At 43.2% G+C, this 65,086-nt stretch overlaps 1 protein-coding gene across 1 annotated transcript; it reads right to left on the bottom strand.

The window, feature by feature from the left end:
• Nucleotides 1-8,109: 8,109 nt before the first annotated feature.
• On the bottom strand, nt 8,110-46,783 carry CAPN8 (calpain 8). Its single transcript, XM_068185550.1, is given in 21 exon segments — nt 8,110-8,306; nt 9,229-9,287; nt 9,871-9,990; nt 10,872-10,950; nt 12,544-12,612; nt 13,904-13,968; nt 14,489-14,546; nt 15,464-15,529; nt 16,166-16,202; nt 16,818-17,029; nt 18,735-18,746; nt 20,749-20,935; nt 21,647-21,796; nt 31,026-31,100; nt 32,435-32,520; nt 33,267-33,350; nt 34,220-34,388; nt 34,681-34,814; nt 35,950-36,068; nt 44,127-44,196; nt 46,409-46,783. Coding segments are annotated over 21 exon segments (2,112 nt in total). The 5' UTR covers nt 46,646-46,783; the 3' UTR covers nt 8,110-8,282.
• Nucleotides 46,784-65,086: the final 18,303 nt, after the last annotated feature.

Below are 65,086 nucleotides of genomic sequence, written 5' to 3'. Positions count from 1 at the left end.
TGCCAGATACTGTAGACTAACTACATCCAGTTACAACAAATTTTGCATTTTAGTTAGAATTTGTAAAATCTATTTCCTTTTATCAGGTCTAAGTGTAATACTTCAATATTATATTGAACATCTTCTTCTCCTGGAGTACAGCAAATGTTTTCTTGAGAGAGCTTCTGGCAAACCCATTGGCTAAGAAGTCAGGTTCTAGAAAATTTGAAAACAAAGGAGGAAAAAAGATACAAAATCTACCAAACATTACTATGAAATTCTTGGCTGGTTTCAGCAAAATATGGGGATAGTGCCAAAAGGATCCAGACTCCAGCTGCTTGCCAGGAGTGGTGGAAACCCATGCACCAATGCTGTGTTAAAGCACACTGGTGCCATTGATAGATGTGGAATGCACCTCAGGTATTTAACTTCAGTCTGAGTGAAAGGAAAAGTGCACCACTACCTGGCAGACGTATTTGGCATCACTGGGATGTGTGTGCTCCCTGGCAACCAGACTCCTCACACTGGGATTTTGGGTTACCTGGCTTTTAATTGCTTGTTGTAATGACCCTTGCATGGTTTTATTGCGTGCCTACCTGCAGCCCTGTGTATTCCAGTTACAATGGTGGGATAAATGCAGGTGTCTGGAGGGGGAGGTTCCTTCTGTCTGTCAGGTCATTTGGGGGTGATTGTGTTCCTTGTTTCAGGAGCATGCCATCTACTAATATTGACTTAGTATTCCCCAAATTAAATGGTACTGAGGAACACATAGGCTAGCTCCTGGGTATTGTAGGACCAACAAAACTATGGATGAGCACTGTCAAAGGCTTCCTCTGGCTCTTGTTCACAGGAGATCTTAACATCCTTCCATCACACAGTAAGTGTGTCCACAACAGCCCCATGGCTGCAGGGATCCTACTCAGCCAGGAGCCCCGTGTGAGTGAGGGCATCCATCTGGGCCTGGGAGATGTCACTGCAGCAGCTGAGGGCTCTGCCAAGCACTCCCCATGCAGTCTGTGCGGGCTAGCACAAAATTAGGCTGGGGACTGTGCTGATACAATGACAGCCAGAATAGTCTGAGCAATAGATAAAGAAGCAGGAGTGGTTCCCCAGTGTAATCAGCAAGAGCACTGTTATGAAATTAAGAAAATTAATTAGATGTAGACGTAGGAAGTGCAGGTTGAAGGCATATTGCAGCACAGGCTTGTCTAGCTCTGTGGTACTTTTGAGATCTGCTGGTGGTATAATTGGTTTTACAGTGTCTCTGAATGAGCTGTATTCTCAGATTTCTCTACTGACCACTCCTATGTCATGGAGCATAATTTACTACAAACAGCAGAAAACTCCAGCCTACCAGAACCAATATCAAAACATGCTGAGCACTTTCTGTTCAATGCAGTGAACCTTGATAGTCTAGCCAGAATTACTTCTCTTCTAGATGAGTTCTGATTTAGCTGTCTCCATCCCTCCATGAAATGATCTTGTACTTTGGGATGGAAACATCAAGTATCCTCAAGCCAGAAATCACTGTGTTACCAGCTCCTTTTAAATTAAATGAATGAGACCTGGCCAACAGTATTTTACTTACCTTTTTCTCCCAGGAATCCCAAAACAGAAGACTTCATTCAGAGGAAAAGAAAGTTGAAATAAAAAATCATTCTCCTGGTGTATGAGGAAATTTCATCTGTTGTGTGTGTAGGAATCCAGAGAAGCAATAACATGGTTTGACAAACACCATGATTATTCAAGATATTCTCATTTATATGTTATTAAAAAAATGTACTTTATGCCTACAGACAGTGGGGCATCACCATTAGATAGCTCCATTATATCACAGAATGGTGATAGGACATCAGGTACTGAGGGGAGATATCCTATAAACTAGAAAAATATTTGCATCCTATGAAGGTGGGGGGGTCAAGGATTTTTATGAGGACAGGTAAAATTAAATCTGCCAGGGTAACCTATAATAATAACCCACATAATTTTAAAAATCATTATTTTTTTCTTCTTACTCACGTCACTGGTATCACCATAGAGTGCAAGGTGTAAACTCTGAAATTAATTGTATTTTCTCTCTCCAGAAAGCTTGTTCATTGCTTATACTCTAGTCAGCTTGGACACTAAAATTTGGTTAGATAATTTCTCATTCAAGCTTTCATGCACCAGACCAGCATGTCTGCAATTCAAACATTATCAGCATGTATAAAAGCACACACACACAAAAAGAATCCCAGCCCGAAACTGAAATGAGTTCCAATTAAATCAACATGTAGAAAGCTGGCACTCTCTGCTGAAATCAGGTTTGTTATTATTAAGTTTACTATTGCTGTTTCAGATAGCTCCTTCTCTCAGGGTTCTGGCTAAAGGTGCTTTACAAATTAGAGGTCAGGTTAGTACTGTTTAATTTTCTCATTTTTCCTTTAATCCTCTTTTTTTTTTTTTTTTTTCAGTTTAATTAATTCTGTGGTGATTCTCTCTGAAACTGAAAACATTTTCCTAGTTTCCTGTATTCACAGTTGCCATCTGCCGGGCAAAGCTTCCCCAGCAAATATTCTTTCATTCAAGGCAGATGGGAGCATCCTTCATATGACACAAACTGCACACTGGAATATCCCTTGGGAATGTTGCTGCATCCCAACACAGAGACCCTGTGGGATATATTGCCTGTCACACCACCAATCACCACCAGTCGTCAATCCCATGTTTGACAAGCACTGCATTTTCTGAGCTCCAACTCCATGCAAATTAATAAGCAAATGTGATCATCTTTTGAAACAAAGCAAACCACAATTTGAAATAAAATGTGTTGGACACAAAGCTCCTTGAAACTCCCAGGAGATCATACCTGCTGTGGTATGTGTACTGGGTAAATTTGCACAGTGGTCTAAGAATGGGATTACAGCTTGGAAAAACACACACAGTTTTACAAACACTCACAGTTTTAAGCTGGCTGGCTTAGTGACTGTGCCAGGTATCTTACTTAAATCAATTACCAAATAAAGGTTTTTAAATAAGAAGAAATGTTGGGGTTTTTTTTTGTTTTTTTTTTTGTTTTTTTTTGTTTTTTTTTTTTTTTTGTTTTGTTTTTTTTTTTTTTTTCTGATCAAGCCTACATGGATGACATTAAAGACAGGTAGTCTTGAAGTCCAGGTATCCAGAGAGCTATGCCCAAGAACCCAAGAACTGGCCTAGGAGTGCTGGCTAATCAAGTAAAGGTGTATTGAGAAACTAAGTCAGAGAAACGAGAAATCTCTGGAAATGCCAAATCCTGTGCTATCTGTAGCTCAGCTGTGGCAAAAGGATGCCCATCATTACTAAAGAGAGCACTGATGATTTTACCATTAAAGCAATGTCACACTGCCTAGGCCTATTCTCCTTCTCCTTTGAAAACTTCATCAAACAAGTAGCCCGACTCCTTTCAGAGGTGTTAAAGGCAATGAGAGCTACTGGTTTAGCAATAAACCAGTTTCTGTGTCTAGCACAGAAGCAGGCCCTCAATGGCAAGAAGGTTGGCTGCTTATTTTCTCCTCATAGTCTGTGATGCTACTACCAGGGCAGTGACATTGGTGGTGGGAAGTTTAGTGGTGTCCCTGTGGAGCCACAGGGCTGAGTAGAGACACAGAAAAAACACCCACTTACACCGAAATGAGGTAACTGTACCCATGTATCTATGATGCAATTAAGACACATCTTTGGGGAGATTTGTGATGTTTTTTACATGGACAGACTGAAAGTTTTCTTGGGGACTCTGTGCCCCATGTACCTGAGTTCTGCGAGCTGTTTCAAAGTGGCCTCAGCAGAGCACTTGGGTGATGTTTGCCAGTAATTGTAGCTATTCCTGTTGCTCCACCTCAGCAGCTGGTGGTGGTGTGGCAAGTCTGGAGCACAGTACAGACCCTGTGATCTGGCTTCTGTCTTCACTGGCAGGGAGTGAACAACTGAGGACGATAATGAAAGTTCCCCTTCAAAACCAACCTCAGTGGATTTTATGTATAACAAAGGAACACTGAAACATTTCACTGTATCAGCTGAAAAGAAGCATACAGCAGAGATAAAAATGTGACAGTCTGTGCATTTGGGAGAATAAGAGAGAGACTATCAAAAAGGATATGGGAATTTAGGGAAGCCCGAAATGCTTTAAGACATTGGAAGAGGGCTCTCACTGTTATCTTCTCTGTAAGAGTGAGATCAAGCTACACAGTTTAAACTAGCCTAGGAAAACCTGATTTGGTGAGGGATCACATCGAGGAGCACACCAGCTAGTTTGAACTTGAAGAAAATACCTTTGAGTTTGGTGGTTTGTGGTTTTTTTTGAATGAATAAAAGGTGGGTTAGAAGAAATACCTTAATCACTCCTTGGGCTGACTATGTAGTTTTTGCATGTTTAGACGTGAGTGAATAGACAAAACTACCAACATTTTACAGAGTTTTCCAAATAGCAAAAGAGCTTTTTTTTTTCAAAGTCAGCCATATGTATTTTGAAGGAAGTGTACATGTCTTCTTCCCTGAAGCTTGCAGGGTCACAGGACAACCCATTTTCCCCAGTTCCTGATGCAGTTCAGCTCCTGAATGGACAAAAAGCTGCTTCATTCAGCTTCTTCCTGGTGTTATTCCAATGTTTGTCCAGTTACTTCTTGAGTCCATCCCTCAGATACATTCCTACGGATTATTTTCTGTTGCCTGCTCTTCATCTTTGCACAACCCTCCCCAAGCACCTCCTGTCCACACAGTGCAAGTCAGGTGAGAGCTGCATCGAAGATTTCAAAGACTGAGGAAGGAGTTAATGAGTGGCCAACAGTAACAAGTGAAGTAATTTGCTCTATTAAAAGAGAGGTTTTAATGCTGTATGTGCCAGTTATACAGAGAGAGATAGACACCATGGCAACAAGTTTGTTCTGCAGGAGCAGGGCACTACTTTAAGATGAACTATCGCTGGTGACATCATTAGTGGTGGAGAAACTTCAAAATCTTTGGAATTTGGGTTCCTTTTGCACTCAGAATCTCATCTGCTTTTATGGAATTTGAATCTCCAGTCTACAAGCTTAGCCTGGGATAACAATAGCAGGCTGGGATGTTGGATGAATCCTGAAAAACGTGGAAAGAAAGAATATGCCTACAGTATCTCATTGCTTCCAGGCCTGCTTGGTTGTCTGAACTGTATGGAAAGGAAGAATGGAAACATACCATTGAGTCAGGTTCAGCACAACTTTCTGAAATAAAGATTGAAAGCGAATTTGTAAAGCACTGTTCCTTCTGTGCTTACTCATAAGCCATGGATCTGATCATTAGCGTGCAGTGATGGATTGATCCCCCTGTAAATCTCCCATTCTGGGACAGTGGATAGATAATTGCACATATGAGGTTGATTCTTTTTATTCTCCTAGCTCATAGGTAGAATCCCAAATACTTGTTGTTGTCCTGTCCACAATGCAGACACTTACTCTGGTGCAAAGCTGGAGTCAGATGCTGATGGGGTAGGATTTATACCCATGGGAAGTTCCTCTGTAGGCAACCACAAAGCAATTAGTGCACGAGGCATGTGGGACTCTGAATGTGGTCTAATGTGAATCTCATTTTACCAGAGCAGCGTACAGAATTCAAGTTTCCAGTTCACCAGCCTGCAGTGCAGAGGAAAACATTTCAATGGACAAGTGGAGAGAGAAAGGAAAGATCTGAAGACCTGTGGCAGAGTTTCGGTGTAAGTCTCTTTAGCCCTGCCATATCTATAAAGTGCTGAGAATACCACACAGTGGAGTTTTAACTGTGACAGGGAACGGATCACAAATTCACGAACCTTTTGACTTCCCTGTATAATAATTCCCCATGGCTGAGCTACTCAAATCTAAGGAGAGCTGCAGCCCTTCACAGCTCCAAAAATGAAGCACAGCCAACATGCAGAGTGTAAGAGTGCAGAAAGTCCATATGCCCAAGCTGTGGCTCAGCTCACCATGCCCCACTGCTTCCACAGGAACTGCTTCAGGCATTTTAGTCAAAAGCTATTTTAGCCCCATCAGGACTAACTGGGAGAACTGATGAGCACAGACATTTGCCCAGCTTGCAGCATAGGGAAGGAAAATCAGGTGGACATTAATCATCTTTTTCCAGATGTGTCAAGTAAAAACGAGAAGCACATTCAATCCCATGAAAAGGCTTATTTTTGAGCAGTTGTTCTCTAAGACCTGATAGTCAAGTGCTGTACTCAAAGAACAAATGAAAGGAGAGGTGCCCAAAGAACAAATGAAAGGAGAGGTGCCTCCTCTGGAGCTGCCTGCTTTCCAAAGATAAAGGAAGATGGAGTGCAGCACTCTGCCCATCCTGTACAGAAGGGTGACAGCCATTGAGATAACTGTGAGAATTATTGTGACTGGGGCATCTGGCTTGCTGTAAAAGGAGAAGAAGTGGGAGCATGCAATGGATTTTTGCATATGTTTGAGTTTTCCCAGTCCTGTGGAGAGAGGTATCTCTGACCATAATTGGAACAAGCATAGCACATGTGAGCAGAAAGCAAATCTGTAGCTGCAAGCAGCCAGCTCACCCTGTTGCATGGTTAGCAAGGAGACGTGTTGCATATGCAAGATGTAGGGCAGGGAAGGACACATTCATCCTACTGAACGGGCAGAACATTCACCAGAATTTTCTGGTGGTTTTGGAGAGCTCATCTTGCCCCAGGTAACTGCCTTCCAGGTAAGTGGAAGTACACAGATGACTGTTGTTGGTCAGCAGGCAAATATCTGCCAGGAGAAACTAGTGGCAACCTATGACAGCTGCACACAGGTCATGGCTAATGATATGTGCAGAGGGACAGCGGGGGAAAGCCTGTGGTTCCTACTCTGGCTGCTTTTATCCTGCAACCCAAATGAAATATTTATTTCTCTTTTACTGGCAGAGGACATCAATTAGAAAGGCAGAGTCGTACACTGACACAGGCCATGCATCCCTTTTAGTCAGACAGCTGTGGCCAGCAGCAAGAAGAATTGCTGGGAGATATGAGGTGTGGGGTTTGTCACCAGGCATTCTGTGTTCAGAGATGGGAACCAAACAACAAACAGCTTTCTTCCTGCTCAAAGGAAGAGCTTAGGAACCAGCAGGTGCGAAGAAAGGCCTCTCTCAAGCACAGCACTGAAGAGAAAGAGGGGGACAGACTCTTGGCCCCACATCTGCCTTGAGGACACAGATGTCAGCCCGCACTCCTTCTGCTCCCGGGAAGAAGCTTCTGACATGTCACTGACCACGACATGCATGGTCTTGTCAGATCATTACTGCAAGTTCCAGAAATATCTTCTGATTGCTAATACAGAGTGCTGGATAGTCTTGCCTGCATTGCTATGATATTACTCTTTAGAATACTATGAAATTTAATGTAGAGAGGAGCTTTTTTCAAGAGGACAAATGTTTTACAAGGTCCTAGGAAAGCATAGCACTGTGAGCCAGTGCAAAGTTTAAGACAGTTGAAGCCAGCTAGCTTCAACTTCTTCTTTAAGTCACAATCCACATTAGCACATTCCCCACATTCTCAGGCTCCTAGACCCCCTACATGTGCGTTTTTTGTTGCTTGCCTTCTGAGCTCCAGTCACTCATTAAACTCAAGCTCCAAATCCCATCTTTTGGACAAGCATTCACAGGAGAAGATCTCAGCTGAAATAACTGCAGAAAATTGCATCGGACCTTCCATCCTCTCTCCTCCTCCAAGAAGACTGAGCCGAGATTTGTGGAGGAGTGCCATCACATTTTCCTGATTCCCAGTTAATCCCTGGGGCTGTGTCTGTGCCCAAATCCTCTGTGCTCCCAGCAGTTCAGCATCTGCCTCTGAGCTCCTCACCCCCAACTTCTGCAGACACCTGGCACAGCCAAAGGAGTCAATTGTCTGCAAAGGGAGGTTGCCAGGGCAGCAACATAAATTTTGCCCACACTCTTGAGCATGGAGCAAAACATATGCTGGGTTTTGCAGCAATGGAGATCCCTTCCAGGATTTTGAACACTGCTGAACTTTGCTGCACAGTCAGAAGTCAAACCACAGCCACCTGGGTCTTTCTGTGCTAAGTCAGAACTGATGAGATTTCAGCATGGCACAGAGCGTGGGCAGAAAAAGTAAAGGAGGTCAGTCCTGGGTTTGTTTGTTTTTTTCTTTAAGAATGTATTTATTTTATAACTGATAGGTGATCATTTTTAATGGCTTAAAGTAACTTGCCAGGAATAAAAACAAGTTTCTCTTTCTGTTTTTCACAACAAGGAGATGCCAAACAAGTGGTTTCATGCTCAGAAGAGCCTCAGAGCTCTCTGCTGAATTGATTGACCATGGTTCAAACCAGTGTGCAGCACAGCCACTGAGGGAGAAACAGAACAAGGAGTCAGGGCATCAGGAAGGTCTACAGGATGCCACTGAGGCACTCTTCCATGCCTCTTGGAGAACAAGCTGGGAAAGGCTGGAGTTGCATTTTAATCTTTTATATGTGTAGGATCCATCTGCTCTTGAACTTCAGGGAAATCTACCACCAGGATCAGCCTCAAACATTACAAATGGGGTCTCTTCCAAAGGAAGATGAGTTCTGCAGGAGAAAGTTCAATTTTCAACCTTGAAAAATTCTAGGGTGGGAGTACACAAAGTATAATTTCATCTAGATTTAACTAACTGTGACTGAGGGTCACAGGGCTTCCTAGCCATCCTCCTCCTTTCGAGCCAGTCTTCAGCTGAGAGGACTAATTGGATGGACCTCTTGGGGCTCCTTCCAGCTGTTTCCTGAGATATATTTGTATTCCGCAAAGGGAAGGCTCAAGCTGATTGCTTTTACAACAGCTTCAACAGGAAAAATTTGCATTACAAGCAATGTGGGAAGAAAAAAGACCTGGCATCTTAAAAGGTTTCTTCTAATTCTGGCAGGTTGATCAGTACATTCTCTGCCAGAAGAGAAAATTCCCTGCTGTGTGTTTTCTAATGAATTGACCACTGCCCTCTAAAAAGAGATAGTGAAATGCACTGTGTAAGCACCTTCTCCATCAACCTTGGGAGTCTTGAAGGTATCTTTACTTTTTTGCTTGTATAAAGGTAAACGTTCATTCTAATAATTCAGACAGGCCTTGTGGGCTGAAGAACATTTTCACATAAACAAACTTGCCCTTTGAATCACTACCATGTTTCTCTTATAATAGTGATTAAATCACTTATAATAGTGATTTTAAATAAGTGTATTTTAGTGTGGTCTTCTGCTGCAGTTGGATCAGGTGGTGTTTCAATCTGACCAACCTTACCTCAGGCAGAGAGATCTGGATGACTCCATTCTTGTCTTTGTCCAGGAGATGGAACACTTCTGAAATGTAGAAGAGTGTGGGGAAAAAAGTGGATATAAACCAGAGTTTGGCATGTAGAGAATCACTGTCTGACAAAATGTAAAGGTCTGGCTTTTTGCCATGATCTACTGGAAATTTAGACTGGTTCTGTAAGATAATATTACAGTGGTTCTTCTTTCTTTTTACAAATAAGTTCTAAGCTGCTTCACGGGGTGGAATAGATGTACAGCAGCAAAATGGGAGTTGGCAGCAGAACAGCTGTAAAATCTGATGTGGTAGCATCTGGCATGATCTGTAAATCAGGTCTGAGTAAGGACTGCAAGTGATAAATGGTCCCATTTGTCAGAGCTGGGACAATGTGGGGGCCAGAGCATAACTTGCTGATGACTGTAAAGTACAAGAGAATGGTGTGTTATGGAAATGTGTCCCCTACTCCCCATGGGCATTCAGACAAAAAGGCTTTCGCTATTTCTCCACTGCTTCCTCTGACACAATTTTACTGGCATCCTGACCTTTCCAAGCAATTTGCTACATTCACAGCTAAAAGACACCAAACACCTAAGGAAACCCCAAAGCTTTCAGGAATTGCCCTTGGGTACTCACTGAACAGGGTCTCCAGGCAGATCATGCAGGCCACAAAGCCATCAAAGTCGGTGGTCAGCTTGGTGCTGCAGGCGTAGCAGGTGATGATGCTGTGCTGTACCTCATTGTTGAGCCTGAAACCTGAGGGTCGGGAGAGCATAGGAGTCACTGACACAGCAGGTTAATTTGCTGTCTTGGATGTGACTTATCTGTGGATTGCTGCAGCTACAGGTTGAAGGGCAGGACTATTCCTCCCAGAAGGTCTGTTGGACTCCCACAGCCACCTCTGTGGTCCTTTCCAAAGCCAATTGTGCTGGGTGAAGAGAGGCATAGAGTTCTCCCACAGCATTTTGTCAGACTGCATATTTCAAATTGTTTCACAGCATAACCAGTCCTATGTTCCCCAGATAAACCCCTCATTAGCGAGTCTTGGCACTGCAGCTGAATAGCAGTGATTGCAGCAGAGCCAATTGCTCACATAACACATTGGGCTCTATTCAGGCCCATATTCATGCTATTTCTGTCTCTGGATCATTCACATAAAATCCACTGAGCACAAGACAAATCGAAAAACCAGTGCTCCTCTGGATGTCCCTTAGCTGGCAAGCTCTGTTCCAAAACTGAACACATCAGAGAGGACATCATTGGAGCGTGCCTTGATCAGGCTTGCACCTTCTTCAGAGGAGAGAAAGGTGGTGAGAGGAAATGAAGGAAAAAGAGGGTTTGGGCACAGCTCTGAAAGAGGACTGTTAGATTAGGAAATAATGAGGCCGAAAATAGAACAAGTAATAATCAGATGGATAAGCAATGGTCACAGCATGGATAAAACTACCAGTGGTTCTTATTGCAGAGGATGGGGTTTGATGGATGAAACAGCAAAAAGATTGCAGTGTGTGACTGTCAGGAAGGGAGAATGTCACTGCCAATGCTGTGATCTAGATGACAGGAGAGAAGAAAAGCCATTAAAACACTCCACTGTTCTCCTAGTGTTTGGTGATCCAGTCCCTGAGCAGAACACTCACCTGCCTCTCTGAGGGCATTTCGCATCTCGTGGGAGTCGATGGTACCAGAGTAGTCACTGTCCACTTTCTTATAGATTGCCTGTGGAAAAAAGGAAGAAGGAAATGGGAGAGGGCGCTGTGTGCCCCTACAGCAATGCCATGGTGTAGGCACCAAAGGCAGGCTGGACTTGCACAGCTGGCTCACAGCAGCTGTGAAGATGTGGTAACACAGGTCTCATCAGGGCCTACAAGCCACAGTGAACTACTCAGAGGACTCCTCTAGGCTTTAACCTTGGTTTGCTAGCCCACTATGCAGCCCATGCCCTGCCATCCTCCCTGCTCATGTAGCTAACCAGTGCCAGGACAATAATTCCTACCTCTGCCATGTTCACATTGTCACTGCTGTGCCCACTGATGGCCGGGACAGGGACTGTCCCTACCACCACAAGCTCCTACTCTTTGAAACATTAATGAGCAAGGGAAACATTTCAAGCAGCTAGTGGCAAGCCAGGCAGAGTAGTAAACACGTTCCCATGGGCTGGAAGCTTGCCTGCCTTCACATTACATGGTGGCAGACAGGCCATTGAGGAAAATATCCTCAATTTGGCAAACACTGCAACAGAAAAAGTCCATCTTGCTTAATGTTTCAGCAAGATGACAGATGCCCACAACTGCCAGCAGGTTTATTATCCAGAATTAGAAACCATCCAGACCTAGAGGTAATAGTGGATTTGGGTCTCAGGGCTTGCTTTTCTGACAAGCCTTAGTGTCGCCCTGATTTTTTAAGATTTTCTAAAGCCTTCTGAGTTTACATTCTTGTAGAGAACTTTCTCACGCAACTTTCTGTAAACGACCTATTGTTTTGCATTCTTTCATAGAGGTGGAGAAATTTGATGTACTGGTAGTTTGTCCAGTGTCGTTGGAGAGGTGGCATGTTCACCCTCCAATCCACTGGCACCTTTTGAGAACTGTAAATAATTGGAGTCAGAGGAAATAAATTAGTCTCTTCATCGTGACCATAGCTGTGATGCATCGTTTTTCCTTGTGTCCTCTGGTGACACCTTAGGACAGAGCTGTGTCTTCATGAACCCAGCATTTCCTCATGGAACTCCAGGGCAGATGCTCTGTGATGAACAACATCAAGTATGGTGGCAGTAGGCTTGCCTGAAAGGGAAGTGGTCACACCATGAAAGTCAAAATCTGACATTCCTTTAGACTGCTTTGTTCTGGGTGAACTGCTTGGGATATTAAATCCTCTACCAGAAAAACAATTCAGCACTTCTACAAGATTTAAAAAATACAACGGTAGTTTTTTGTAGGTCCTAAAAATATGTTTCTTGTGTTTGCTTATGCTCAGCCAGCAATGCCACATATTGCGACAGCTGAAATGTTCATATGAGCTTTAATAGAGCAGGCAGCAGAGAGAGCTGTCTTTGCCAATAATCAAAGAGAGTTAATCTGTCTTTCCATAAGGTATTGCAAATTACGGAGAATGATGGGGCCAAGGTGAAAGAGGATTTTCTTGTGCACTGTTGAGTGAGAGGTGTTTCAGAGCCCTGGAACAAACTTGAGCCCTGAGAAGGAAGGCTTCCTATGATATCTGCCTGTGAGGGTTTAACTCTTATCTCAGTTCTGGATCTGTACTTCAGAGCTGAGAGGGGAGGGAAAGGGGTAGAGTCAGAAATGTTGTTACCAAATACTTTTGAATCTTCATCCAAAGTGTCTTGAATTCTACAAGTCCCAAAGTACCGGTCCAATTGGTCTGGGTCATGTTAAGGCATGGTTCAAAAATCAGGACTCCTCTATCCTTAACAAAACTGGAGTGTAAAAACGAGAGTTGGATGGTGCAACACTGGAGAGCAATCTGGAGAGCAGTTCTGATAAAAACAAATCACCCATCACAATGTCATCTTAATGCCAGTTTAGTTCTCATTTGTAATGCATCTCCATTTCCCACAGATATGTCCACAGCTCCACATTTGCTTGGCTAAAGGCATGCCAAGAATTTCAAGGCTATCTTCACTCTAAAGGAATGATATATGGGATTGCTGAATATATAAGCATGATTAAAAGCACTCACATTTTGTACGCTTAACATTAGATTAGATTTCCCCTTAGGGGGAAAGGGGTCTGGCCCTGCAATAGACATTTGTTAGAAACTGGAGGCAGGAGCTGCAAGTGAAGAGAGTCAGTAGCAATCGACAGAGTCTTCTCCCATGTCCTTCAGAGCCTTGAACATCCCTTCCAATAGAAAATTTTACAGAAACGGGGATTTGGACACTATGACATTGTACTTACTGAGTTACCCCATTAAGCTTGGGAGCCTATGGAGTGTAGGTCAATGCCATCACTTCTCCTAACAGCCAGTTATCCACAAAATCCACTGTGAATCCCTGCTGGCCTCAATATGGCCATGCCATGACACCACCACCAAGAAGATCCTGGTAGTATGAGTCTTCACCCTCCCAGTGCAAAGGAGCACTGGGCAGAGGTGTTGACCTCCCTTTTTCCTTTACCTACACAAACCTGGGCAGAGGTGTTGACCTCTCCTTTTCCCTTGGCTACACAAACCTTATAAGCTCCCAAGTGTCCTCCCAGTTATGCAGAAGGGAGGCAGGCACTGCCTGTACTTGCAACCTTCCCCCTGGGAACAGGCTCAGCCTGTCCCTGCTGCTGTGAGCTGGTGGTTCTGTAAGCAGGACCTGACTCAGAAACAGCAACTGAGGAGCAGATGTGCTCAAAACCTGCATCCTGCCAAGCACGCTGTATATGCACCTGGAACTGCACAGGTGCAACCAGGCAGAAAGGCCCTACTTCTCCCCACTATATTTAGGAAAGAGTTTAAGCAATGAGAGATGGTGGTGAGAGAAGCAACTGATGATTAAATGGTTCAGGTTTCTGCCACCATGATCTGATAGAGATGCTTGGCTGAATTTTTTGCCCCCAGCTATGTGCCAGGACAACTAAATTGTAAACTTAGCCCACCTTGTCAGGAAGTTTTGCAAAAGAGATCCAGAAACTTTGAAGGTGATGAAGTGATATTCAAAGGATACATCCAAAAGGCTGATCATCTCCCTGCAAGTGTTACTGTTGAATCCATCACTTTTCACATCCTTTCCTGTACAAAAAGGAAATATAAAAGTCTAAGTCAGAAATAGTTTGAGACAAACATTTTTATGCAGTCAGTGATAGAGATATCAATCACCTTAAAATCTTTGTCGCAAAGTAAATGCTCTGCCAGTTCTTCCACTATATCCTTTCAGCTGATTAATATATCTTTTTCTTTTTTTTTTTTTTTTCACAGTGGGTGGGGATTTTATTGGTTTTGGTGGTGATAAGCCTCTATCTGTCCACAGAAGTCATGCAGCAGCATAATAACACTGCCTACGGTGGTCCTCCCTGAAAAGTACAGGGAATGTTTTGTCTCTGCAGAACATCTGCCGGCAGTATTTGGAAAGGAAGCACCAGGCACTATTTCCACCCCACCCCATATTTAGAGGTTCAAAAAGCCAGGAGGAATTCAGCTGGGACCAGACAAAAACTCAGTTTTTCATCACCCCTAACTGACAGAGCTGGGCTTTGTTAGCACAGATGCCATTCTCAGCTCCATCCAACGGGAAGTACATAATGTCACTTAATCTTTGCCAAAACCCAGTTTAGGATCCTTTGAAGTTCAGTTGCAGTCACTTCACAGTCCTGGAAAGAAAGCAAAACATACTGTAGGTGTTAACACAAAAATTATTTGAAGCAAGATCTATTGATTTGCTATCAGACATCCAGAGACTATTTTCTTTCCAAATCTAAGGCATGTAAACCCTTAATTTTTTTCTAACCCTTCACATTTACCCTCAAATATCAGAGGGAGAAACCAATCATATTTCCATTCAATGGAAATATTGAGACATTCAACCAGGAAATAAGTGGTTTGTTACGTGCTATGGTGACGTGACCAAGTAAATGGCAACTTTTTAAAAGGTTTGACTGAATAAAAAGTTTCAGGAAAACATTTGAGATTTTCAGGGTTTACAGAAACTACAACCAAACAATTCTAAAATTGCCATCTCAAAATTCAGAATGGTCTTCCTAACTAAAAAGATATTTTCCCTCTCCAGTAACAGTGGCCACCTGTTCATTAAGAGGAAACCTGACATGACAGCCACAGGCTATCGCCACAGGGCTTTGTAGATGCTGTTTTTGAAATACATTAAGTAGAGAAAAAGCCCAGCCAACAGTTTTTCAATTCCTGGGGCTAAACAAAAAGGAAGGAATTGGCCAGCCAAGCAATTGTCAGAATGATATGTTAACTCCACAGGTAATTTATTTCACCCTGGGATAATATTTTTACAGTCCTCACTCCTATCGCCCCTATTTTCAAAGTTGTTCCCTGCCTTGCATTACCAAGGGGAAAAAAAAAAATCACATTTTGCACCAATGAGAGGAACAATGTAGAAAATCTTCTCTATTGTAAAATAAACTGAACTGAAGCAGTGAGTTAATAAAAGGGGAGAAATACTTGGTTTTTTGAACATACAGTAAAAGAATTGGCAAGTCATATATTTGTATAATCATAACAGAGGGGTCTCAGTCTTTTTTGTTCACTTTAATCCACTTACCTCTCCAGAGAGCTTTTGGAATAGAGTCTTGAACTCATTGTCTATATCTTTATTATCGACGTGAGGCTAGAGGAAAGGGATGACCAAGAGAGTGGTTAACAAGGTGGTTCTAGAAAGTGAGCTGTGGATATTGTAAAGATGTTGTACAGGATTTATTTACAGCAACAGAAAATGAATATGTGCTCTGCAGCAATGGCAAAACAGAGGAACTACTTAAGTCATGACCAGCCAGGGGCTGGCTTAGTTTGAGAGCAAATACTTCCTAACGCTGATAAGAAAGTTTTCTTCTGTTACCAAGCTAGCTTTAGAAAATAGCCACAGTGAAAATGTTGTTCCACTGGGCCAGAGCAATCCAGCAGCTTCTTGGAAGCCTTTTGCAGCTTCTCCCAGGCTTCAGGAAGACTATTTGTTTCTATGGAAATGTGCCCTCTCCACCTTCTCCTACCCATGCAGGAGGTAAGGACAATCAAACATGTTCCAATTCAGTCTACAAGGGTAAAGTCTCTGTGTCACATGGCCCAGGTACATAAAAATGAACATGAAACTAAGACATGGACATATGTAAAAAATCCCCATGAGCAAAAATATTTCTCCTCAGCACAAAAACATTCTGTAATACCATCTTGACTGAGAAATAAAAATCATGCCCCTGTTTTACTTCCACATTATGAAGCAAAACTCTGCCCAGTTAGGCCGTCTAACCTCATATGGCTTTGCAGACACCTCATCACCCATCATCCTAAGAAAAAAAAGCAAACCAGTTAAATTACCAGAAATTATGAGTCTACTTTAAAGTCTTGCCTTTAAAATAATTAGCAAAAAAAAAAAAAAAAAAAAAAAGCTGTTTAACTATAAGGTGTTAATAAATGCACAGTACAAGCCCCTAAGTTTCCTGCTTCCCATGCACCGCATCCCACCTCTGCCTGCCCCAACTCTTTGAAGACATTTCCCATGGGAAATGCAGCCTTGCTATTTTTGTCTTCCATCCAGACTCCTGCTTTTTCATCCAATGGATGCTATTGATATAATCCTTTTTAAAACCATGTCATATTCATCATAGTCTCAAATCCTGCACTCTTTCATTGTGGGAACTTCTCCTTCACAGAGCTGAGGGATCTTGGTCCCCACTGAGTACTTAGGGGATCCTCTGAAGAGCCATGACTCTGAAGAACTATCTGCCATGGATGTGTGGTCACCATGGTAGACCATTTTTTATGGAAAAAATAGGTTGTGGAAATGGGCCTATATGGCTGGTTAAGACAAAAGATCAAGCCCAGAGTATGGATGCAACATGTGACCTTCTCCTCTGAGTGTCTCCCCAGCAGAAGAGGGGGTTTTCAGGGAAGGTACTTACTGTGATTTAGCTTGTTTCTCAGCAAAAATTCTCAGGCAGAACTCCCCATTTTTGTAGGGCTCAAAGGAGGAGGGCACAATGAGGTACTGTCCCCGGGGCAGTGTCATGCTGTTGGAGACCTCGCACAGGTTCACATAGGGGTCAGTCCAGGCTGCTGGCTGGTGCCTTGCAAAGAAAGCACGGCCAGCATGGACATCTGTGCTGCTTTCCAGCTGTGGAGAAAGTGGTTTCATCAGAAACCCTTTGGCAGTTCCCTGGTAAGCCAGCCACCCGATTTCAATTTCAGCACTTCAAAGCCATCTCAAGCTTTTCATTACATAAGATAATAAATCCATGAGGGATGGTACAAAAGAAAACCACCAGAGTTCTGTCATGGGAAACAGGCAGATTTATTAGAAGGGGCAAGAATCTTCCTTTATAAAGATTATCTTTTCACTTGCTTTTTTACACTTGGTACCATAAAATAAATAAAAGTATCATAATATGTGCTCACATCTAATCAAATTACTATACTCTAAATTTTCTGTGCATTTAGCAATTTGCTACCTTGTGGTCAAATTTAATTGTCAGAATATTTTTGAGCAATTTATGGTATTGAATAAATCTCCTAATTGCACAGGAATTGTAGTCTCTTATTTCTTTAACTAGACAGAAAAAAATAGTAAACAGAGCAAAGTAGTAGTCACAGGGGTGAGACTTTTGGGGCCACATTACGTGATTTACCCAACTTCTATTAGTAATACTAAGGATATTAATTTGGATTTTCTAGAAAACAGTACTTAATTTTCCTTAATACCAATATACTCTTTAGGAAGTTAAACATTGCACAGTTCATAAAATAAAGCACTGACATAAGAAGGAACAGTAGTGTAAGAACAACATCCCTGCTATAAAACTCCTATTCATGACTTTTGCTCTACAAAGATGTCTTTCAAAAACTATGATACAGTGACACACAAAAAATGCAGTGTGGCTGATACAGGATGTGAAGCATAATTTAGGGATAAGGTTTCTGTCTGTCTAAGACCAGAGCACACAAAAAAATCTTACCAAACATTGTATAATCATTCAGGTTTTCTGTTGCAAACTGTAGAAAAATATACATGTTTTTCCTCTTTTGTTCTGAGATAAGATTGAATTTAGTATTTATTGAACAGCCCCATCCTTTCCCCTCACTCAATATTAAGCTAAGTGGAACTGCAAAGGTTAAGAAGACAAATCCATATATTCCCCAATATATAAAGTTCATTTTCCCTTTGCATTTGCAAGGCTGCTAAAAGAGCACAGTTAATTGCTACGTGGCCACACGTTCATTTACTGAGAGAGGGAAAGGGCTGAAAAGCCAAGGAAAAATTAGCAGCATAGGCTGCTGGACCTCAGTAATGAGAATAGGATATTCCTACTGCCAGACACCCCTGGGGTCTCTTTCTTCAGCAAGGAAAACTCTCTTTGCCTCAGTATTGACATCTAGGGGGATGAAGAAAGGTTGAGCAGGGCTTGTTCATTACCAGGAGCCTCAGCTCAGAACTGTAAAAGGAACAGATCCACAGAGCTTGGCACTTATTCTAAACAATATTAGCTACATTTTCTCAGTTTTAGAATGCAGACATCCTGTTCTACCTTCACCTGAACTAAAAGACAAATTCTGACCTCGGTTGTGCAAACTTCCTGGAAGCTAAATGTCAACAAGTATAAATGAGATCAAGACTGGGAGTCAGACATCTGTAATAAATCCTTGTGCCCCAGTCCCTTGAAAAGGATTATTCAGAACTTGAGATATTGGTCCAGTGATTCAAGGGCAAAGCTCTCCAGAAGAGATACCATTAATAAGGAAGAAGTTATCATAGCAGCTAAATTCTCCAGTGCAAGAGGAGGTGCCCATGTGGAGGGTGGAAGTCTTCAGCAGAGACTACACACCTCCTGAGGAATCTGGAAGGAAGGGAAAGAGACAATGTTAAAGTGCTGCTATATACCTGCACTTACCAATAGGAAAAAAATTCAGTTAAAACCTCCTTCAGACATTTTTTGAAAAAAAATTCATTTACAACCACATATAATAGTATCAGATACACATGAAATTCTGTCTTGTCCTAGAGCTGTTCCAAAGGAAAAACTGAATCTTCATCCAGAGAAATCTATAGTATATTGAATCGCTTTTCCCCTGATGTGGTGTTGTGAATGATACTGTTGGCTGGAAATATTTAAGTAAGTCTCAGTAAATGCTCACTCAGGAAAGTCAACAAGTTAGTCCTACTTTGCTAACCAAAACCAGAGAGTTTGTTACAGCAGACCCAAACTCCACTAGTCTACTGCTATTGAATATGATGAAAATATAAGGCTACCCTCACTAGCAGTCAGCCTGGGGTTGATGAGATTATTGTGAGGCAACTATAACAAGTAGCAAGTTTCAATATTTGGCCCTTCCTAAATTAACAGAATTGCTATGCTTACTTGTACCTCCAAATATAAGGTAAATTTTCCAAAAGCAATGGGTTGTTTTGAGAGCACAGATTCCAGTGAGAGCCAAAGAGAGTGTCCTCCCAATTCCCAAAAGAGCTTTTAAAAACATCACCCATACAAGGGGCTTGAGTGGCCCCCTGAGACTTCAGGGTCTATTGTTGCCTATAACCAGCACACTGAAGGGCAGGAGCTGAGTGATGGACACACAGTTGCTGTCAGCAGGCAGTTACATGACTTTTAAAAGCTCTGCAGGGCAGGTAGACAGACTAACACACATCTTTTCACCTTCTCATGCAGAGAGATCTGCTTTAGGTCTTCATCTCTGCAGTCCTAACTGGAGCTCTACAGCTGCAGCAATAGCTGCGATGCAGTAAAACCTACTACAGTGCGTGATCCAAGGGAGCTGGGATCATAGCTGGGTGACTTCCTGAGATGACTTACCAGCCAGGTTTTTCCAAAAAATTAACATCTTAAAAGTCACTGAAGTGACTTAAGAGTCACCAAGTCTACTCTTCTGTGGGTAAGGCTGCAGAGGGTGCAGATGGGATGGAACAGATGTAAAGCACAAGGAGTTCTTCACAAGTTCAGTGATGGGAGCAGACAGACATCCATAATGCACAAATTTGGGATGCTGATAGGTGGCTGAGGGTGCTGGTACCACAGAGAAGGCAGCTCAGAAATGTGCTCAGTGAGATCCATGTGTGCATGCAGGCACTTGAGCACTGGGGAAAACCTTCCGTAATTTCAAGCCATCCCATACAAGATCTATTAGCAAAAGTCAGCCATTCCCATCTGCTCTACCTGTGCTGACTAATGATCTTCATGCAGTGGAGTCTGTACAGCATTTAATTGCTTTTCTTCACATATGATATTGGTAATGATGATACTGGTTGGAAATTTTTACATTTGTTTCTCTCCCCTAACACCACAGATATTAGAGATTACACTGCAGGGTTTTTTTTTTTTCATTCTATTTTTAGAAACACAGGGAAAATCAGGGGAAACAAAGCCCCAGATTTACTGAATCAGAACAGTAGCATATGGCAGACAATGGATAAAAAAAAAAAAAGTTTGAAATACAAGGGAGAAATAATAACAAAAAAAGAAAGTGACAACTGAGGGCTAATGATAGGCTGTAATCAGAAACACTTATCTGGAATTGCCAGGCACGCTAAGCCTGCCCCCATTCAGATTTTGTAAAAGAAGATTCTCAATGAGACTGTTACTAAAGTACTGGCTCAAAAATTTACACTGCCATCCTGTTGAAGTGGGAAAAAACTGAGCCTTAGTTTATCTGAGTCTTCCCATATTATGGGGGTCAGGAAGAAATGAGAGAAGTAATTGAATCATTTTGCAAAATCCAAATCTCATTGAAGTGTAGTGCTGAATGTCAAGATGTAGCACACTGCTAATTTTTTTCAATCTTAATAGGACAAGGAATAAAGTCTTTAAAATCAGGAACAAATTTTACCTGATAGAGTGAATAACCAATAATAAGCAGACCTTCTCCTATTCTCTTCTGTCTCCTGCGGTTCTTCTGCATCAAGCCTACCAGAATAGTACAGCATGGCTCATTCAAACTCCCTTCATGGTCATCATCTGGTTCATCCAACTGGATTTTAAACTGGGGATTGGTCCAGTATGTTGCTAAGAATTCCCAACAGGAGACAAAAAGGAGGAGGCCTTGCTGTCATTGCAATTGTCATTGCAATCAAGATGGCTGTCACTAGATCTATGGTGAATATCTCCCTGGAAGGACTTTTGCCTGGAGTTTTTCTAGTTCTTTCCATTGAGTGGTATGGGTTTATATTTTCACAGCTTTGCTGAGTATCAACTGAAGCCATGAGAAATCAAAGTGCCAGGGTATTTCCTGGGACTAATGACCAACAGGAAGGAGCTGATATTGTTAATTCCAGCCAGTCATTTATCTCCAGGAAATGCCCTTGTCTGAGGCTGTTATTGTTGCAAGAGGACCAAATGCCAGACAGCCTCTCCAGAGGTCTAACCTGAAAATGAATTGGAAATAACAGTGCCAGTGAACTGTGACACTTTCCTGGCCTACCCAAACCTTCAGAGGATTAGTCCAGCCAATAGGAAAAGACATGTGAGCAGGAAAAGCAGACAGACAAAAAAAAAATATTGACACAAATTAACTGCTTGGTGGGCTGGTAATCCCCCACAAGGAAATAAGTGTGAATTACATCTTCATTTAAACTCACAGGCTTTTGCTTACTGTCTAAACCCCACAGATATTGTTGCAAGCTCTTTTTTTTCCCATCAAAGCCTCCTCCACTTCACAAGCAGTTTTTGAATATTTTGTTTGGGATTTCACCAAAGGCCCATTTGGTTGGGTTCTTACCTTGGTAGTCTGGCAGCCCCCAGCAGATGAACCCCATCTCTATTGTCCATTAAACAGGGTCAGGTCCCATTTGTTGACCTTGTTGCTTGTCAGTGTGTCAGGAGTCAAATTGTAGATGTCAAGGCAGCTAAACTGCCTTTGAAAATCTGAAAATGCCATCCTGGCACACAAAGAGACAGGTTAGTCCATCAGCCTGCAACAGATGAGGTGGCAGAGGCTGGACACCTCTCCCAACAGTGTCGCAGAGCTGTCCAAAGCTGCATTTAATTGAATTCTGAAACTTGGAACTGGCTTTTGGAAAACAAAATTGCCCAATGCCTGAATGAGCTGTACCTTCTGGAGACAGCCTCTGTCAATGGCTGTTACACATTTTGGTCTCAGTCAAACCATTTTCTGTCATCCCCAGCTGTGGGCAATCCCTCATGGATCATGCTTCATAAAAAAATTCACTGGAACTGGTGAAACAATATGTGTGAGGAGAGCCCATTTAAAGGGAATAAGAGCTGGCCCTTGTGAAAGCATCATTGTAGGAAAACAGTCTCAGTTTGGTGTTTTGCTTCATTCCTAAAGCAGGGACTAATTAAAAAAAAAAAAAAAAAAGTGAGCTGGACAGGAACAAATGCAGATCCAAACCAATGTGGCTAATCATGTGTTCTCTGTTTATTGTTTATAGACAGTAGTTTTAATGCACTTCCAGATAGTTCACAATCGTGAGCACACTCACTGGCAAGCAAACATTGTTTGTCCTTGTCTTAAGGTGGCTAAAGTTTCACACTTCAAGCCTATACTAATTCACACCTAGATAGCTCAGTACACTGTGTTATACCTTAACATAATTTCTGACTGCGCCACAAAATTATTCTTAACTGCGCCATAGGCTTTAAGGCCTCACAGAGGCCCATATCTGAGGCCTAGGCTGGGGTAGCTCAACCTTCACTCTAAACATAAATTGTGAACATACAGATCGTGACCTCTTTCTCTCAGAAATTCTTCTATAATTCTCCCTTTTTCTTTTTGAGCTACCCAGACTGATTTAAAGGCGTGGTTAGTTACTTTCCGTACGCATTGTAATAAACATGATATAAAGACTAGGATACGTATAATAGTAAGAAAAATTATAATACCAAAACGAACTAATTCTATGAACCATCCAGTAAAACCTCAAGAATTGAGCCAGTCGGCAAATGGAGAGTTTACAACAATGAGTTTCTTCATCTTGTCCTTCAGTTTCATTGTTTATAGATTTATCGAGAGTGGTCAGACAAATTCATGCAGCACATGCCTTCAAATTCTTCACACCCATGTCCTTGTGCTAAAAGAAGGAAATCAACGGCAGCTCTGTTTTGCAGAACTGCATGACGAATATCATCTACATCAGTGGCAAGCTCACTTAACATTTTAGAAGTGATATTAATTTTCTCTGCTCTCCAGCAGGCCAGGGCTCTCAATTGTGTAAGAGCTTGCGCTGATGCTACCCCTGGGGTGAAAAGTGAAGCTAGTACTACAGATGTGTGCCCCCAAAGCGATACGTGGTCATTACAATCAGGGTCTATTTGGAGAGCACTTTGTTTGGCTCGTTGAGGCTTCTGGGGCAATCCTACAACTTGATGGATGGTAGGAGCAAACAGTGTTAATTTACCAATGCAACATGGGCCTCCCATAGCTTTGTGAGGCACTGCAGACCAGGCTCGATCCCCACAAATGAGGAAAGTTCCTGGTGGTAGTTTTCTTGCAACACCTTTTGATGGTATCCCGGATTGTGTCTGATTACTACAATATTCTGAATAGTTATAATATAATTGGGATCTGGGAGACAACCAAGTGTTGCCATCATGTGGCTGATTTCCTTTTTATGTTGGTTTCATAGCATGAGGTCCAAATATCAAACAATAATTTCCTGGGACAGAGCCCAAAATATCAAATTCTTGGGGCGGAATACTAACAAATTTAAGATTCTGCACGACTGCAACAGCTTGTGCTCCCAGAACACTTTTTGGGTCTATTTTGGCTTGGGTCCAATTTTTGAATTCCGTCATGGAACCCAGTGGAACTCCAATTAAAGAAGTACAAAAAGGACTAGATGGTGTGTTTAATGACAGGCAGAACGAATCCTGCCCTGTTTGATTGGCCCACGTGACCCACATGTTTTGTCTCTTGTCGACATCAAGGATTCCAGATACTTTAGTTACAAAGACACTACTTAACAAAAACACTGTGACCCACCAAATATTTTTCCCATTTGTGATTGCTCCGTTTAACATGAAAGAAACAAACTTACTTCTAAACTTAATTCTAAATACAAACTATAACTTATACTAAACTTAATATTATACTTATGATTATCTAACTTGATTTCTAATACTCTAAAAAATTAACTTTCATCAGAACTGGATTTGTTGTGGGATGTTCCAGGTAAATCGTTGTCATCAGCGCTGTTATCACGGTTGGCTGGAATCTCTGCCTGTGGACACGCATGGGTAAATTTGCTCGGCACCCAAACTGGATCAGTACCTTTTGAGACACACATATAACCTCTACCATTAAACAACACAGGACTTGGCCCTTGCCATTCACCTGTGTGCATGTCCTTGTGATACACATAAAGTCCTGGAATTGCTTGTGGCCTTCCCTCTTTCACTGCTTGGTCGTGTATGACAACTGCAGGATCTTCTCTACCTTCTGCTAAACAAAAATAATTTAGGGTGAACAATACTTTCAACAATCGATTAGATATATCATTCTCATCATTCTGCTTTTGCTTTGCTAGATATTCTTTCAGGGTACGATTTGCTCTCTCTACAATAGCTTGACCTGTGGAGGAGTGAGGGATCCCTGTGGTATGTTTCACCCCCACTTCTGCATAAATGTGGCAATTTGTTGACTGACATAAGATGGAGCATTGTCAGTCTTAATTTCTACAGGTATACCCATAACTGCAAAGCAGGCAAATAAATGCCTTTTCACATGGAGAGCTTTTTCCCGTCTGTGCTGTTGCCCAAATGAACTTTGAGTAGGTATCTACAGTGACATGGACATATTTCAGCCTACCAAACTCTGGAACATGAGTGACATCCATCTGCCACAATTCTAAAGCTTTCAGTCCCGTTGGATTTGTGCTCAGTCTGAGGCCAGGCCCATAATGACTACTTTGAAGACAGGCATGGACAATTCCTTGAGCATCATCCAGGGGGATCTGAAATTGTCGGTGGATGGCTCTCACATTTTGATGAAATGTCTCATGACTGTTGCGAGCTCTCACAAACTGGTTCTGTGGGGGAACATGGACTGCATAACTGACCGTAGCATCCACTACTGCATTGCCTTCCCCTAAACCACTGCTACCTTGATGGCTTCGAATGTGCATGATACAAAAGACATGCTGGCGTTGTTTCAGCACACTCCACAACTGCAGGAACAATTCTCCTAAACTTTGATTTTGAGTCCTTCTGAGGAGTGCATCTTCAATTCTTTGCACAACTCCAACCACATATAATGAGTCAGAAACGACGTTGAGTGGTTCTTTGTTCCAGGTTTGGAAAGCCCAACACACGGCCTTCGACTCGAGGGTTTGTAGACTATCTTTTGCATCACCTTTGATTAAATGTTTCAACCATTTCCCTCATTGTTGCCAAACGCACACAGCTCTTTTTGTTCTTCAGCCGGCATCGGTAAAAACTGTTTTTTCCTCAACCGGTTTCACTGAACACAAGGGTCTTTCCAACCACTGATAACGTTTGATAAAATACCACATTGGGCCTTCCGGTTGTCTGTTGTGCACCACTCCTGTGAAACCTAACAATGCTTCTTGCAGTGCAACAGAGTGTCTGAGCAACCATTTTAGATCTTCATTCTTCACAGGAACACTGATGTCTGCTGGTTCTTTCCCATCTATTTCTAGAATTCTGTCTCTGCCTTTTCGTATCAATGCAGCAAGAGCATCTGTCCTGCTCATCACACGAATTTTTGGTTGAACAGGTAAAAACAGCCATTCAAGCAGAATTGCTGTTGCACCAGGTTGGGACTCCCCCTTTTTCTTTTGCCATTCAAAAACAATGGCAAGTGGACAGGCATCACCATTGGAGAGGAACAGTGACAATGGCAAATGTTCAATACAATGAGCACTCCAACGATGTTGTAATTTTTCTGAAACTCGAATCAGAGCCTTTTGTTGATCAGGGGTACAAATTCGAGGACTGTTGGCATCACTGCCATGAAGCCAAGGCAGAAATGGCTGGAGATCATCACTGGTGATTCCTACAATGGTACGAACCCACTGTAGGTCTCCAAAGAGTCTCTAAGCATCGTGTAAAGTAGAAATGTCAGCATCTAAGGTAATTTTCTGAGGTTGAATTTGTGCATCTGTGATCAGCCAGCCTAAATATTTCCAAGGTGCTGATTGCTGTACTTTTTCTGGAGATACTGTCAGTCCATGATGCTTCAACTGTGAAAAGATCCAATTTAAATCTGCATCTGCCAATGGCTGTTTGGTGGAAATAAGAATGTCATCCATATAATGATAAATCATTGTGTTGGAGAAATGCTGACGAATCAGTCGCAGGGCCCAATCAGCAAACAGCTGACACATGGTGGGAGAGTTGTGTATGCGTTGAGGGAGAGAAATCCATTCATACCTTTTTGTTGGTGCTGCTCTGTTGAGAGATGATACAGTGAAGGCAAATCACTGGGTATCATGTGGATAAAGTGGAATGGTAAAGAAGCAGTCCTTTAAATCAATGACGACAATGTTCCACCCTTGTGGGATCATGGTTGGCGCTGGCAAACCAGGTTGCAATGCACCCATTGCTTGCATTTGCTCATTTACTTTTCAGAGATCATGTACCAATCTCCATTTTCCTGACTTTTTGGGGACAAGAAAAATTGGAGTGTTCCATGGACTTACAGGGGGTTGAATGTGTCTAGTTTCAAGTTGCTCTTGTACCAATTGTTCAGCAATCTGCAGCCTTTCTCCTGACATTGGCCACTACTCAATCCACACGGGTCTCAGTCAACCAGGTGATCTTGAGGATGGGCGGCTGCTCTGCAGTGGCCATTAAGAAAAATGCTGGTCCATGGTCAGAACCATTCCAAGCTGGAAAAGCACATCTCTGCTTATCAGTCCTGGAAGCAGTTTGGGCAAAGGCATGACATATAACTGAGTCACAATAACTTGATTGTCTTCAAAGATGATGCTGATAGGGTCTCTGCTTACTGAAGGAATTTTCATTCCACCCACTCCTACGATGTGGGAACTTGGAGCTTGCAAAGGCCAGTTGGATGGCCAGTACATCTGATTGATGATTGAGACATCGGTGCCTGTATCAAGGAGTTGTTCTAATCTGATGCAGTGGGAACCACACTGCAATTGTATTTTCTTGTGTGGGTGATCTTTCATATCAATTGTTAAAAAGACATCGTGTCCAATTGATCCAAAGGCATTGTCCTTTCTTTCGAATTCAGTTGGGTGTGTTGGACACTGGCGATGTAGGACTGTATTTTCTATTGCTACAATTTGTGCAATCTTGCTTCCTTTTGGAATCGTCACAGGTGGTTGCAAGGCATAAGCCATTATTTTCACTTGTTCTGTGTAATCTGCATCAATGACACCTGGGATCACAATCACACCTTGTTTACTTGTGGAGGATCTTCCCAGCAACAAACGTCCAACTAAAGAAATTGTGCTGTACATTGGACCATATACATTGGCGGGAATTAAAGTTACCTTATTATCATTTAGAGTGACTTCTGCTGCTGTGGCCATGTCCACTCTGAGGCTCCCCCAGGTGGCAGGTTGATTTTTCATCAGGAAGCTGTTCTCAGAGTCTGTGGGGTCGAGGCATCGATTTATTTCTTTGCGTGGTGCCTCAGCATGCTGCGCTGAGACTTTCCCGACTTGTGACAAGCTTCTGTGGCATGATTGTCAGTGTTGCACTTGTGGCACCACACGACCTTCTGGCAGGTCCGTTGGAGATGGCCTGTTCCACTGCATCGAAAGCAAATGAAGTTGGATGATCTGATGTTGGGTTGACTTTTGCTGCGATTAAGAGGATTATTAAAATCATTGTTGGACAAAGCAGCTGCAATGACGTGTCCTTGCTGTTGCATGGCGTCCTGAATGGCTGCAGTGAATGCTGCAGTTTGATTGCTTTGCTCCACTCTTGTGGCTCTGACAAGCATCTCGTCGACTGGACAGCCTTGAGGAAGAGTGGCTAAAAGAGTTCTCGTGTGTGAGTTAGCATTTTCAAAAGCAAGTGAGCGAAACAAATGATCTCAAACATCTCCTGGTACATCAGGAGCATCTTTCAAAGCAGCTGACAATCTATCAATGAACTGTCCATATGGTTCTGTGGTTCCTTGCTTTATGGTTGCATAAGGTGCTGGCTTTTTCTTATCTGGTACTGAAAGCAAGGCCTGCTATGCCAGCTGTTGTGACAATTGATGCATTTCAATTGGGTGAGTTGTACTCTGTTTGTCACATATGGTCCATGCCCAGTCAGCATACCTGGCTGGATTCCATACAAAGGATCTCCTACAACTGTATGTTTGTTGGCTTCCTCAGTGGCTAGCCTTCTCCATTCCCTTTCAAACATGAGAAACTGTGAAGGTGGCAGCAACAAGGATGCAATGCTAGATGAATCGGCGGGACAAAGAACATCTGCTGTAAATATATACTGAATTATGTTCCTTGCAGCCTCTGATCTGATACCATAATTTGTGACTGTCTGTTTGGCTGACTGAAGAATTTTCCATTCGCGTGGCTCCCAAATAGCATTGTGGTCTCTTGCAATGACAGGACAGGCTAACGATTTGGCAGCGTCCCAGTCCCCATCTAAAATAGCATTTTTCACCACTGAAGCCCACCAGGACCGCATTGGATTTTGCAAAACCACTGGTAATGTCAATTGTTGCTCAGAGGAAGAATCCTCTAATTGAGTTGGCTGAGCTGAGAGGTTAGCAAGCTGGGTTATTTTTTGCTGTAAAGTATTTGTTTTCGGCATCTTATATTGTGATCGCCTCCTGTTACGATTATTAAAATTGGGAGGGTCTGAATCTGATTCGTCTGTGTCAGAGTCTGAGGGAAGCAGGCAGTGTTGGGCAACCTCTGTGTGTTGTAAACAGACTGCTGCGGGCCATATCGCTATTGTCTGTGTTGTGGCTTCTGCCGTCCCGCTGCCGTGGCCAGGTTCAAAACCACCCCCCTGTGCGTGGGTCTCTGCCGGCAGCTCTCGCTGCGGGGTGGCCCCCCTCCCCATGCGCGCGGCTGTGGCGGTGGCTGCACCTCCTGGGGAGTGCAGGGGCAGCGCCACCTTGCTCTCGTTGCCGCCCTGGTCTCTGCCCTGGTCTCTGCTCCAGTGTTCCATCACCTGAGGCAGCCCCGTTTCATCATCAACTCCGCCTGTCTCCTCGGGTTTCACCCCTCCCCGAGAGTGGGGCGGCTGGCTCACTTCTGTTGCTCCTCATTCTGCCTGGCAGCTGACCGAGTCACTTCCGCCATCTGCGCGTGGCTCTCCATGCGTGCCACTACTTCCTGCACGGACACACTGACCGGAGCCCTTTGTCCATGCATCGGCCGCATATTATGAACACCAAAAATTTTTTTGACCCGAGATGGCTTCGGAATCTCTGTTTTTTCAACCACGGATCCCTCAAACGCTTGAATTGCTGCCTTGGCTGCCCGTTTTTTGGTGGACATACTTTGTAAAGCTTGTAAAACTTTCTTTGCAACTGCTCCGAACTCTAACACAGTTTTTTTGTCCTTTCTGCCCTCCACAGCCGAATTCCAAAGCAGCTGCCCTAGTTCTTGCCACTCTATCTCGCTAAAAAGGAGTGAGGGCTTCTGGAATTTGCCTTTATTTCTTGCCCATAGGGTTAATTGCTCTAAATCAGTGTCCTTTATCTTTTTCCCTCTCTTTGAAAGGATATAAACCAGAAGTCGCAGAGCCGTATCCCAATCACTATCCATTCTGACTATCTTTCACTGTCTCGGCTTGCGGCTTACCTTCCAACCACTGCGGGGTGCTCCATATCTTGCAAACGACACAGCCGCGACACCACTACAGCCACCCTGCTCTGTTTCAACCACCTCCACCGTGCAGCTCGTTCCCCTCCGCCGTGCAGGCAATGTGTGAACAACAGAGGCTACCACCGGTTTCCCGTTGCGAACAAACAAACAAACAATCTGGAAACCTTTCTCAGGAGGAGGCTTCAGTGCTCCAGCATTCCAATCCCAGTCGCTTTTAAAAGCAATTTGGGATCTGTGCCCCCCGTCACGCCCTCCTGCACACGATCTGGGGGCCGTTTCCCGTCACTATCATAGAAGTGACAGTCGCTATTATCTCAGCGACTTTTGAAATTCATCAGAGACTTTCTGCCCCTGTTTAGGCGCCATGAAAAGCAGGGACTAATAAAAAAAAAAAAGGTGAGCTGGACAGGAGCAAACACAGATCCAAACCAATGTGGTTAATCATATGTTCTCCGTTTATTGTTTATAGACAGTAGTTTTAATGCACTTCCAGATAGTTTACAATCGTGAGCACACTCTCATTGGCAAGCAAACATTGTTTGTTCCTGTCTTAAGGTGGCTAAAATTTCACACTGCAGACCTATACTAATTCACACCTAGATAGCTCAGTACACTGTGTTATACCTTAACATAATTTCTGACTGCGCCACAAACTTATTCTCAACTGCGCCATAGGCTTTAAGGCCTCACAGAGGCCCATATCTGAGGCCTAGGCTGGGGTAGCTCAACCTTCACTCTAAACATAAATCATGAACATACAGATCGTGATCTCTTTCTCTCAGAAATTCTTCTACACGTTCCTATCACTGATGTTTGTTTTTACCATTCCTGGTAGGTTTGCATGAGTGACAGACCTTGATTGCTCCATGCTGCTAACAGAGGTCTGCTCTCATTTCCTAGTGCCTGATGGCCCACGCAGCTGTTTGCAGTGGCCGTTTATCTTTCCAGGCTAGGACAGAGTGACATCAGTTCAACACTGATCCATATATAATCAAATGAGGGTTAGGACAGGCTTTCTATTAGGTCTGAGTAAGCAGACTCTTCCCAAACTGGTAATCTGAACTTTTTCTTTTGTGTGTAGCGTTTAGGCAAAAAAAACAAACCTCAAAATGTAGAGCAGCTGAGGTTCATTCTTGCCACCTCATTAATTTTATTACCATCTGGTCTCCATATTTTGGATTAATGCTGAGTTATGCAAGCTCTAATAAAAGGTAATATTTGAATAGGAAGGGAGATAAATAAGAGGCTAAAAATGCATGCATGTCATTATTAACCTCCTCAGTGCTGGCAGTTTTTCTTTATCCAATTGAAAGGACTGCTTAAAACACATAAAATGTCCAAAAGAGTAATCTAAATGAACAATTCTCACCAAAACTCTCTATCATCTACTTGCTTATCCAGAGCCTGTTTTTGTTTAGGATCAACATAATTCCACTCAGGAACACTGCAGACAAAGCACAAAATCACAATGTTCAGCTGTTGCATTTTATTCTACAGTGAGATCTGAGTTAGATTCTATCTAGATAAAGGAGTATATATTTCTTCAACAAATAGATCTTGTGCCCCTCCAAATGACAGCACACCCTGCAACCTGACTGTGCTGGGCTGGAATTAGTCTGCAACAGTATTTGCAACAAATAAGCCTTGAATTGAATCTCCCCTGCCAGGTGCCAGAAGGTACAGACTGTCTGGATTAGGAAATTCACATTCTGAAAGTCAGTCAGAGCTCCTACATTTTAAGATTTATTGGGGTGCCTGATATCCTCCCTAGGGAAATGATACCACCTTCATTGTTGGGGGTCATGAAGGAACAGAAAAGCAAAAAGGTGAAATCAGAAAATTTACTGCAGAAAAGAGCGTTGCTCCCTTGCCATTCTGGTATTAATTTGCTCAGGATGGATTCTGCTCTGATCTGCTCCCATGTGACAATGCAGTGCTGAACCTGCCTCAGCAAGGTTGTCCCATGATAAAACAGGTGTGACAAAACCGGGATATGGCATATGTGTGTGCCTGAGGCACCTTACCTTGGGGCTGAGCAAAGCAGCTCTGATAAAAGTAAAATTAATTGTAATGTTATCTCTATCCTTAATTATGATACATCAGCACCCGGGCTGCAATCAGTCAGGAGAGGAAACTGAAATCTCAAAGTGCTGCATGAAAAAATATATTGTGGCCCAAATGACAGTAAAATTTATGCCATTCTAAATATAAAAATAAAAGAGGTGTTGTCACTACCACATTTCCAAGATAGTTGAAGCCCAGACAGTTTCTGAAAGGTTTTGAACTTTTGTGTCCTTATCTTAGTCAGCCTCCCAACTTTTTCAAGTTTCTCAGATAGGTACCAAATTCTGACATGATTTAGAGCTGAGCAACCTCAGAGTCAAAGCAGAGGTATAATGGTTTTACCCCTGCTTTAACTCCCAGGAGCAGGACTGGTTTGTATATTTTACTTAGGTCCTGGAACCACTAGTAGGATCAATTTGAGAAAAATTGTCTTGCAAAATGACATGGATGTGGCTTGCATTGGGCTGCTCAGAGTCAAACCAAGGGCTGTTGTCTCTGATGAGAAAGCTCTGCCTGAGGCAGGTATTAATGCCCGCTGGAAACATTGGATCAATATTCAACCTTAGTAATAAATTAATAGTGTTTTATTCCAACTGATTTAGTATCTCTCCTAAATACTCTTTGTGATTGGATTAACTGTATTGTCCCAATTTAATTTTTAATAGAGTCCAAAATACACCAAAGAGAGAGAAGCGGGGGCATATAAAAACCTACTTATCACTCCAACATCCAGTCCGTTTTACTTCACCTCAGGGATTCCTAAGCCTCACTAGTTTCTCTGGCCATCCTCGGTTATATACCTGAAAGATCCATAACAAACAGAGCCTAAGCACTTCTATTATTCTAATCATCAAAGGGCAATTGCTTTTCAGATAGGATAAAACATGATTTGTACTTGAGTGATGCAGTCCATTTCAATTTGCAGTAGTTAAAAGACACCTAGATGCCTTCTACCCTTATTTTACATTATCCTATGCCACCAAGTGAGCCATTAGCTGCAGCACTCACCATTTCATATAATGACAGCAACCTGCAAGGAAAATCATCAGCTACAAACTAGCAAAATATCTACATCCTCAAAAGCAGGGAACATTGCACAGCACAGCAAGGTTGGAAAGAGGTTATCTGGCATGGATATCTATGTAATGATTTTGGCTTCAGAGGAGCAGGAATACCTGGGGCTTGCTCTGAAGATGAGACTCACAGAAGAGTTCATCAAAGAGGCTTTTACTCTTTTCCCATCAGCTCTGACTGGGAAAGTCCTCGCTCCCACTTCACACAACATAAACATGTGGGGAATGGCTGCTTCCTCTCCTGCTCCTCCTTTCTGTACCCTGAATTTTACTGTACAGTGTGCTCCACACCCCTACCAGTACAGAGCTTCTGACCTGGCTGAGTGCTACAGGTACTTCATTTTTCTGTATGAATGTATATAAGTTAGGAACATTTTTATGGTCAGTCACTGAAAGACAATAGAAAGTTGAAGGCACTGCAGTGTTGCAGCACCAAGCTGGTCTGCCCGATGGCCCCAGAGAGGCTGGCTTACCTCCTCTGCTCCAGTGATAGAGTAAGCATGTCCTTTTACCAGCTTCAGACTTGTGATTGCTTCTAATTCAGCTGTAACAGTTATCTGGAGCAATAAAAGTATGCACATTTATTATTATATATTGTATATGAACTGAGCTTTCATAAGCAAATTAATATGGGGGCAGATATCCAAAGTGGTGTGCACAATGAATACCAATATTCTTGATGCAATGTATATTAAATTGAGAGCCACAGGAAAAGCTGTAGTTTCATGTCCCTTAATATGCAGTCCAAGCACAGAAGAAATTCAAGAATGTACAATGAAATCTAAATCTAAATCCAATTCCCAGCTCAGGTGACAGATCCAGTCACCTGCAAAGACATGTTCACATGAACTTAGCTCTTGCCTGTCTCAGATGAGATCCAGTATATCAAAACTGGAACTCTGGTAATTCTGTAAGCCACAATACAAACAAGAAAATGAAACAGGATGTGAAAGGTGTGAAGTTTTCAAAACACATTCATACATCATCTGTAACTTGAGTGTGTTTGTATTATAGGTGTCAGTAATCTTGAAGACTGAAAACCAAAGCCAGAATCAGACTACAGGCTACAATAAAATGTCTCAGTGAGTTTGTCTCTGGCAGTCAAGTGTCTGGGGCAGAAATTACACAAAATTTGAATGAGAAATGATATTCAGAGAATGGAGTTCCTGAAGACATGCGGGCTGTTCACAGTTCTAAGTGTTACCACATGCTATCATGTAAATAGGGAGACATGATGAGAATTGGTTATTTAGAACATAGTCCAATTTTTTTGATATTGAAATCAATAAAGATCTCACATTAATTCAGTTTGCTCTTGTATCAGACTTTCCTACCTATATCTTACATTGGTCTGGGCTTTTGTCACAGTATGGGCCAGAGCCCTGAGAAGAGGAGCAAGGAGAGTAAAGCCTTGTCAGCCTCTTACATCGATGGAGCAGCCAAGAAGTGACCCAGCTCTCAGGGCCTTCTGGATGATTTGGTAGAGGTTTGAAGGAGCCCTCCGCAGCTCATAGGACTCAGAGATGCCTCCAGTAAAATCCTCAAAGCCCTCCACAGTGGAGCCTCCTGCTAGAGCTTCACAAGAGCCATTCAACCTGGGGGGGAAAGGATAAGAGCTATACAAGAGTCCATCTCCACCTGCAAGCACAAGGTACCACAGAAAGAAGGGTTTATCATTTAGTATCTCTTAATTTTCTTGGTCATCAATGTGATCTGGGGCAAGAAAATTCAAGCCCCTTGAAATACAGTTGGCAACACCCTTTATGGACCCAGAGGGAACTTTAGATGCTGGGTGGGAGGGAGGTTACCTTAGAATGAAGAGTGTTGTGACTGACATTCCCTGGTCTGGGCCACCACCAGAGGCACAGATCCCGCCCAGCCCCATACTTGGCATAGGCCTTCTCCAGCAGAGTGCTCCAGAGCTCGTTGCCTTCCTCTGAGTGCATGAAGACCAGCTTCCCGTTCTTGGTGGGCAGCCTGTTGTCCACCACCATGTCCACCCACTCCCCATACTGCCAGAACTGAGGGAAGGAAAAAAGGAGAAGATGATGGAGGCTGGTGTGCCCAAGACAGCTCCACGCTACCATCCTCCTTCCCCTTCACCTGTCATCACTTCCCCCTGCATAAGCCACTGTAGGGTTACTCCCGTGCTGGATCCTTCTCCTCTATAATAAAGACAAACTCCTCCCAGCTACATGGATCATTCAGCAGATTTCTTAATTCTATTTAAAATTTTGCTGATAGGAAATATTAACAGCATCTTATTGTACATAGCATCAAAAACATTGTCTGAACATGTGAACTGATTTTACATGGTGGACAGCCCAGAAAGCCAGCATGGAGATAGGATGCTCTGAACTATCTCAAGGCTCAAACCTTAAGGGAAAAAAAAAAAACAAACCAAAAAAACCCCAAAACTAATATATCTGTAAAAATGCCTGTAAAGAGAGATCATCTAAAGGGGAAGTGGTCAATAGTGCTAATCACTTTTGCAAATACTAGGAAATATGAGAAACACTGCTAGTGCTAAATTTTGGGCTCAAAGCTAGAAATGTTTACTCCATGATTTGCTGCATTCCTGAAAGGAGAGATGATAATTCACACTGTATCATTCAAAGGTGAGCTGGTGGAAGGGCTAGGTATGTGTTCTAAAACTTCTGTCCTCACCAGAACAGTTCCTTTAGCACGGTGAATCTGCACTGCTCCCGCCTGAGTCTAATCTCCAGTCAAAGCAGGTTGGCTAAATCCCAACACTCTGACTCCACAGGCAAGGAAATAAAGGCAAAGCAGGGAGGGAAAGGAAGCAGAAGGAACCACACCAGCCTGCATTGACTTTCAATAGCTAGCAGCAATAGAGCTTGGTTTGGGCTCATGCGGCCTGATGGTTCAGCTCAGTTTACAAAATCTGCAGACTCCCCAGAGCCCCATCTGTAAGACAGTAGAACCTCACCAGTGAGCAGGTCTCATTCAACATTATTTAACTCTATTCTTATTTTCTTTCTCTCTTCCCCATCAATTTCATTTACACACTGTAACTGTCGATTATTTCACATGTTCCAAACAAAACAAAACAAAAACCCACAGAAAAAAAAAGCTGCTTCTAATTAAATACTAGCATTTTCATTTTTTATTCTCAATCCCTTGATCACAGTATACCTGGAAATGAAATATTCCAGCATAGTCCTTCTGGAAACTCTGAGCCTTGGGAACAATATGGAACAGAATATCTGGATTAAAAGTGAGAGATGCAATGGCAGCTAGGAGCCAGCAATCACCTAAAAACACATATTACAAGGCAGAAAAGTTCATTAAGTTCAAAAGTTCATTAAGTTCAAAAGTTCATAACTCCATTAAGTCACAGTCTCACCTGGACTAAAATTCCAGTCTTGGCTCAGCAATCCATTCTTGTTCTGTTATTTCTCTCTTTTGCTCATTTTCCACTCACCCAAACCACACAGGTATCCTGGGGCCTCTGAGGCTGACCATGGTAGTAATTTCAATGGTCCAGTTTGTGCTTTGATTTTGTAATGAAGCTGTGAAAACAGGCTGCTTCACCTAAGCTTATTAATGCCCTCAGGAGATCAAGAACACAGCCAGAAGGAGAAGGCATTTGAGGTATGTGGGTTGTAAAGTGGCTGGGCAGGACAGAGTTAATGACCTGCGGTACTTTAAGTAGACTCAAGCCACCACATCTGGGCCAGACAAGGGCTCAGGAGATGTCCAAAAGAGGGCAAAAGCTCTGGGTTGGTAGAAGGATGGTGGGATTTCCATTCCTATCTTTTGGAGAAGATTCAGTGGATAGCTGGAACATTTGTGGGCCTATTCCTCCTCAGCCCTTTCTTTGAAAGTCTGAACTTGAACTTAGAGCTATTGCCAGAGATTTGCCCAGCAGTCTAGTGGAAGATGAAGTCTCCTGGGACCTCTGGGAGGAGGTGAGTCCTTTCTTTAGCCCATTCCTTATTCTAGAAAGGCTGGGCTTGCCCAGCCCTCCCTGGAGGCTGTGTGCCTTGCAGCTGGAGCTGTTTGCTGGGTTGGTTACCTGTTTATTGAGGATTAGAGGCTGAGTAAGCAGAAGCTTCTGTCACACCAAAGGTGGTGCCCCTGGGAAACACGGTGACTCGTCATGTTTGCACACTGCAAACAGCAGGAGGAACTTCTGTGATTCTGCTTTATTTCTGAGGTGTGCAGAAAGCCTAGCAAAACAAAACTGCTCTGAAGGTACTAACATTTTCCTGGTTTCCTGAGGATCATCTGTGCTAGTTCCTTTGGCAGGTGTATATTCTGCAGAAGGAATTGCCATCACAGCTCTTGCTTCAGAGGAAATAAGCTAATTGAGAAACCAAGGAAAGGGTTGAATCTGCAGCAAGACTGAATATCCTAGAGCAGAAGTTAACTATTTATATTGACTTGAGATTTATGATTTATTGCCATGGTGAATACAAGTGTAAAGGTAGGATGAAGGGACTTGCCAGGTGCTCTCTGCTGCCTGTACCCCATGGGGAGGTACCCAGATGACTCCTATGAGCTGCTTTGAGAAACCTCTGTAAAGGAGTGTCCCCTGGTGTAACCACCTGAGCTGGCTGATCACACTATGGGTCCAAACCCATGATATGCGATATGATATATTTCTACCTGTTGTGGCAGTTCATGCCTTTCTAAAGAGGAGGGAAAATCCATTCTTAGAATGTGAGGTGCTGCTTGAGTCTTCCCCCAGGATTCTCTGCCTTATCTTGGCTGCCACATTCAGAGAAGAGCATTCAAGCTGGAAGGGGGGTGACAAATGGTTGGATTGCCTGCTTCTCCCCCATGCACCTGCATTTTTTATGAGAAGAGGTTAAAAAATTTTGTCGTGCTTAAGCAAAATTTGAAGAGGAAGTGTGAGGCAAGTTAAATGTTACTTTGCAGAAAAGCTGTTTGAGGCAAGAGCTCTTAGTTGAAAGATATTTCTTTTCCAGAGGAGGAGATAAAACAAAAGGATCATGGCATGTTTAAAATGGAAATAGGGAAAAGTTGATGCTCTGCATATAGAAAAGAAAGTCCAGAAGCCTCAGAACATCTATGAGCAAAAACCTTCTCAAGAAGGGATCAACTTGCTGGCCTGTAAGTTTCCTCCCAGCTTTAGGTATTTATGTATAAAATAAGCAAAATTATAAGAGCACAAGGTCTGAGGAAAAAAAAGGCTTTAAGAACATTCTCTCCCAAGGAAATGTAGATGCAGGAAAAAATGAGACTGAGAACACTCAGATCTGCTTTGTAGCTATTTCTTCAAGGCTTTCCTTGGTACAGCATATGCCTTAAGCTGTTAAAACTTCTGTTTTCCTTGAAGAAGCAGAAATAATAGTGATAAGTCTGGGGAATGGATTTTCAGAGGAGGAAGATGAAAAGCTGTATCAAGTCAGAACTGAAATCCTCATTTTTATGATGCTCTGGCTGTCCCTGGCATGCTGTGAAGTGCAGAAGATTATTTCTGAGAAGGTGACAATGTGGATGTCTCTAGTGATCCTGTTGTGTCCCTCCACCCTGTGAGACCAGAGAAGGCCTGCAGCAGTGACAAACTGGTGCTCTCCCAATGTGCAACATCTGGAACAGTTTGCCCTAAAATCTTGGCCAGGATTTTAAAGCCAATGAGTGATAAACTAATCTAGGTTTTGCTGAGGATGGTGTATGTTGGATGAACAGTTAGGCAGAAGATTTGGTGAAATGAGGGGGGTTTCCTTAAATATGTTGTTTACTTCCCTCCTCAGAACTAAACAATTTCAGAATCTCAGCCCAGAGGATGCCAAATGCAGTGTGAAATCCTTCAAGGCACCTTTCTTACAGCATGAATTAATTTCTTAGCACTTGGGAGAGTGAGCAACCTGGGTGCTGCTGGCTGTTTCCAACACACCAATGCAGTCTGACCTCCCAGGGAAGCATTTCAGGGCATTCCTGCTCAAAGCACACCTGGGAAGAACAGTGTTGGAAGAATTGCAGTGGTGGACTTGGCCTTAAAAGCAGCATGAGCCTAGAGCACTGCAGAGTCCCATCTCCAAACCTTACTTTCCAGGGCCTAATATCTTTGACTAAGCTTGTGCCAACCAAAAGGAACAAGCTGGGAATTGGTTAGTAACTTGATAAAAATGGAAGCATGTCTGAATGTAGATGGTTTGGGGGCATCTTTGGATAGCAGAGATGCATGACATTCAGGCTCCTGTAATATTTACTTTCAGAGGATGTAGGAATCTGTCCATATCAAGGAGCTTCCATGACAGGGCCTAAACTGTGCAGTTGGCCTCTTACCTTCTAGTACACCACAGTGGGATCCTGGCCTATTAATAAGCCTTCTCAGCCCTACTGGATAATATATGACTAGTTCTGAAAGAGTACAAATTGGCACTTCTTGTTCCTTTTTTCAAAGTTCAACACCATTTTGCCAGTAGTAAATTTCATAGTTTAGTTTGTGGTTCTGCCTACAGGACAGAATAAGAGCACAAGCTCCCCAGAAAGGCACCTTATGTAGGGCCCTCAGACTTGTTCTGGTTCAGATGCAGGTTATAAGTAATCTTTCACACTGTGAGGAAACTATTTCATTCCATTCCTAAAAAGGGAATTTTTTTGAGGCAGAGAAAAAGAGGCCAATTGACCAATTAATTAGAATGTATTTCAAATAGGCTCACAGTCAGAAAAATGACAATATCAAAAAGCATTTCTACTTACCATATGTGTTTGAAGTTGCAGCATTATAGCTTATAAAAATAACATTTTTTTTTTTAAATCCTTCTCAATATTAGCCCGGCAATCACTTATGGACACATATCACTGCTTCTGTTCAGTGTCATATTTCATGAACAAAATTTTGAGACAAATGCCAGTTACAGTGTTTACTGCTGCTGCGGAATGTCCTATAAAGAAGCCAGCTTGATTTCAGAATCTGAAGTCATTTGAAATGGTAGTAAAATATTTACTGGGGTTTTTTTTGCTGTTGTGTTTTTGTTTTTGTTTTTTTTTTTTTTTTAATTTAAGCAATCCTGACCTTGAGTTTGTGGTGGAAAAATGAAGCCTAGCTGTGCCTATCTCCTATGTGTATGTGTGTGTGATAATATATTTATATATATACGTATATGTATACAGACATATACATGTCTGTATACACACAGACATGTGTGATCTTGGAGAACTACTTTGACTACTTTGACTGTTAGTGCACTTGAAAAAGAATCCCTTGCTGCTCACAGATGTCCTGAGTTGGCTCGTGTTCTCAGTACTACCCAGGCAGCCCCTGGCTTACAGAGATAATCAAATTGCTGCAGCATAACAAATCCTTGGTGACCTGGCAGCTCAGCAACTCCTCCGTATTGATGATGTTTACCCAAGCATGCTCCACTTGCAGAGGCCATAAAATAAATGAGAAATTTGATTAATTTCAGTTGCTCTAGAGCTGTGCTCACTTTCTGTTTAGCTACCATCAAAGTGTCTAGACACAAAGCATCTAAACTCTCCTTTGACCTAGAGATGGTGAGTTTCAGCCAAAAGTCCAAGTGTCTGCTTCTAGGATGCAACTGGACAGCACAGAGGCATTTCTGTCCTGAGTCTGTTCTGGCTTGTTGCTGTTTCAGCAATGTCTGGTGTTCAGAAAGGATCAAAAAAAAATGCTGTGGCTTCCTGGATTGCCAAGCAGCTCTGACTCTCAGCTTTATTTTCTGCTGGAAGCCCTTGTTCAGAGCTTGTAGTACCTGCGGCATCACACCAGACATCAAGGAAGCACTGACCCACTAGCTTATAATTTATGGCAGTGCAGGTTGCCTCTGCTTTGAGAGTTCTAAAGACTTTCTTAGGTTTTCTATGGAAATTAATTTTGTGCTGCAGCTGTGTACAAAAAGGCAAAGAAGAATCCAGCAAAGGAACAGGCTTTCTTCTCCTTGGGGTCTCCGAGTTGTTAGTGAATGTATTTTTAATATCAATGGGATGTATTTGCTAGAACCAGGATCTCCAATATCCTTGAGCCCATGGGATTGAATGTCAGAAGGGCCATGTATTAATGTTTACAGCAAAATAAGTAAACAAGCCCAGTACTATTAAGTTCTCTCCTGCCTACAACCACTTCAAAGGTTCCCTCAACAGGCATCAGATCTATCTCAGAGCCGTTAGGCTTTGGTTTATTCTCCAGGATACCTCTAATCTCCCCAAATCGGCCTGTAGGACAAGGAATGCACAAAGCCCATATGGGGCTGGTGTGGATATTCTCAGTTCAGTCAGAGAGAAAAAGAGAGGGTTTTCTAACCAGGCAAGAGCCTGGGGGACAGTTGGGAAAGAATGTAAATAATTCTCTAATCTCTAATGTTGTTCACATTGTTTATAGGTAGGTTCTGCCACCATGCGTCATTCACTGCACACCAATGGTGTGAGATGTTTTTACTCTAAGACCAATGAAATTAGTCCGCACGATGTTCTCTATAAATAAAGCGGTGCATTTGAAATAAATCAGAATTCATTCTCTTTGCCTTCTAACTTGGAGTCATTCTCATTACCGTCCTGCTCTACAGTGACAGGGCGGGCTCCTGGGCTGGTGTGAACTGGTGCATTTGCCTTGGCTTCAGGGAGCTCCTCCAGCTGCCAGCCCAGGCCCAGGGAGCTGCTGTGCCCGGAGTGGCCTCTGGGCGTTCAGAACAAAAGGCAACACATGAATATAAATAGTGTGGATCTGGAAAGCTAATATTAAACGGAGGGGGTTTCAGTACATTTTATATTAATAAAATTAAATTTATGCCACTTACTTCTTAAGAAGTTCTGCAAACAGTCCTCAAGTTACCTTATTCAGATAGCAGCAAGAAAACTTCATAAGTCACCTTTAATAACTAGGACTATGTGACTACATTTCAAGTTGTTACTAGGCTATGAAAAAGGTATGGTTCAAAGAACTTTTAAAACATTTCAAGACTTTCAAGTCCCCATCAAACTTCCCAAGCTGATATTCATCTAGCTTACGCTGTTGTCAAAGAAATAAGTTTAATGGAGTGAGACCAACTCTGGGTTTTCTTGTTCCTTTTGTTCACATAAACTCAGACCTGCAGCGTTATTTTAAAATAAAAGAAACATGTCAGAGAATATTATTAAAAATAGGCTCTATTTCTCTAAAGGATGTATTACCCAGTCACATATATGGCTTATGTAAATATGTAATCAAGGTCTATTTCAATAGAAGTGTTTTACATGAAGGTTTTAGTAAACAGGACTTTGATATTCAAGGCATTGGATCAAACATCAAAGAAAGCTTAGTATGCCTCAGAGATGTAAAGCAAATACCTGAAGGCTAGAAGGCAAGTCCCCATGCCTGCAGTTTATTTTTGTGAAGGGTCAGTGTGTGTAGAAGCAATTGTAAGCAGCCTTGCAGAAACAATTTCATTATTTTCTCTTTTTCTTTTTCTCTTTTTTTTTTCTTTTTGTGTGTGTGTGAGAGAGAGAGAGAATGAGAGCAAATCAAGCTCCTAATAACAGCAGAATCAGATTTTGGGGCTTTTCTTCTAGGTTTGGGATAGTTTTCAGGACCTTTGGGTTCCTGCCCACCAAAAGATGTTTTGGGAAAACCCAGAGCAAGGCACTATCCCCAGATTCACAGGAGGTTTTGGGATGCAGTTCTGCTGTTACCACTATGTAATAGATTTTGGCACTGATCCCTAAGGAAAGTCCATTTAGCACAAGGGACTGGGATTCCACAGAAACATTCAGCAGGTGACAGGAACACGAAAGGGCTCAGGGTATTTGTATTCATTCTGTAGGCTAAAAACAAATAATGAACTGTTCTCTTCTAGTTTAAGAACAGATAATATTTTTCAGTCTCATAGCTTGTAAACTGTCTGGGAAAATGAGGTTTTACTTCAGGTGTATGTTCTTAATTTTTTTTTATGCCATTATAGAAACTTTCCAAATAGGAGGTGACAAGAAATGTCTCTTTTACTACTTATTTGAGCCATTCTCCTGAAATACAGTAAGTGATTTCCCCATACTCTGTTTTAGCATCCACCAAATAAATATCCTGGAGCAAGTATATGATTGGGCATCTTTTTTTTAGCATTTGGAGCACAAGCCCACACACCAGGGAATTTTTTAGCAAGTGCTTTAATAGCGTTGTGTTTACAAGAGCAGCACTGGTGTTAGTTATCACCAACGACTTGCAGAAATTGTTTCAATCTCATTTGCACAATGGATGTGCTGGAAGACCAGGTCATGAGTACTGCAGTTAGCAGCACAGGAGGGAGAAAGGCTGATATCTCTGCGTCTAATCTATCAAATTCTCATTACAAGAGTTTCAGCCTTCTCGCCTCTCTATGCAGTCAAGGGTTTGCTGCTGCTGTCCTTGCAGCTGGATCTTATCAGTGAGGCAGGCAGGGAAAAGCAGCTGCTGCAGCAGCTACTCTGAGCGTAAATAGAGTCCCCTTTCAGCTCCCTTCTGGCCATTTGCACAGCAGCTCTGTTTAGCCAAATGCAAGCACTGCAGAAAAATGGATAAGGCAGGTTTTTTATGATGGATGTCTGGGAGAGGATGAGTCCTGCCTGAGAGATACTTCCTCTACATCAGGCCCTGATTCAGGGAGCTGAGCAGCACTTCCTTTTTTGTCTGTGTGTCTGGTTCCTGGTTGCTCCTGTCCCTGCTACAGCTCTGCATGAATGCAGTTCAAGCAGAAGAGAGGGTTCAGCATGAAAGGCTTGGAACAATCTGTTTGCTGTGGATGGTATTACAAAGCTTACATTCTCTGTTCATTTCTTTCTGACGTGGTCCTTGTTTCTAACTCAGATGATCCTGCTTGACACAAAATGGCACATCACAGACCCACTCCCTCTACTAAACCAGTTCCTGCTCTGTTGTTGTGTATTTGTTTTATGTGAAACTGAGGCAGGAACTTGATCTGCCTCCCAAATAAAAGCACCTAAGGACTAGGCTACAGCAGAAAACTTCCCTGGTGTCCCTTGTCCCCTGAGTCTTTGGAGCTGGTCTTGCTGGCATGGGCACAAATCCTACTCTCTTGCCTCTGGGCAAGTGCTCCCACTATTAGACTGGCATCCACCTCTGTCTTAAGAGGTCAAAAGCAAATCAGTTTTCTGTTCCACATAATTACTGCCTTCCTCCAGGAGACAGTTTGGTGTCTTCCAATTTTGACATAGCTCTTACAAGCTATACCCACATATACCCTGTCTCAGGCAGCAATGCTGGTATGCGAGTCCTCTTCTTGGGTGTCTGTCCCTCCATACTATGTCTGAGAGATAGCCAATAACATGGTTTATGTATCAGGAGTTTTTAAATGAAGCTTCATTTCTTTTTCTTCTTACAAAGCAAAATTCAGAAGCACTATACATACCCAGCTCTCCTTGGCAGACATCTGTTCGGGTAGCTCCTCCAATTATAAACTGAGGGTTGGCACATAACTCCTGAAAAGACACCATTTCAAAGTTTTCATCATCCTTTGTGGTCTGAAAAGTTCTCTTTTCTTGTTCCTTGTTTCAATATTGAAAAACTATTAAACACTTTGAACAGGTCTTTAAAAATATACCCTTTCTCCTCTGTCTGATTAACAAAGTCCCAGGACAAAATTTCTTTTTTAAATTGAGGGCTACATGTATTTTTTGAGGCAAATACTGATGCCCTTTGCTACTAGGCACTGTCACTGATACTACTGAGAATTTTTGATATAGTGTTTGATATAGTGAAGCCAGAGGTGAAAATTCACCTCAGCATTTACATCTTATTTCATCATGCTGAGACTTTGGTTCAAGCAGCACAAATGAATTTGTAACTCTAGCTGCTGCCTGTGCCACTGGAACTGTGCTGAGTTTCCAGTGCCAACAGTGTGGAAGAGGATGTTCCTCCACCCTGACCCTGCTTCCTGGGAGGCCAACCACACAAATGGTTTTATTAGCAACAAAGGGCAAGGGCCCTTTCTTCCTGGCCCTTTGGGGCCAGCCAAGTGGGTTATGGCAATGACTGTCACTCCTATCCCAACTCTGAGCTCTCCAACAACTCATGGCCTATATTAGGAAGTCATTATTGGCTCTCTAGAGACAAAAGCCTTTTCTGTTTTTCTGAGAATTTTCCATGAGCTTCTCGATGGCAGCAAGGAGCAGTTTATATGAAACCTAACTTGGCAAGTAGAGTCGAAGACAGTTTAGGCAGTCACTGGCTGTCCTTGAGAGCAGCAGTTGCCAGCTCTGAGCATCCCATGGAGAGACAGAGACAACCCAGGACTTCTTTTGTATGATGGAGAGCCAGTTTATGAATCTTCCCTCCAATAGGAATCGTCTCAGCTATATCCTTCTGCTTCTGTCCAGTGGAGAGGAGTCCAGCAGTAGGTTACCCACCTCACAGAAGAAGGTCTTGTGTAATTTTTTCTTTTCTCCTTTCAAAGTGCTGCACCTGGTGTCAGTCAGCTGCATATGACTTATTACTCAACCAGACACCTGCCATTCCTGAGCCACTCCCAAGTGCCACATGCACCTTTCACACAGCTGAGTTTCCCCTCAGGGGTCCCACAGGCTGGTCTCTGGCAGGCAGGGCTGGGACATTTAACCCTGTTGGATCTCAGCCCTCAGTTATTCCTTACCCTGCTATGCTTGTGGCTGCACCTCTGCCTGCAGCAGGTTCAACATTGTTCTTATATGAGAAACCCAAGGCTAATTTAATGAGTTTTCTAAGGCTGATCTTCCCCAAGGACAGGAAAAGCCAAGAAACACACCCATGTTATTTGTTGAGGTAACATCCAGTGCCAGAGTGAGGTGCTGATGGATAAGTGGGGTTGCCAAGGTTATTAAACCTGGAGTTACTAAACCTACAAGTTTCTGTTTCTCACTCTTCAGGTGAAAAAATAATAAAGTCCAAAGCCTTGAAATTTTCTGTTCTTCTCATTCTCCTTTCTTCCACCAGATGGAGGTAATTAATTTGGGGGGGAGGAATTCCCATTTTTAAAAATATTTCTTGATGCTGCAAAATGACAAAGGTAAAGTAAGTGGGGACAGAAATAAATGACTGAAAAATTAGAGTGCAGAAAAATCTCTGAAGCCCTGATTTTGTAACTTAAAAAATCATCATCTAATCCTTGCTGATGAAAATTACTTTCTTAGAATCATAGGCCATTTCTAGGATATACATATGTAGGTAATAACATTTCCAGTCAGTTGCTATTTAACTGCTACAGGCAGCTTGAAGTGAGGCAGAGGATTTTATTTAGGTATTAGCCTGATTTCTTGAGGCGCACAATGGCAAGACCTCGGTGTGGGTGCTGTTACAAATGGTAGTGGCTCCTGGAGTGGCCCATGGTCTGGTGAGGCTTTTGCATCCACCTCTGGATTGCACCCTGGACTTGTAGCTCTCTGGAGTTGGGATGGACCGGAGGAAAGCATGTTGCCAAGAAGCAGGTGCCCATGAAGCAGTTATAGGATTCCCTGCTTTATAATGGGCTTAGAAGATGGTGATTCCTTTTCCCACCCCCTGTCCAACTTTGCTTCTGCCATGGAAGTAAAGCAAGATAAAATTAAGAGAAAAAGACCTATAGGAACAGTGGATATTCAGCTCACCAGTGATTTAACCTGGATGTTCAGCTGGGCTTTGGTTAGGTTTGAACCCGGTGAAATAAGAGAGTACTCCTACTGTGGGGCGCTTCCAGATTATTCCCCGAGTTTTGCAGGTCTATGGTCCCAGGTCCTGGTAGCCCAGAGCAGAACAACAGGCTGGGAACTCTTCATCCTTGAACAGTGTGCCAGTCTGCAGGCACAGCTGCTTCATGTCTTCATAGTCTTGCTTCAAATACTTGACAGCATTCCTGTTGGATCCGAGACCGTCTGCTGCTGCTCGCTCTTGGCAGAGTCTCGCTGTGACCCTGGACATGCTGCCCACCCCACCAGTGCCTGCTGCAGCTCTGCCTTTGCCTTCAGGGCAAAGAGAGGAGGTGAATATGGGCAGGCACCAGGCTCAGGTGGAGCCAAGGACTGCCCCAAGTGCTCCAGCAGCGCTGGAGGAAGGAGGCACCAGGAGAGCAAATATGTACCAGGGAGATGGGCGGCAGCCACAGCCATACCATAAAGGCTGGGATCATGGGCACTGCCTGCTGCTACTCCAATGGTATTTGCTCTTTTTGCTGCCCCTTTTTAAAATACTCTTTTAGCAAGAAGCCAGGGAGAACTTTTTGCAGGCATACCTGTTAACAGATGGAAAGAGACTGTGTGCATTCTGAGTGCTGAAAGTCAGGTTTAAGGATCAGTCCTTTAAAAATTCAGGTGAAGATGGTTCAAAACTCCTTTCCTCCTTCTGAAATTGGACTCTATACTTTTGGAGGGTCATACAGCCACAAAACCTGGAGCTGGATATCTATTGCTACAGGTCACATAGCTATGGAGATGCCATGGAGTTTTAAAGCTAGGGAAAATGAAAACCACTTCTGGCTTTAACAACAAATTTTCTTAAAAACACCCCCTTTTGTACTCTCAAAGCAGTATGAATTTATAATTTCATTTATTAGCAACAAGAGATGTGAAGTTGAGAGAGCTAGAACTGGCCACTTGCAGAGGGCAAGGATACAACCAAGGAGCATGACCTAGGCCAAAAATGGGAAATTGTTTCACTAGATAGTTGTGAAGTTGCTAAGCCCTGCTACCCCTCTCCAGTGTCACTTTGGGCAGAAGTCACTAAAATGTCCCCATCTATAAAAACAGGGTATGGTCTCAGCTAGTGAGAGATTACCCATCATATTTACAGTCTTCTGGTGGTGTTTCCTGAATATAAAATGTTCACAGGCAGAAAACAAAGAAAGCCTTGGGTGCAAAAGGCTTTATAGACCTTAGGAAATAGTGGTTCCTCTTCTTGTAGGAGAAAAACTTCATTTCTACCCTAGCAACCCCATTTTGTACTGACACAGGGGTCCACACCTCCCTGGCAAGGTGGCTGCCTTTGTAGGTTTAGGAACTGAAGGAGGAAATATTTTCCATGGAGCACAGCTGCTCTCTGCTGTTATCCTGTGTAATGGCTGGGATTCCCTAGCAAAGCCACCACATGCCCAGCTGAGAGCTGGGTAAACAGAAACTTTGTTTGCCAAGGAGCATGTTTGATGACTACCTCTAGGTAAATTTAGACAGAAGGTGTGGGGAAGGGAAGAGAGAATTTTTAAGGAATGAAACGGATGAGATAAAGAATCCAAACAGAGGCTAGCTGGGTTGCTTGTTCACAAATATTTGAAGAGAGTGAATGCAGAGGAGGAAACAAAATTACTTGGTCAGTTCCAGGCAGTGAAGGCTGGGCTGAGGGAATTAATATATCAGCTACCTCAAAATTAAATTAATTCTGTTGAAATTGAGTGAAGAAAAAGAGTGGCCAGCATTTTATCCCTGTTGCATTTCAGTACTTCCAGGCATGTCTGTGTACCAAAACAGAGTGAGGAGTGGAATAACAAAAAGTTGAGGGGAAGGTTTTTTCTTTCCAGGGTGGATTTGTTTTCCTGATAAAAAGACCCACTTAGGAGTACCACTTTCTTTGCTCATGAGGCAGAATACTGCTTTCTTCTCCCACCCTGCATCAGTGCCTTGTGTTGAAACCTCCTCTGCTCCTGTGGTCTGGAGGAATGCTCCCACGTTGCTGTGATTGCTGTAAACTGCAAGTTTGGCAACGTTGTTCATGGAAAAGCAGGGTGTCCATAAATTGGAAAAGGTAATTTTGAACAAATGGAATACCCTGTTTTCCATGTACTTTTTGAGACATACACTAGATATGCTGTGTGCTCTGTAACACCAGTTGCCACTTTCAGGAATAGACATGAAATCTTGTGATATCAATGAGGATTAATTTGGCAAGCTTTGGTACATATCCCTGCACTTCATTGTATCCCATGCCTTCTCATAGCTTTCACTTAGGCAAAGATTTTTAAAATTTATTTTCAGTATCCATGCATTTTTATTAATATCATTCCCTCAATGTTCTGTCTTCCTCTTTGATTTTTTCCCCTGATTTTTTAATGTCTGTGAGGTTAATTTTGACATGTTTTAGTCCTTTCCATTGCAACTGATTTAATCTCATTCCATTTACTTGTAGTCACTTAATTTCAATTTTTTTTTTCAATTGCAATTCATTTGATCATATCTCCTTTCCAGAGTGGTTGTAAGGTTTACTTTTCTGTTTCCAAGATTTCACTGAGGATCAATATGGCAAGCTTTAGTCCATATCCCTGCACTACATGACAGCCCATGCCTTTTGATGATTTTCATTTTGGCAAAACTTTAATTTTTTTTTTCAGTAAGCATGCCAATCCATTCATATCTTCCAATGTTCTGTCTTCCTCCTTGATTTCCCCGACTTTTTCAGCATCTGTGAGGTTAGTTTTGGCATGTTTTGGTCCTTTTCTCTGCACCTCATTTCCTCCCAGACCATCTTCTTGTAGTCATTAAATTGCCAAAATTTATGGGGTTTTTTTCAATTGTATTTAATTTGATCATATCTCCTTTCCAGAGTTTTTCTGAGACTCCTTTTCTCTTTTCAAGATTTCATTTCCTTTCCTGAAATTGCGATTTCAATGGGGATCAATTTGGTATGCTTTGGTCCATATCCCTGCACTTCAAGGTATCCCATGCCATTTGGTTTTCACATTCAGGAACGGAAAAAAAAACTTGAAAACAGAAAAGAAAGACTTACAAACACTCTGGAAAGGAGATATGATCAAATGAAATGCAATTGAAAAAAAAAAAAAAAAAAACCCAAAATTTTGAAATTTAGTGACTACAAGTAAATGGACCAGAATTGAGTTGCAGTAGAAAGGACCAAAACATGCCAAAACTAAGCTCACAGATGTTGCAAAATCGGGGAAAAAATCAGAGAGGAAGAGAGAACATTGAGGGGAAGATATGAGTGAAATGGCATGGATACTGAAACAAAAGAAATCTTCACCAAAATGAAATCTATCCAAAGGCATGGGATGCCATGAAGTGCAGGGATATGGACCAAAGCATGCCAAATTGATCCCCATTGAAATCACAAGATCTTGTTTCCTTTCCTGAAAGGTAGAGGTGAGCAGGCTCTGCAGGGTGAACCTTTGTGCATCACCAGAGTGTAACAGGAAAAGACAGATGAAAGATAGGAGCACCTCCCCTCTGGAGACAGCCTGAAAGAACATGGGTTTTTCAGTCGAGGGAAGAGAAGGCTCCAGGAAGATCTTAGAGCACCTTTCAGTTCCTAAAGGTGGCTACCAGAAAGCTGGAGAGGGAATTTTTACTGGGTTTGTAGTGATAAGACAAATGGGAATGTATCTTCAGACTGACAGAGGGGAGGTTCAGATGAAACATTAAGTAGAAATTCTTCACTGTAAGGATGGTGATGCTCTGGAAAAGGTTTCTCAGAGAAGCTGTGGATGTCTCATCCCTGAAGTGTTCAAGGCTAGGTTGGATGAGCCTTTGGGCATCTTGTTCTAGTGAAAGATGCCCCTGCCCATGGCAGGGGGGTTGAAACAAGATGCTATTTAGGGTCCCTTCCAGCACAAACCATTCTATAATTCTATAATACAATCAGATTTTAATAATAAATTTCAGTTTTTATGTTTGGAAAGAGGCTGAGGACAACCCTTTTCTCTGGGGGAGGCTTGGACTAGGTGGCCACCCAGTGTGCCCACCACAACTATTTGATTCTAGTGATTTGTCACAGCACTTCAAATCCATTTTCCAAGCTTGATTAGCAGCAGCATGATTTATTTTGTGCAGAATGTGATACACAAGCACCATCTAGAGGATATAAAGGAGATGATGGTGACTACAGATGACTACAGCAACAGCTGTATTATAGGAGGAAAAATTGTTAAGGTTCCCCATGACTCAAATACCACTGCTGAAGTGGCATTAACCCCTTGGGTTAATAGTTATAACAATTATTCTGACTTTTGTTGCCTCTGGGATTTGCATATTTTTGCCTGGCTTTTCTTGCTTTCCTTTCCCTCTCCTCCTTTCTTGATGATAGTAAGAGGATGAGGGGGAATAAAGAAGAACCAATTATACCAGAAAAATGTATCACCTGAATTTCAAAGAAAAGACTGAAAATTCCTTGCAGTCAGGACTGTTTTGTATATGGGGAAATCTTTAGAAGAAAATAACTGCCAATTACCCAGCAGTTTCAGATACGTTTCTGATATAGTGCATTAGAGAGAAATAAGAGGATTCTCCTGTACTGCATCACTTGGCTGGTGAGGATTAAATCTGTTTCACTGTATTGTAGACCCTGCAGCATGAAAACAGATCAGTTTCATTCTGAGAGCTTGTCTTCTGATATTCTAAATGTATGGGTTTCTACTCACCCTATTACTGTGAAAATTGAATGACTATCAATAGGAAGACTGTTGGGAGCTATGAAAGTTCCCAAATGTTTGTCTCTAAGATTATAGTTTTAAAAGTTGCAATATTTTATCTGCGCGTTTGGGGAGGGAAGGGTTGCTACAAGAAGCCTGGAAGTTTCCTTACTGGGAAACACATCTAAAATTAGCTCTGATACTGCTTGGTTGTTTTATAAAAGCCATGAAATTGTTGGTGCCTGAGGAGGAGGAAGATGATATCCTGCAGAAGTAATGCCTGCACCCTATGTGTGTAGCTCAACAACATGAGTTGGGCTGATCCAGAATGATGGTTCAGCACTGGGAAGGAAGCTGGGAAGAATAGCTAGATTTTGCAGGATGACTCAGGTCTTTCTGACACCTCACACTGAACTGGCCAGGGCTGGAGCCAGCTTGTCATGTTGGGGAAAGCTCAGTACCTCTCCAGATCCCAGCCTCAGACAGGGAAGCAATTCCCTTCCTAATGAAACATTGCTACTGCTACTGCAAGTCTCTTCCCCTGGTAAACCACCCTCACCCTAATCAGGACAGGGCAGCTCCTGGGAAGGAGAACAGGAGCCCAGAAGATGCATAAGCCCATTCCTCCCTTCCTGAGCTGTTAGCCATTTGTTCCCCAGTATCCATGTACAGAGAAAGGACAGGGCAGCAAGAGAGAGGAGGGATGATGCAAAGCAGAGCAGCTCTAGGTTACTCACAATTGCTGAGTGCAGACACAGGAAAGGAGAAACCCATCCTGCCTGAAACTCCATGCTGTGAATGGCAGCTGGATGCTCCTTATCAGGAGCCAGAATGAGCTGCTGCAGCAACAGCTGAAACCACTCACTCGCAAAATGTGAGTTGGTGACTTTTTGGAAGAGCTGAAGGTGTGCAGAGAGATTAAGAAGAAATCAGATTTCTTTTTCCTTCTGAAATTGCCTGGTTTTAGGGAGACAGAAGTGGGTAACTATTGGTGGAACTGCTACTTTCACTTAAGAGCATTACACGGGTCTCAGTCAAAAGGAAATCACCTCTTTCTTTAAAGAAAATGGGCATATTATGTGAGTATGTAGAAAATTAAGGAATTGGCTGGCATAGTGCTCAAAATAACTTCCTTCCCTCAAACTGTGGACTCCCATCCACATCTGGTGCTGGGCTGGAAGTGGAGGCAGTTGACTTACCTGGCTGCAGAGGAGTTTGTGGGCAGGGGCTGTTCAGATGGCTGTTGGGACAGCCAACTTCCCAGATAACAAGAGAAATTCTGTATTACACCAATATATCCTTGTCCTGTCATTAAACCACATGGGACAGCATGGTCCCAATATGGGACCAACAGGCCCTAACAAGCCTGGCTGGCAAATATACACCTTCCCTGCATTGCCCAGGTACCCCTCCCCCTGCTTAGTTGAATCCTTGCTGGTTCAGTTTCTTTCTGGCATTGTTCCCTTCTGTTCATTTCATTTTCTCTTTGGCTCAGTCTCAACCCTCATTGCATCACAGAGACTCCAGGAAAACTCTGGTAGCTCTGACTGAGCAGAGCAGCCATGTAAGAGTCTTGCACACACTTGGTCTTGATTGTTGTCCAGCAGAGGCTCTCAGCTGCCAGCAGATTCCAGTGTGGTCTGTGAGTATCATCTATGGGGCACATAAGAGATAGCTAAGAAAAACAAAGTAATTATATGACAAGTTTTCAACCCAGCTCAAACGTCTGCATCTGCTGGAAAATAGCTGAAGCAGAAGAGTTCACAAACCAAAACTGTGAGTGAAAACTTTTGTTTTGAACTGACTCTGGTTTCCTTTAACCCTCACTTACAAAACCAGAGAAGTCTGACCTGTGGCAGCTGTACAGATTCGAGCCACTGCGTGGAGCCAAAGAAACAATTTTTGAGCAGCTCTACAGCTTCCAGATCCCTCACGTTAAGATGTAACACAGCCCACTGCCAGTTGAACTCCCAGGTGGTGAGGTGCTGCTGTCTCCTGGTCCAGATGGCCTTGCCTGCGAGATAACTCAGCAGTGCTTAACAAATCTAAACAGCTGAGCAAAACCATCCTCTAATGCCACTCTGTGTCCTGATCGAGCTTCAGCACAGCCGTGCTGGAGACCTTGGCTAAAAGCACACCCTCAATTGAGTGCATGTAACATTACTGGATCTGCTTCCAGCTTTCCACGTGTGATTGATTTCCCAAGTGCTGCTAAAAATACCAATATTCCCTTTATAAAGAGAGCCTTTCTGACCCATAGGGGACAGGAGGCATCTTCAAAGCACAGCGATGAAACAGGGACACAGCGAAGTTGGACTTTCCTGAAAGCTGGAAACCTTCCAGGTTTGGACAACCAGGTGGTATCAGGGCTGTTTTCTTGCGTGGCCATGATCTACACAGACAGGTGCTGCTCGGACCATTCATGTCTAACTTCAAAAAGATTTTGGGGGCCTCCTCTGCTACACTGGGAACTGAATAGGCAATGCTTAGCTCTTTTTCCTGTTTAATGGCAATGGCTTCCCATGAACTGTGCAAGGAGGACCTGTGCTGAGCTTAGGAAGAGGAATAATAAATAATGAAAGTGCAAAACTAGCAAGGAAACGGACAGTGGTACACAATGGTTTGGAGCACCATGTACCAGCAATGAAGGAAAACTTCCCACCACATCTCAGCAAATGATACTGCCAATAATTTTAAGTTCTTTAAGAATTTTTCAAGCAATAATGTTAATTTTAGTCAGACTGGATGGCTCCAAACTACTGTTTCATGTATCCAGGACTTGGAAACCTGCAGAAAGAGGTGGCTGCCCTTCCAGGGCAGATGGGCAGCCACTTGTGAGCAGTGGGTGCAGCATGAAGGGCTCCCAGCCTCTGTGTGCTGCCCAGAGAACACTGCCTGGCATCAGCATATCCTGAGCCAGACTTAAAATATGAAACAAATTGTTTGAATTCTTCCTTGGAGAGTTGCTGTTCTCTGCAGGTGCCAGCAGCAGCATTTCAGCCATTCTTGGCAGCAACTCACTGCCAAAATAGAGACGCTCTCTCCCTCACACCATATGTGTGTGTGTTTCAGGGAAGCTTGGGGAGACCTTACTGTTTGTGGTTTGGGCTGTGTGGGGAGTGCAGGTGAGTCCACACCAGCAGCGGCAAAACGCGTGCTGTGGAGACTACCAGCAAATCAAGCAGTAAGTGATCTCTGTTACTCTGTTACTTGTCATGTTCAAAGTTGAAACAAGGTGACAACACGGGTACACACATACCGTAGTGGGATTTGAGCCATATTAGGTTTTACCTTCCTTTGGGTTTTTTTGGTTGGTTGGTTGGTTGGTGTTGTTTTTTTTTTTTTTTGTTTTGTTTTTTGGGTTTTTTTTTTTTTCATTTCCTAAACTTAGAGAATTTATATGGATAGTTCTGGCCTTTACACAGAAAATACTAACTTTTTTGAATTGATGCTGGGGCCCCGCTCACACAAGACACAGGGCGTCATCTGACGCAGACCCATGGTAGGGCGGCGGGGGAGGGGGGGGATCCCCAGTAGCATAATTCCACAATATCACCCGGCTTCCTCCTTCCCTCACCCCCTAAATTTGGGTGGATTGAATCGTGCGGGGGCGGTGGGTCGGGACGTGGCTGCCGAGCGCGGTGCGAGCCCTCCCTGCGCTGCAGAATTGCGGTGCGCCCGTTTCGTGCAGCTGCGGATGCTCAGGGCACTGGAGGCTCCCCTTTGCTTTGGGGACAGGCTGGCAGCGTGACTTGCTCTGCCTGGAAAACAAACAAGTCAGAAAAGTCATTTTCCTCTCCATCCAGAACTCTCCGTGTGGACAAATTGCTTTGGGTAGTGCTTGGGGCTGTCTCTTCCGATAACTCTTTCCTTCAGCAGAGCCATCAGTTGACCACCATGCGATTTATTCCCGAAGCAGCCCTGCCAGCCATGGCAGCCATGGAGTCAGGTGGACTCCGGGGTGCCTCCAGGCACTTCTGAAAGACCTTGGTGTAGTCAGTAGTGGGGAGGTAATGGCAGAGCAGCGTGTGCACATGTGTGAAAATGCAGTGCACCTTCTGGCACGTCCCGTGAAGTGAGCTGGCTGTACACAAGTTTTAGTCACCAGCTCCCGTTCTGACTGTGCTTGGTGTGTCTGGTGCCCACACCCGCTCCTGCCCTGCTCTGTCTCTGTGGTGTTCATCTGCTGTGGTCAATGGTTTGGTTAATTTGCTGCAAGTGTGCCTTGTTCCCTGTCTCACCCGTGGCTATGTGCAATGCAAGGCTTGTTTTGTTCCCAGGAGCTGTGTCCCAACCCCCAGTTCATAGCCAGCGGAGCCACACGCACAGATGTCTGCCAAGGAGCCTTAGGTAAGGTGGGGGCAGAAAGCTGAGTTTTCCATGCAGGTGCTGCCCCAGGGCACTATGGTTTATACACGGCTGTAACTCACTCTAATACCTTCTTTTTCATCCTACTATCTCCATTCATTTCAAATCAGACCTTTCTCACCTTTCCTTGGCATTTGCAGGTGGGGACCATGTGTGTGGTTACTGAGCACAGCCTTTCTGAATGCACCAAGCAGGGGTGGCACACACTCGTTTCCTGACAGTTTTTCTGATCATGGCCTGTTCCTTTCACGTTCAAATCCATGTGCCTGAGAGCAGCCTGACTCATTTCTGCCTTAAACAGTCTGCTTGGAAGAGCAGTGGAGTGCATAGCAGGACTTCTCTTTCCCCAGTGGGGAGAGAGTTCTGCTGGGCAGGAGGAATCTCCTGAAACCTGGGGAGATGCTGTAGTTGTATGGGGGATTCCCTGCTGGTCACCAGCTCTTGAGGAAGACAAAACCTGGGTGTTTCAGGAAGGATGGGCCAGCCTGTGAGCCCTCTGCTTTTGCCAAGGCTTCTGCTCAATTTGTGCAATGGCAACCCCTTGGTGGGGCTCTCCAGGGAAGCTCTGGGAGCTGCAGGGAAGTGCCAGGGGACAGTGGGGGACAAATGGCTTAGCCTGGCTGTGAGTGCACAGCTATCCCAGTCTGGAAGCCTCTCTCCTGCCTTGCCTGACATAAGCGGTTTTAGGTGGAGGATGTCTGCAGAGATATGAGGAGAAGTGAAGTGAAAGCAGTAGGCTCCTCCACAGCTGTAGTGAGAGGGGTTTTGATTAGGCAGATAGTGTGGTTGAGGGAAAGCTCTTGTGTCAGAAACATGATTAATATGAGCTGTGCTGTGCTGCGCTGCTGCACTTGGCAAAGAAACCAAATTTTGTTTGTTTGCTTTCAGATATTCACCACATTGCATCTCCTTAGTTTCTAGTGCCACTGCTGCTATTTGTGGGTTCGTGTCCAAAAATGTAAGAGAGAAGCTTATATTTTGTGCCTATGTTTTCATTCAGACGTTTTTAAGGTTAATGCTTTGACAACCAGATGCAATTTCTATAAAAAATCCATGACAGTAAAAATACTTAGATTATGAACCCAGTTTTCCTTGTGCCCCAATATCATCGGTGGTGTGGGTTAGACGCTGTTGTGCTGTGGGTTGTTACCATGTCACCAGCTTCTTTCCTGTGCTCTCTCTCCACCCAATACCATGTCTCCCACCATGACTGTTTTGGCATGAAGCATGACCCAGTGCTTAAACATATGTGACAGACGTCTGTTATCTCTTTTTATTGTGAAACTTTCCTGTAAGAAGTACTTCAAATTGAAATTAAAGTTTACTGAAATGCCATTTCAACATCTGGCATTTCTGTAGAGATGCTGGTTTCTAGAGTCACTTAGTTGCTCTCTGGTTTTCCAGCTTTTCTCTGCAGATGGTGTGGCAGCAACAGCATAGGAATGAAAGATTTGAAGCTTCATTTTCAAGTTGTGAAATTGCTGTTGCTAATACCAAACTCTGTTTTTAAATTGATGAAAGCATTTGCTTCCCTAGTGGTCTTTGGACCAGTCAGATGTTCTCATGGGGTTGTATGGTATCACCAGAGGATAAGAAGTGACTCACAGCTGGTACTTTTCTACCTCCTGACTATATCTGAATCAGAGGTTGTCGGTGTTCTTGTTTGTATCTCCTCTTTCACTGTCACTAAGTACTGCAATGACTCTCCTGGCTGTCTTCTCATGAATCTGGGGAGGATTTTGGTCTTGTGTGACAACTGTTGATTAAAAATTAGATGCTTTTGATCTTATCTCTGTATAGCCACTGAGTTCCTAAGAGCCTGGATGGAATCTCTGCTCTTTCTCACCATGGGGCTGGCAGATGCACTGTACAAATGCTTTCTTTTTTTCTTTTTTTTTTCTTTTTTCCACTGCCTTATCTGACACCAGTATTTCTATTGATAAATTTGCTTAAGCTTACATTTACTTGAACTTTGTATTTACTTTGAATATTCATATCCCATCACATTTTAGAATGTTATAGAGAATATTTCACTGGAAGATGTCAGATGCTTTTGGAAACCTGTACTTTTTATTATGCTGTTTCTTTTCTATAGGAAGCTTCTGTAGTCTCATTTATCCTCCAAAAGGCTTGATCAAAAAGTAACAGACCTGTGCCTATGGGGAGTTTCACTGCTGTTGCTGAGCCCTTCAGAACATCTGGGGCTACTGCAGGGAGAGATGGGGCATCCAGAGCACATGGACCCATCACATCTGCATGGCAGCTTCTTGGCAGGGAATGTGTAACCAAACAGCTCAGCTAATGAGCAGGGTTTCTTTTAGCTCAGTAGTCTTTGACCAGGTGCATAAATTTGTTTAATTGCTTTTGACCCGGACTATAAGAAACTGTGATTCATATAAGACAAAGCTGATCATCAGTGCAGAAAATTTGCAGACACCAAATTCTGCCCCTTAGGATTTGATTATCCTTTATTCTGGCCTTGTGAGGTTTTTTTGGTTTTGGTCTGTTGTTTTTGGGTTTTTCCCTTAGGAGAAACTTTTGAAGGAGAATAGTTGGAGTTGGTTTTGCAGTATCAGATCTGCAAAGTCAGTGATGGTATTTGGCTCCAAATGGCAGCACATGGGATGTGGTGACTCATTACAACTGAGGGGAGGTTCCAAAGCCAGAGAAGCCTGGTACTCCTTTAGCCACCTTTTTTTTGGAGTGGATGTCACCATGGTATCACAACACTGGGGTGTAAACAGCACAGGATCTCCCAGCTGCTGTTTGGATGCAGGTGTCTCCTCCTCACGTAACAAACATGTGAAAAAATAACAAATTGAATAGGTTGAATTTCAAAAATCAGACCCTTGGTTTTCTTATGCTGACAGCCACTCTACTGCCAGTGGGTTGCCATAGCCTCGTGTTTGTAACCAGAAAACGTTCTGGAGTGCTGTGGTATTAATATAAATGCATTCAGTAGCTCTTCATCTAAGACTGTTTTTAAATAATGATGAGTTTTCCTTTTTTCCCTTTTACCCCATACTTTTACATGAGCTGTGCAGTGACCAGAGGAGCTTCCCTTTGCCTACAGCCCGTCAGGCATTTGATGGGTGTGTTTTGTTTGCCTTTTCTTTCCAGAATGGCTAATTTTAAGCCTTTACGGTTATTTATGCTTGCCTTGCAATTACTTTATTTTTACCCTAATGTTCTTGTTACAGCTGAAGATTAGGTAAATGCAGAGATGGGTATATGGAAATAACAAGTAAAACATTGAAAGCAGGAAAAAGTAAGCATGACAGGACAAAAAATAGAACTTTGTGTTAATATATGTTATAGGTAAACTCACAGCCTGAGAATATTCCCTTTTCTGATAACTTTGTCCTGCCTTTTGTTAATTTACAAAATTTATGATGAATGTAGCCTTGTTATTACTCTTTTCAGGCTCTAAGCAACCTGTCTGTCAGCCTCTCTTTGGGCTTTCCTTCCCTATCAAAGAAAAATCAGAGTCAAAAACCTTGCAGGAGCACCAGTTCTGGATGTTCAGGCTATTTGGTAAAGACCCTGCTCAAGCTTGCTTAGTGCTAAAATTCCAGGTATAATCATGAGATCTGTTCTCATCCGGAGTCTGAATTATCAGGAGTGCTTTTAGTGATGGCTGTTCACAAAGGCAGAGATTATATCCGGGCTGTTGGGCACTTCTAAGTGTGGAAACCAAAGGATGTCTCCCATATATGCTGCAGCTGCCTTTAAACCTCAAGACCTTGCCCAGAGTTGTTAGAGTTAAGATTTGTGTTTGACTCTAAATTCTTGTTAGAAACCAGTATAAAGTTCAACAGAGATTTTACAACAGGCTGTAATTTCAGTCTGCCTTGATGAGACAGCTAGAAAGTAAAGGAAATTCTTTATAAATTCTGTTTGTGGGCTTGGAGGTCCTCTGGAGGGTGTTTCTCCTTGAATTTTCATGCTTCTTATCTCCAGGGGAAGCATGATTGTCCTAGGTTGACTGTATGATGCTTTTATCCCAAATCGTCTGTCCTGTTTATGCTGAATAATAAGTTTTGCACCTTTAAGACTTGTTCCAGGAGTGAAGGGGGGGAGAAGAAGCACGGAATTTGTTTCCAGAAACTGCATTCACTCCTCCACATTCCTTCTCCTGGACTGTGTTTTCTGCGGACAGATAGACAGCAAGACAGAGCTCTCCTTTGCTTTTTAGTTAGTTTTAGCTAGCTGAGGCAAAGAAGCTCCCTGGACTGTGGCTTTTCCTTTTCTTTGGACGTCCTCAAACCTGCTCTGGACTGAACACCAAGAAGAGCACTGGCAGTTCGCACCTGTGGCCCAGCAGGCTGGGCCTGGGCCGCGGCATTTCCAGCGCCGGAGGGACTGATAAAAGACTGAGTGAGCCGAGCTGCAGCCTTGGTGGGGGGAGATTTTTCTGAATTTGTCCCTCTTTTAGAGTGGCAAGAAGTTTTTATTGTTTAATATTGTTTAGGTTTTCTTGTTTAATAAACAGTTTTTTCCACTTTTCTCCAAAGAAATACTTTTTTCCCAAACCAGTTAAAGGAGAGGGGCCAATTGAATCTGCTTTCTAGAAGAACCCCTTTAGGGGTACTCTCCCAATTTTGCCCTAAACCAAGGCAATGACTCAAAGATGTGTTACAGCATTGAAGTATATGTTCATCATCTGGAGGCCTGACCAGCTTCTTGACCAAGTCTTCCTGAGCTGCTGTGGCCATTTGAGTGGTTCATTTGTTCTTCCTGTGCTGCTCCCTGCCTGCCCAGCCCCTGCCCTGGGTATGGAATTGAAATACTAATGTTTATTAGGAAGAATGATGTGACAGCTGCCCTCTGAGCCAGACTCTTTCCTCCTGGCCCTGTCTTTCCCAGCAAACACCTTTGCAGTACGTAGTGCTACCTCTGGATGCAGCTCCCAGGGAAGATGGTCTCAGCTCCTTGAAGGAGGCTGTGAGAGGCATCACCATTTTGCAGGGCAAAGTGGATGTGTTGTGACAGAGTAGGGAGGGGAATTTCATCATTGCTTCATAGTCTGTCACAGGAGAATACCAAAGTGACTTGTTTAAAAACTTCTCTGACATGCTGATTTTTCCATTGCAGTACAAGCAGCCAGAGGCAGGGCTGAAAGGGAAGTTTTATGTTCGGTTCTTCCCCTCCAGGTTGTGAAGCAGTATAAGCATCTTAAGTTTTGAAATTATTCTGCAATTTCACCTCTCCCACCTTTCCTGAGATGTGAAAAGATGTGTGGGACAGATGTATTTCTCAGAGCTGCTCCTGGGGGTCAGCTGTGCCAAGCACTGGCAGCCTGGAGGGAGCTGCAGGTTGTCCATGTTCCTGCTGGTTTGTCTGCGCAGTGATAGATTTGGGCCGGAGGGTGGACCTCGAGGGCTGCTTTAGAGTTCATTCACCCTGAGACTTTGTCCCATTTGGATCCCAGCTTCTCATCCATAAACTTTTGAGCCTTTTCCCATGGGAGAGAGGTGGCTGTGTAGGGACTGCTGCTTTGCTGGCCTCTGGCTTGCTGACAGCTGTGGTAGGTTTGCACATTGAAGAGCAATCCTGCAGGACTCCTTTGTGCGATCTCATACACAATACTGACTGGCATCTGTTCACAAAGCAAGGGAACAGTGGATCTGGAGATGGTAACAAGGAGTTTTGTGTTGGGCTGTGGCAGTCAGGGGATCATCTGGCTCTCTAAATCTCTGACCACCTCGCTAATGGGTTGCAGGAGGCCCATGGCTGAGCAGAAAGGTGACTGCTCTGGTAAAGTAAAACTGGGCTCTGAAAAGAATTACAGAAAGTAGAGGTGTAATGTTTATAGAGCTGAGGTCTCCTCCTCTCTCTGCATGGCAAGAGATGGTGTGGAAAAACACTGTCCAGGCAGCCTGTGGTGTGCAGGGCTAGTATGCATTGGCTCCATCCCAGGCAGGATGAGGAGGTGTGTGGAACTGGGGAACAGTGGCTGCCTTCAGGCCTTTCCTGGCTCTCCAGTGACTGTTCTGGAGACCAGACATGGGAATAAAGAGAGAGGCCTCGAGCTAGAACCTCCAGAAATGTGTAAGGTGAAAGGAGCTCCTGTTTGCAGGGAGGCTGGCAAGAGACCTTTAAGGGAGCTTGCCCACAGGACAGGTCTCTGGATAGCAAGGAACATGTTTATTAAACATAGAGAAGGGAAAAGAATGCAACCTATGCCTGAGAAAACACCTTTGACGAAAAACTGCACCATTTAATACCTGTGTGTGCCCACAGGCTCTTTGCCTTTTCTCTGTGCTTCTTCCTATCATACAGGCACTCAATTGAATATTAAGTTTTCCTTCAAACAGTGCCAGAATGGGTGATCACTGTGGTGGTAGGTCAGAAAAGGCCTGCTTTGACTTTTTTTTATAACTTCAGTCTTGAGGAAACACTTGTCTGGATCTGGAAGGTATTTGATCTGTCTCAGAAATAAAGTGATGGGAGGGATCGTTCTATCCCAGCTGAGGGAATTATTGGTTATAATGCACAATCCTGATACAGTGCAGAAAACTAAATTTTGAATAATGAATGTTGTCTTGTTTTTTTTTTGTTTGTTTTCCTTTTCTTTTTACAGGGGACTGTTGGCTCTTGCAAGCCATTGCTTCACTCACCCAGAATGAAGAAATTCTGACCCATGTTGTTCCCAAAGACCAGACCTTCCAGGATAAATATGCAGGAATTTTCCACTTCCAGGTGTGTGGAAACAGCCTTTTCCCCTTAGTGCTATTGGGCAGGAGCCAGTGCGGCTGTTGATGTATGTGTGATGTTTCCTGGCATGGCTTTTTGGGATGTCAAAGAGCCAGACAGAAAAAAGGAGACATCTAAAAAGGGTGGTGGAAGGAGTAAGGCCATTAATCAAAGATTTGGGAGCAGGGGCTACCATTGTGGTCCTTCCTCCCTAAGAAGAGCCAGCTGAGTATGTGCATCCCTGAACAGGGTGGGTGAAGCTGGCTGGAACACCTGGATCATTTTTTCCTGGGAAAATCGATGTTCAAAATGAACATGCTGATGATGGGAGTGCATGGTGTGGTGATGGATGTTTGTGCTCTCTTTCCCTCAGTTCTGGCAGTATGGGGAGTGAGGGGATGTGGTGGATGACAGGCTGCCTACCAAGAACGTGGAGCTGCTCTTTGTACACTTGGTAGAGGGCAGCAAGTTCTGGAGCGTGCTGCTGGAGAAGGCCTACGCCAAGTGAGTTGGGACCAGGCTTCTCCCCCCTCACATCCCTGTTTCCCCACAGCATCCCCAACTGCATGGATACTGTGCATTCAGAGTGTCAGTCTGCTTATTAGCCTTTGCAGCTTCTGGTTTCTCTCTATTTCTACCTGCAGGCAGCTAATAGTACACCCTGGGGGTCACAGAGGGGTGGCAATGCAACGATGCCTCTGAGCTGTTGCTCCTCAGAGGAAGGACTGAAGCTCAGTAAAACCCCTGGGTAACCCCATTACTGGGTTTGCTGTCCCTGTGAGGGTCTATGCAAAGCAGCTGGGGCATCCGGTGGCTCCTGAGGCTGTGCCCAAGCCAGTGGCTTTTATGTAAGGGATGGTTTCATCAGGAAAAGAAATGGTGCTACTGGTTAATTTAATTTCTTATGTACTTTTTTTAATGCCTTAGCAGTACTCTGTCACTCACCCTAGTGGTCCAAATATTTAATTTCCATAAGAAAACTGAGTCTATCTACAGTCCCGTGACTATTCTTTCCCCTAGAAGGTGTAATTTTATCTCCCACTATGCAACAGGTCTGCCAGGTTTTTAAAATTCTTTCTTCATTCTTAAAAATCTGAGAGGACAGGAAGGAGGAGGTTTCTGAAAATGCACATTCCTGAAGCTGGTTTCTAGAGCTGAAGCAGCCGACCTGTAAGACTCTGCAAAAATAGTTCATTCTAGAAGATCACAGAATTATAGAATGGTTTGGTTGGAAGGGACCTTAAAGATCACCCAGTTCCAACCGCCTGCCATGGGCAGAGACACCTTTCACTAGATGTTTCACTCCAAATATGATTTTATTTTATTATTTTGTTTTGTTTTATTCTTGGAGCCCTCCATGAGTGGGCTCTGCTCTGAAGCAGCCTGTCCTTGGAGGCAGGGCTGAGCTGCAGGTGGCACCAGCTCTGGGGACCAGAGGGACATGGCTCATGTGCCATCTCAATTTAAAGAAAAATGATTGGTGGAAGAATTTGCCCAATGTCTTCAGCCACCCATCATCATCTGCAAAACAAAAGCATGATGTTTGTTGTGTGAGGACACATTCAGCTTTTGATGGGCTCTTAGGAGTGCTTGGGCACCATCTGTAGGTCTGGTACTCCCTTAGGACCTGGGGGACAGCATGAAGCACATCAGAATTACTTTAGGGCTCTCACTTTTTTTCTGTTTTAAAGAAGAAATGATTAGACAAAGTTTGATTTGTACCCAAGAACCTGGTCCTGTGCTGAGTAAGCAAAAAAAGACCCAAAGAGTTATGTGAGCCCCAAAATCCTGTCTGTGGCTCTGCAGAACGTTGCACAATTTGTACTGTCTTTTAAAACTCTTGTTCCCATAGCTGGCAAAATACAGCTTTCACTGTGTTATGTTGTGTCCATAGCTGATTAATCCAGTAATTTTTGAATGCTCATTGTTATTTCCATATTTTAAAGAATCTCTGTTTAACTGAAGCTTGAAGGAAAAGCATCATAAACATGATTTGTTTTGATTTTAATATTGATTTCTTTCTCTTTCTATGGTAATAGATGATGAAATTGAAGGCAATTTTGATGAGGTACATCAAATTAAATGTTTTAAATTGAGATAATTTTGTTGTAAGGGGGGCTTGGAGTGCCTGTTTCCTGTGCAGGGTGATGTTTTCTATAGGCATTATCAAGAAATGTTGTCCCACTTTGGGAAAATGGGAAAAGGTCTTTCAATATCCATTGCTGGGTGTCAAGCAAATGGAAATATCATCAGGAATGTAATGGAAACAAGTGTTGTCCTTTATCTAGAACTTGGACTTCCCAGGCAGAAGTACACTCTTAAGAGTAACTGGAGCCATAGGAAATTCCCTTTGTTCTCCAGGAATCCAGGAGTGCAGCTTTCAGCAGCAGGGCTGTTTCTGCATGTAATGCAGTTTCCAGGAGTAAATAGTGGCTCACCATATATTTAGTCTTGCTGGGGCTGGGGATGCTTTGCTTACTAATGCAGCTACCCCATGTGTAGTGGGTGTTTTTTCCAGCATTCACAATACCAGTATTTTGAGGTGCCCCTGAAAATAAAACTGAATAAAATCATAGTAAAAAACACTGTACCTTCAACCTTGCCATTTGAATTTTTTACTAAGGGCAAGGAAATGCATTAAGTCTTTCTCAGGCAGAAACTTTCCCCCTTTTGACATTTTCTGTTTCTGTCTTTTAGATTGAGATCAGTGGAGATGACATCGAACCCAGCTTTAAAAAGCTTTTTTGGGCAGCTAGCAAGAAATGTGAGTGTTTTTCTGGTAATATCTTACTGGCATCATGGTGAGTGGGTAAAAGAGATGCCTCCCCCAGGACAGAGTTTAGTTCCTGTGCAGAGTCAGCTCTCAAATGTGAGCACAATTGTGCATCCCAGAAGCTGTGCAGTCACCCACCTGTTTCCACAGCAGATTTGGGAGCACTCCTGGTAAACAA

The sequence above is a fragment of the Anomalospiza imberbis genome, chromosome 3, assembly GCF_031753505.1.
Source record: "Anomalospiza imberbis isolate Cuckoo-Finch-1a 21T00152 chromosome 3, ASM3175350v1, whole genome shotgun sequence".
NCBI classification, from domain to species: domain Eukaryota; kingdom Metazoa; phylum Chordata; class Aves; order Passeriformes; family Viduidae; genus Anomalospiza; species Anomalospiza imberbis.
Note: the sequence above shows the minus strand (reverse complement) of the source record. Positions and strands in the feature narration are given on the sequence as shown.